Source organism: Manduca sexta, chromosome 21, assembly GCF_014839805.1.
Source record: "Manduca sexta isolate Smith_Timp_Sample1 chromosome 21, JHU_Msex_v1.0, whole genome shotgun sequence".
Classification (NCBI taxonomy): domain Eukaryota; kingdom Metazoa; phylum Arthropoda; class Insecta; order Lepidoptera; family Sphingidae; genus Manduca; species Manduca sexta.
This window is the reverse complement of record NC_051135.1, coordinates 6,557,604-6,618,551: the sequence shown is the minus strand read 5'-3', so window position 1 is coordinate 6,618,551 and position 60,948 is coordinate 6,557,604. Positions and strand designations below refer to the sequence as shown.

The 60,948-nt window shown below is 32.4% G+C and overlaps 7 protein-coding genes across 13 annotated transcripts; 2 read left to right on the top strand and 5 right to left on the bottom strand.

Moving 5' to 3' along the window:
* Positions 1–4,212: 4,212 nt before the first annotated feature.
* On the bottom strand, positions 4,213–12,644 carry LOC115444071 (angiotensin-converting enzyme). 3 transcript variants are annotated; one of them, XM_030169706.2, is made up of 11 exons: positions 12,274–12,644; positions 10,976–11,386; positions 10,689–10,850; positions 10,504–10,609; positions 9,680–10,015; positions 9,020–9,266; positions 8,532–8,665; positions 7,474–7,711; positions 6,507–6,605; positions 5,142–5,264; positions 4,213–4,821 (listed from the first exon to the last, which is right to left on the bottom strand). In XM_030169706.2, the coding sequence occupies exons 1-11, from the start codon at positions 12,283–12,285 to the stop codon at positions 4,446–4,448; spliced, it is 2,244 nt and encodes a 747-aa protein (XP_030025566.2). In that variant the 5' UTR covers positions 12,286–12,644; the 3' UTR covers positions 4,213–4,445. The 3 variants fall into 3 exon arrangements, with proteins under 3 accessions (XP_030025566.2, XP_037296829.1, XP_030025575.2); XM_037440932.1 differs by lacking the exon at positions 12,274–12,644 and adding an exon at positions 12,072–12,216; XM_030169715.2 differs by lacking the exon at positions 12,274–12,644 and adding an exon at positions 11,503–11,750.
* A 53-nt stretch (positions 12,645–12,697) lies between these two features.
* LOC115444101 lies at positions 12,698–46,106 on the bottom strand. Its single transcript, XM_030169785.2, has 12 exons — positions 46,083–46,106; positions 25,799–25,979; positions 25,536–25,594; positions 24,980–25,121; positions 24,511–24,675; positions 23,914–24,054; positions 15,274–15,449; positions 14,880–15,060; positions 14,601–14,659; positions 14,015–14,156; positions 13,549–13,713; positions 12,698–13,094 (listed from the first exon to the last, which is right to left on the bottom strand). Exons 2-12 carry the CDS (start codon positions 25,946–25,948, stop codon positions 12,951–12,953), a joined length of 1,524 nt encoding a protein of 507 aa, XP_030025645.2. The 5' UTR covers positions 25,949–25,979; positions 46,083–46,106; the 3' UTR covers positions 12,698–12,950.
* On the bottom strand, positions 37,647–39,340 carry LOC115444151. 3 transcript variants are annotated; one of them, XM_030169829.2, is made up of 4 exons: positions 39,105–39,340; positions 38,814–38,873; positions 38,439–38,552; positions 37,647–37,937 (listed from the first exon to the last, which is right to left on the bottom strand). In XM_030169829.2, exons 2-4 carry the CDS (start codon positions 38,871–38,873, stop codon positions 37,683–37,685), a joined length of 429 nt encoding a protein of 142 aa, XP_030025689.2. In that variant the 5' UTR covers positions 39,105–39,340; the 3' UTR covers positions 37,647–37,682. The 3 variants fall into 3 exon arrangements, with proteins under 3 accessions (XP_030025689.2, XP_030025682.2, XP_030025697.1); XM_030169822.2 differs by having other exon boundaries at positions 38,430–38,552; positions 39,105–39,322; XM_030169837.2 differs by having other exon boundaries at positions 38,430–38,525; positions 39,105–39,322.
* Positions 39,842–41,501, top strand: LOC115445142. The gene is made up of 3 exons (XM_030171278.2): positions 39,842–40,407; positions 40,755–40,842; positions 41,156–41,501. Exons 1-3 carry the CDS (start codon positions 40,256–40,258, stop codon positions 41,399–41,401), a joined length of 486 nt encoding a protein of 161 aa, XP_030027138.2. The 5' UTR covers positions 39,842–40,255; the 3' UTR covers positions 41,402–41,501.
* Positions 41,539–43,450, bottom strand: LOC115444085. Its single transcript, XM_037440933.1, has 5 exons — positions 43,276–43,450; positions 42,787–43,092; positions 42,575–42,684; positions 42,227–42,311; positions 41,539–41,907 (listed from the first exon to the last, which is right to left on the bottom strand). The coding sequence occupies exons 1-5, from the start codon at positions 43,345–43,347 to the stop codon at positions 41,614–41,616; spliced, it is 867 nt and encodes a 288-aa protein (XP_037296830.1). The 5' UTR covers positions 43,348–43,450; the 3' UTR covers positions 41,539–41,613.
* Positions 46,107–46,838: 732 nt separating the features above from the next.
* LOC115444334 (protein PFF0380w) lies at positions 46,839–53,964 on the top strand. 3 transcript variants are annotated; one of them, XM_037440930.1, is made up of 12 exons: positions 46,839–47,096; positions 47,428–47,769; positions 47,880–48,299; positions 48,385–48,712; positions 48,819–50,684; positions 50,893–50,969; positions 51,127–51,270; positions 51,871–52,012; positions 52,512–52,708; positions 53,023–53,142; positions 53,584–53,745; positions 53,842–53,964. In XM_037440930.1, the coding sequence occupies exons 1-12, from the start codon at positions 47,007–47,009 to the stop codon at positions 53,875–53,877; spliced, it is 3,924 nt and encodes a 1,307-aa protein (XP_037296827.1). In that variant the 5' UTR covers positions 46,839–47,006; the 3' UTR covers positions 53,878–53,964. The 3 variants fall into 3 exon arrangements, with proteins under 3 accessions (XP_037296827.1, XP_037296826.1, XP_037296828.1); XM_037440929.1 differs by having other exon boundaries at positions 53,584–53,934; XM_037440931.1 differs by lacking the exon at positions 46,839–47,096 and having other exon boundaries at positions 47,688–47,769; positions 47,884–48,299; positions 53,584–53,934.
* Positions 53,948–58,334, bottom strand: LOC115445076 (chymotrypsin-1-like). Its single transcript, XM_030171166.2, has 5 exons — positions 58,146–58,334; positions 57,450–57,606; positions 56,428–56,671; positions 55,854–56,000; positions 53,948–54,262 (listed from the first exon to the last, which is right to left on the bottom strand). The coding sequence occupies exons 1-5, from the start codon at positions 58,216–58,218 to the stop codon at positions 54,059–54,061; spliced, it is 825 nt and encodes a 274-aa protein (XP_030027026.2). The 5' UTR covers positions 58,219–58,334; the 3' UTR covers positions 53,948–54,058.
* Positions 58,335–60,948: the final 2,614 nt, after the last annotated feature.

Here is a 60,948-nt window from a genome sequence, read left to right as displayed (position 1 = left end):
AAATCATAGAACCGAGCTATAACAATTTTATCTGGATCATAAATGGGATCTACCAAGATGTTGTACGGTCTCATAGTCAACCAGCATAAAGTGACACGTCTTCTGTTACTTTTCATATAATCAGAGGCTGAAATCTTTTATATCCACCTGGATAGCGACCACCGTACACAAGGTGGTATAAGTCGCTACCTGGCCCACGAAGTGTGTTGCATTCCGGGATCAGCTTGCATATATCCGGTTTTGGGATCGCTGGATGTAGGTTTTTCTGCGAGCGCCGTATTGAGGCTGACAATAATAAAAATTCGGTCTTCTTGTAACGGCCTTTTATTTTAACGTTTGATTGTACAGAGCCGCGCACTCCACTGCGTGTGTTCGATGTGTGTAAGTTCCCTTGTCGTAGACAATACTCCGTTTTAGTTTTTGTCCATAGACATAGCGAGTGGCGTTCGGATACGCCACACGGTTTTAACAGGCCGGTAGGTATAATTGTGTCGACTGTCGAGGAGTAATCATCTCTCGTCAGTCACTGTACATACCATGAGATGCAGTTTTGGTCACTTTGCCGTGCACGTATCAAAAAAAATCACCTTTCTTTTCAAAACTTTGTTATTATTTCTGAAAGTTTCGAAAAGTGTAAACTATTTCTTTAGAAGGATGAGTGGCAACGATGGGCATCGGGTGATCCGTTCACGCGATTTTCAACTTTAAGCTATAAAGAATAACTCCTCGACAGAACAACATTGAGCCGGGCAATTATCTAACAAAAGCAAATGGAGTTAGATAAATTCTGCAAAACTAACGTTCCGGTGACAATAATGTCTGTTTGTTTATTAATTATCATATAAATTTCCCCTTGTGCTTACTGTGATTTTCCTATTACGTTATTTCACATACAGTTGTTGACATAGCCTAAAAAATTAAAGTTTTAAAATTAAAGTTTCAATTCGTTGGGAATTGACTTGGGTTTTTAGGGTTCCGTACTTCAAAAAGGAACGCTTGTAGAATAACTTTATGGCCTGTCTGTCTGTTTGTGAAGACTTTTATTCCCAGTATCGCGTAGATGTATCCAGCTTAAATTTATATCAAACACTCTTCTACAGTCTCTTTCAACAGCCAAAAAAAATGAAATTTTAACTTAACGCCATCAAAAACTATGCTCGTTTATATCGCAAATTGTGACACTTCACAAAGGATCTATAATTCCCGTTGATGAGAGTCATGTAATTTGGCAAGAAGCAATATCTTAAGTACATGTAAGAAATAAATACCGTAAATATGTTCTTAACAAAAAAAGCTAGTTTGTACGGTAACCCTCGGTGCGTGACTCAAACTCGCACTTGTCTGGTATTATTAATCTATATTTAGACCACGGAGAGAACATTACACATAAAATCATGTTTATTTTCATTTCAAAATCGATATTTCTTAATTTAACCGGAGCAATAAGAAAGGACGCACTTTAATTTAACCTCAAGTGACACTTTCGAAATTTGCTCTTGGTTACAAAATATGATTTTATTTTGTTATTTGATAATTCTTGAATACACCAATGCATTTTGCAATTAAGATCATATTATTAATATAATTAATATCATCACTACTCTGTAGGCATATGATGAATAATAGAGATCGCATTTCTCAATTCAGAACTAATACGTTCCCGCGGCTCTAACGAAAAATTCAAAACCTAGAAACGATAATCTCATATTAAGCTATTGCAGGGATTAGTCTACCTGTGTATCAAGTAAATCTATTTAGTTGCTTTTACTTCCAACAAAAAAAACACAAATATTCACAAGCTCACAGTAATATACCGTTAGTACGATAGTACCTAAGATTAGCAAAAAAAACTAAACTGGTTATTGGTTGTAACTTTAATAGACTAGATCAAATTCTTAATCACTGTTCAATCTCCATAAATAATATTATTGATTAAACATCTATCTGATCAGGCAGTCAGTTACAAGATAAGCATATGTTACAAGAATTGAAAGTGCACAGATCGTATTATTATACTAAAGTTGTAATAGGATATGAATTTTGCGACTAGTAGACCGTGACATTAACAGCATGCAGTTACTTGGACTTCGTAATGGTACCAAATAATATGCACAGTTTTTTACAAACTGTAAAAATATACTGACTTACATTCCATAGCCTTGAAAGCATACGACACGGCCCTGGGATATATTTCCGAAATTATTCTTCGACCTAACCATCTCACCATGTCGTCACCATGACCTAATCTGACCTCTCTTACTATTAATTTCGTAACCTTTACGCTTGCTTCATTAAATAGCAGCAATATTTTTTGCTTAATATCTAGGAAGTTATAATCTGCCGATGGATTACACGCATCATTGAGTTTGTTTATAGCTATAATAAGGTTTTATCCATCTATGAAAAAATTAAAATCTACAAATCCTCAATTCCTGAAGATCATATACGTAACAAAAGCATGCCTAGAACGTCAACGTGCTTTCGGCGTAAGTAACAATATTTACAACAATAATAAATCAATTATTGTTGTAGTGCTGGGTTGTTTGGAAGATCTTCGTCTTTCTTAGTCACATCTGATTTCCTTTCTTCCGAGTATTTCTTTCCTGAAATCGAGTTCTATAATACTATGGTATATATGACAGTTAACGCAGATACTATACAACATTCCGTATGAATACAGTCTATATAATATACATCTTATATAACATAAAATAATCCGATGTGCCTGTACACTGAAACAAAAGTAATAAAAAGTAGGGTTTAGATTTAAAGTAAAGTAATTGAACACCAATTTTTAGATTTTTTTTCCGTCTGTTTTGCTGTTTGTTAGCGCACATTTCCTAATTTTTTGAACGGATTTTCATGCTGTTTTCACAGGAGGATAGCGTATAATGAAAATCAGAATACAGGCTTTTCTTCATTACAGTCGGATATAGGAAAAATAGTTATAAACTCGTTTGAAGTCGTGGGTATAGCCAATAATATAATTTTAGCTTAATGTCATCTAACCTTTCTTTACTAAGCTTACCTTAAAATTTCTTAAGATTAACTCATAAGTTAATTAACTAGAATTACTATATTAAGTAACGCTATAAAATGTAAGTAGGTATAATTATATACAACCACGTAAATCTATATTTTGTTAAACTATTATATACGTATATGAACGTATGTATTTATTTCTTATTTTTAACTATCAAGTCAGGCTGCCTTTCAACTCCCGTCACTTCTATCGATTCAAGGCTTAAGTTTTCCACTCTTTTGGAAGATCGTTTTCCCATTTTTCTGTCATCCTCGACTCCTATTACCATAATATTATGTTAACATCAAACAATTTAAGCATAATCCAGTACTTGCAATATTAGAAGGTCTTTTAAGAATGTTGCATAGGAATAGATGATACGGATAAAGCGGTCGCACGATCTTATTGGCTCAAAGATAATAATAAAGGCACAACAAAATATGTTGTAAGACTTACGAAGCTACACTTTGTTTGTTGTTATCTAATTGTATGGAAGAAGCATTAATGCTCACCTGCGAAGTATTACCCAAAAATAAAAATGTAGTAAACCTATAGCAAGAGTTGAGCTACGCTTGTTTTTATTTTATTAACTAAATATATAATTAGAAAAGAAAGTAAACAAAACAATTTAATTAACAAATAATATTCTCATCTTTCTTTGTTCCTAATTCCATTTGTCTTTCCAAATGGAAATTATTTTAAGAATATTTTGTCTAAGATAATACAATATGGTAAAACGTAAATTGAAATTATAATAATTCCACTTATTTCTGTATTGCATTAAAAACTCTTAACTAAAGATTTCGTGATTCAATATAGCAACAACATTCAGCCGCATAAATATAACATTTATCGGAGATGCCTTCTCCTTGAATTCATGACTCTCACTGGCACATAAATAAACGAAGTTGTTTCAATATAAATTAAATAAATTTTAATAGGAGACATAAAAGGATTTCCTACAAACGTGGTGTTATAAATCACAAAAACGCATGGTATGCAGTCAAGTTAAGTCACGCTGAAAAGACGGTTACGTCGACAAATAAAAATAGTAAAGACCATGGAACTAATAAAGTAAGTGAATGGTCAAAGGTCATCAATGATATACCAGAAGGTAAAGGTGGAATGGCATACAGTAGCACTTAAACTAGCAGTGAAAGGATAGTTTACAACCAATAAAACATTATCAATGTAAATTCAGTACATATTTAATTTAAAAATAACAATAACAACAATCACACTCACATTATTAATTTATTAAACCTAACACGTCATCAGTAACTAGTATTTTATCATTATCTTATCTTATACGGTCAATTGGCCCACTTAATCGCATGTCAAGCTTATATTAGTTAATAATTGAATAATTGCTTAAGAAAATAAATATAAGTGTCAATCACAATGTTAGATCTGATTGGCAATATCAAACTTTATCTTCGCTTATACCTTCTACTTCGTTTGTTTTGATTTGAGGCACTTCGTTTGTCACTATATCTAAAGAACCATTCTTAGTCAATCCACAGGCTGAGCATAATTTGGTTCCAAGATCATACTTTTTGGCACAGTATAGTAGTATTATAAGTAAAGTTAATACTACAACAATAGCTCCCACGACTATAGGTGCACTTTTATCCATGTCTTCGTCTTTGGTTACTGCAAGTTTTGCATTTTCGTTTTTAAGGAAATCTGCTAGGGTTGAAAAATATTCTAGAATGCCGTCGGTTGATAGCTCTCTTCCTCCCGTAATAGCTTCCAGAACTGTCCGCCAATCTTCACTAGCGCCTAGTGCCATACCATCGCTGAAAAGTTTAAGATGTTGTGATAGGTTATTGTGTTACGTATTAACTTATTTGGTTTAATAATTTAGTTCACATTTTACTGAAGGGACTAATTATAAATGTAGGATTCGTGAATACTCACAAAACAAATATTTATATTACAAAAACATCAATCTTTCATAAGTTACCCAAATTTAGTCTTATTTTTTTATCATCAAAAATATAATGACACATTCACATAAATAAACATAAACAAAATGTGATTCAAACTTACATGCTCAGACTAATATAATACTTCCTATCTCCTTGACAAGATGGTTTGTGTTCATCTTTAGACTTACCTGAGCAATTTTCCTGCTTCCTTCTGATCATATATGGAGCATTTGTGAAGAGGGCCGGTATGATTAGTCCTCTTGCACAGGGACAACAGTATTTGAAATTCCAAGACGTGAGACACGAGGTACCTAAAAATATATATAGCGATTTAAAGATAAACCTAAGACCTTGAGAAGCATACGAAGGTGAAATATTTTATCCTTGGTTGACATTATTGAGTCATTTTATCTTATTCAGTAACACATTGTATGGAGAATATAGAATAATGTTCCAGAAAATTTTCCAAGTTGAGGTCTTAATTTTAAAGGCAAAGCAGTTTTAAGAGTGTCCAACACACCTTCAGTTCTAACGTCTACTATCCAATTTTTAATTGGTAGGGTATTTTATTTATATGTTTTAGCTTAAACATGTTCCTCACTTAAAATCTAATACAGAAAGCACGAGGAAAATGCGGTTAAAAATAAATATTATATAAGCCTTTGAAAACAGATGGAATTACTAGATGTTAAAAAAACGAATAAAGACACACGAATAATTATTATGAGCGCAAAAGAAAATGATGAAACGATTACCCTCAAACAAGCCCATCTTTGGACATTTCAATATTTAACTATTTTTTTTAACAAATATTATTACTAATTTTACAAATAGCTTCTTTTTCTTATTATTTGCCATTACCTATAGAATAATTGATAAAATCAAACATAGTAAAACGCTCTATTTCGAGCTTTCGTTGAACTTATATATGTTATATTAACCGACTTCAAAAACAGGAGGAGATTGTCAATTCGACGTGATATAAGTATATTTTTTAATGTTCGTTAAATTTAGGCTTGTAACTTAACTTTTTGTTTCTGACGACGTCAGTAATAGTGTTATTGCGTTATTTCCCAGAACTGGCTAAATAGTTGTTCATTCAGATTCAATAATAAAATAAAAGATATAGTTAATAAGAGAACTGCAAGAACCGAGGACTATACTTGACCATAATTTGAGCACTTTTAGATGCGTCCTGTGTCAATCTATACTAATATTATGAAGAAAATATTTGTGAGTTTGTTTGTTTGATTGTTAGTTTGTTGGGGCTAATCTCTGGAACTACTGAACTGATTTTGAAAATTCTTTAACGAATAGGAAGCTGCATTACCCATTAAGCTTTGTATAGGCTATATACCCCGGAAAAATACTTATTTCGGAAAACTTTTCCACGCGGGCGTAGCCACGAGCAAAAGCTAATAATTTTTATATGATTATACATTTTGTAGTTTTTAAAATTATTATTTGATTAAAACAAAGGGAATATACATAGTTTTGTTTTCGCTTATTAGCACGATTTGGTTTTAAAATAATAATACAATGAGTTTACTTACGTGATGTATTGAACATGAGAAACGACATGATATTTGGCTGCGGGATCTAAATCACTTTCATTTCTAGAAACTGGGGGTGAAATTCCGGTCTCCTTTATTCTGAAAAATAGGAAAAATCATACAAATTTTGGCTATCCGTCACCCTATTCATAGCCTAATAACACTTCCTACATAATAAGACGATTAACAGGATTGCCATTTACCAAGTCGAAATCTATCTCATAGTACCCTCGCCGCCATTACAATGTACTAACAGTCGAATACACTTCCTTGCTAATTACATAATCAAACCAATAAAATATAGCTTTGTAATGATTACGATGCAGCTGTCCCCAGTGTTTACTTTCCTCAATGGTATGACGTAATATTAAAATATGTCTTACACAAACTATTTATGTCTTTAGGAATAGTAAATATGTCCCGATAGTTCCTGATGTAGAAAAAGTGAGCTAATATGTCACCAGTGATATTCTAATATCGCACACCGATAGCAATATATTGATCCTATATTAGTGGACTAAATAATTGCAGACTTGTGGAAATGTTTCTAATGTATTTTGTATCTTATTGCATACCAACTTCATGAACTTGATAGAAAACGTAACATAACGTGTAAATTAAATGAGACCCGTTCTGCCAGCCAGCCAGCATTCACTTAGTACCCATCGAACGTCACAATATTTGCTCCTCAAACATAAAAAAAACACTCGTATGTTCACACTATAAGACCATTGTGGTGTGGCGTCATGATAATGGATTTCGTTGTTTCATCCGGCTTAGTTTTGTATTAAGAATTGATCGGCGATTATTTTTATGTGAACTGGCATCAACCCCTTCCATGAGAACCAATCCCGGGCAAGCAGGTTTCTAAAACCCCACAAAACATTTTTATCGATATAGGATTAGAACCAAACATTTTACAATCGAATTTATAAACTAAACTAGATCAACAGACGTAGTTATTAACCTTAAATCCCACCAATGTTCATTCCAATTCTCGATGCTGCTATTCGCGAACACATCCCATCTCCATCTGTCTAGAACATACGCATAGGCCATCAGTGGAAATTTTTCTAACGCCACCCATAATAGATGGTTCATAGTGATTTCGGGCCCGGTCTCCACCTTCACCAGGTTCAAGGTCTTCAAATGCTCCGGCGAGGTCAGTTGGACCGCGACGATGTCGGAGATTGCATCGTGGAACGCTGTTGTATGCAAATACAGGCAATTTTATAACTGACTACAATGTACGTGATGATATTTAATTATTCTTTGGTATCGTCATCATTATCAAGACTGTTAATATAAACAAATAACTAATTCGTGATCGTTTTTGACAGTAAACATATTTTTCAGAATACATTTGCCTCCATCACAATTATTAAATGTACACAAGTAGATATAGAGATCTTTGTTGAAGTTTAATATACTCAGGTAATATTTACCTAATCTTAAATTAAATCTGAATAAACTGTTTAAAGTCAAATTGTAAAATTTGTTTATTATAATCTAGGTAGGTATATAGGGTTTAATTACAATTTAGTGCCTATCATAGACCACACTCAAATAAAATTAAATACTACTAGGTGCGTAGCAACACAGGACTTAACGCAACAAAAAACGACACTAAGGACAAAGTAATTGCAAATTAAATCTTTTATTAATGCAGACAACTTACATCAAAGTACAGTCGACATATTATTATTTAACATTTATAGTAGGTACCTATTTTGAAGTCGTAGCTGGGTTTTTGTTGAGTAGTTGTGCAATTGCTTAAGCGTTTTTGTTAATAATAATCAGTAATAGGTATACAATATGCCTAGAAGAATACTAACGCTATGGCTACAACTGCAGGAAGAATAAAGAGAAGAAGAATGTTAGCAAATCCCTCAGGTTTGGATATTCAGTGTTTACCAAAGAGTATACTCTAAACAGTTTGCTCCTCCATTTCCTGCTTTTATTACCCAGTATAAAGGTTGACTAAACATTTGTATGGTAGGTTGGATTTCTAAAGTAGCTTCGTACCTGGATTAGGTCCATCTCGATACAGCGGTGGTAGTTTTCGGTAGTGTTTGAAATACTGAACATGACCCAATAACCTTGCTGCCCGGGATAGACCAACGACTGCGTCTGTTATAGTTTCGCCACACCATTTGATTCTGGAAAATATTTATTACATATCATCGTTTAGGTACCAGATGCAACCAACAATTTTTATCATGAATGTACAGATTCTTTTGCTACTTAAGATGAATAATTCACAAGTGCCGAATGTAACATCATTGCGAAATTGAAACGATATGGCGATAGCCTCACCCCCTATGACATTATGGGACGGATTATGCACGGCGAAAAGCAGGTGCACAAGTTGCGTCTCTGCCTGCCTCTTCGGGGATGAAAGGCGTGTATATGTGTGTGAATAAAATTTCTTTATATTATTGTTTTTTTTTAAACTGTTTATGTTTACTACAAGACGCTTTCACCAGTTGCTAATAAAATAATGTTGTATTTACTTGTAATGGACTCCGTCACACATATCATGACTGGATGGTAAACAGTTAGCCGTAGTCATAGTTTCCTGTATATCCTGATATGAATCTTTTGCAGACTCAAATCCTAGCGACTGGTGAAATTGATCAACAGCATCGAAAAGATCTTTGGAGCGTAAAGCTTGATCGTTCAGGAGTTTCGGCCTCATGTGGTTAGGATACGCGACCACTTTAGGGTATATCGATTGCCATTCCTGAGCCCATAGGTTACCTGGAATCCGAAAACTATGTTTATATATTTATGCGTTAAAAATTCAAATGTTTATTTAGTAAGTCAGTATAAACAGTTTATTTTTAACCCGTGATACTTTAATTCTTGTATTTTAGTATCCAAAGCATCAGTTAGTTTTCGGTATAACTGTATACGAAATGGTTAAATTCACCATTTTCCACAAAACCTACAGTAGCTTCATCACTATATTGATCCACGAGCAACTTATTTCTTTATAATTTTCACGTTTATTAATATTTTTAATCCATTACCCGTATTAAAAATATGTCTATCCTATTTTTAGGCTGTAAGTAAATACCCCTATAGACACTTAATGGCAAAGTAATATATAGTTTTCGAGGATGTCAGACAAGCACAGGCGCTATTGATTTTATGTTGCTTAGATCACTTACCTAAAATATGTGCAGGAATTAAACCTTCATCAGTCATCAGTTCATTTTTATAATACGACTGCAGTTTACCTCTAACATAATCGTGTAATAAATCATAAAACGGTTTAATTTCTCTCCAAATTCTGTTTACAGTTTCGACAAAATTATCATCTTCAAACGCATATCGCCACATTTCTCCGGCATCCGTAAAATTTTCTGTTTCGGCTACTTTATTCATTCTTGTAACATAATCTTTGAAAATGGGACGTATTTTTCTACCAGTCGTATCTCTGTACACTTTCCAATAATACGCCAATTCTTTGGTATCGTTACTTGTTTTGAATATTGATATGATATCTGAAATATTAATTTTAATATTGGAATCAAATATATTTTACAAGTTGTAGTGAATTTTGTTAAGATCTATAATATATATTTGTTTAATTTATATTTTTTTACACTTGTTAATAATATCGGAAGTATTGTGTTTGTATTAACAATTATTGTACGTAGGTTCTTCACTACAGATCGATCAAAGTTGGGTACACTTTCTGCTTTAAAAATTTCTTGAGATATGGTAATCTCAGAAATTTTCCTTACTATACCTCTGTTACAAGTTTTTATTTTAGTGATAAAAAGAAAATAGCTATTAAATTACAAGGATTGATGTCTATTATGTAAAATAATCCAACATAAAGCTAAAGAGGTTTGAAGTAGTTTTTTAACATGATAGAATATTTTGTATAGTTCTGCTCTTCTTATGACCTTGCTTTATGTGTGCTATAGATCACTTTCTATAAAAGAATTGGTATAAGACGTAAGCAAAAGCTAATTTTGAATAATACCATTCATAGTCCGTACAGAATCTTCACCGCTACATGTAGTCGAATTATATGCGCAAACTGTAACTCGGCTCCAAATCTTTTGCATTGTATCTATTTCTTCTCTTTGCTGAAAATGATGAAATGATTGTAAATTATAAAAGAATAATTTTCCAAGAAATGTTATTCAAGTCGTTATTAAGGCTTACCTTGCTTTGCGGCATTTGGACATTTGTTCCGCGCTCCTTAATAATACGAATCTTTCTTTTAATCTTTGGATCATCCATAAATATGGTACTATTTAAATATTTTTTCTTAAAGAGATTCCAATATTGTTTCTTAATTTCATCTTCCTCCGCGGCAATTCTCACCTGAAAGTTTAATTTACACTGTTTGGTTACCGTTACCTTAAATACAGAAGTGCACTAATTACTTGTTTCAAAATCGAGGTTGCGATCTCGAAATTCATAAATCAACGTAGTGATGTTGATCGTACCATTTTGTTCTTTTTAGCATCGTTGCTAATGTCAGTTACGTATGCCCATAGCGCTTCTTGTGATGTTTTGCACACTTCTAAACTTAACCTGTCCATTTCAGACATAAACGTCTCTAAGGTTGTATTCAATTTATCCAGTTCCTCTAATTGATGTTTGAAATTATTAATCGCATCATTCGTTTTTGTTATAATTGTAGTCGGATCCAATACAGTTCTCATTGCGTCATCTAATAATTTTTTGTCTTTAATATCATCCATATCAGTGTCTATTTCGTGTCCACTTTCATCTGATAGATCTAAAGTTCTATTTCCTCTTGGATTTCTTTCGTCTGCGGACATCTCTGACGTAGGATTGGTTTGGAATTGCACTGCGGTTGTCATTGAGATTATGACTACAATACCTGCTAATTGCTGCAAAACATGAAGATATCTTTACCATAATCTTAATTTAGCTGTTATCACGTTGAATAATTATAAAGGTCTATTTATTATGAGTACGCGTTGATTCCATGTTTAGAAATACTAACAGCCTTTATTATTTAATTAATGTCCTCTGTATCACAATATAAAGGACAATGCGATAGTTTTGTATATGAAACGACTCTTGAGAACAATCTAACAATAGTCCTGACACTACAGTATATGGTTCAATAATGAATACATCCTCTGTCTATTCACCTATCATTGGTTGATGCTATATCATTTATTTTCTTCGTAATGAATATTTCTTTGTGCTTATTTTGCGTTCATAATACATAATAATATGGCTATTCTATGTTTTTAATAAAATTACTGTTAATAAGTTAATCGTATTCTAAGGATTTTAGTATTATTTTATTGACTATGTAATATTAGGAATCAAAATCTCTTAGTATTAATAATTTGGATTCGGTTAAACACGGTCAAATTAAAACGTTTGATAAAGAACATGATAAATTATGAATTAGTATCAATAATAAGTAAACACCTCATACAATTGTAACAGAATATTCTTTTTAAATAAAATAATGTTGCATGACTAATAATTTAATGATGACATGCAATTTGATCTTAAGTTAATTGAGAGGTCATGTTACGAACTACAAAGATACATTACCTGCGTGCAGGAACATTTTCTAACAATAGAAACTAGTTTGATAGACCTGATTGTTATAAAAATACACTTATTATAAAAGCAATAATTATGATGAAAAGTTTACGAAACAAATCTTTAAAACAAAAATTTATACTTTAGTTGATTTGGCTGTAGTCTAATATACAAAAAAAAAAAACAATTTAAAAATAAGAAAAATACCCACAACATAGATCATGATGCAACTCAATTCACAACTGTATCAATAAACACATCAACTGCACTGCATCCAACACATTTTTCAACACTATACTGTGAAATATCAATCGTGTTTCCCGTGGCAAGTGTAAGACGCGACAGGGCGACAACTATTCAGGCCGTTCCATTCTTCGTTCTTTGTTTGTGAATAATGCGATGTTTGATCGTTTTGTGGTGGATTTTTCAAATTGGAACAATCGGTGTGGTGTTTTGTTTTGAAAACGGTCAACGGCGGCGCGCCGAGCGACCCGCCCGCCTCCGTATACTCATTGTTATTGCACATAGAAATGCCCACCTCGTTTCAATAACTCCGAGGTGCGTTCTCGTGCGACCGGACGTGTTGTTAACATCTCTTTATCGTTATCGAATAGTTAATTGAATAATAAAATCGATTCAAATAAAATTAGACTTGTTTCTGCATGAACAACATGCTTATATGTAGTTCGAAACCATAATAGGAATAAAATAACATATTGTATACCTATTTACCGTTGTTCTTGTAACAATAAAATATTATGTGTTATAGATGTAATAAACGGAACATTGCAATAAACCTACAATGATAAAATGAATAATAAACTTGATCTTAAAAATAATCTATTGCAAATATTATATTGGGTATAGGTGCTGAATATAATTTTTGTTTTAATGCTCTCTATTTAAGAAGTCTGCTAGCATTTGAGCCCCGGTCTCATCGATATCCTCCCAGTCGTAAGGTTCCAGAGCCTTCTTTGTTCTCTCGAACCACTTCGTAAGATTTTCGTGTTCACTAAAGTCGAATTTGAAAGCCTGCAAAACAAAATATATAAACATTACCGTCACCGATATAATGGAAATGGGTTGGAGCATGATCCTAAGTTTTAACATGAATGCGGTCAATTATTTTGAGAACTGACTTTCTACTACAATGAAACTACCAACCTCTCGTCATTTTACTAAGCATTTATCGGCCCACGGTACAATAAATCTTGAATCTGGATCAAGGACACCTTTAGGAAGTTGGGGGCCATTGTAGTGATTCATTACTGGGGACTGGGTACATCGTTCGTGTTATATAGTCGGGGCTATATAAAATTCTCGAATGGATAACGCTAAAATATATTCTACACCATATGAATAATTGACTTGAGAACTTAATCAAATAGCAAGGTATTTAATTAGTCCTTACTAGTGCATCAGTTACACCTCTACATAACTCTTCAGGTACAAACTCATGAACACACGTAACAAGAACTTTACTCACATCTAAACTGGTAATGGTGACTATTATAGATATGTCAGCAATAGTCAGATTATCTCCTGCGACGAATGCACTTTTTTCCAGGAAGATGTTAAGCCATCCTAGTGCCTCATTAAGCTTGTCAGCATTTTCTTGGTTGTATTCTTCGCCCCGAAGTAAAATTGGATACTGCAAAAGTCATGCGTATATAAAAACGTATCAATAGAAATAGTTACGAGCCATGAAATACCACAATAGGTGGTAACATCATAGCAAATAATTCTGCCTTCACAGGTGCTAAAGGCAATGAGTAATCAAAACTTGTTTGCTGATTGATGTGCATTTAATGACGTACGCCTAATTAAAACCATAAAACAGATGAAAGGCGAAATCCAGTAACCATATTTTTTAATCCGCCCGACGACTACGTTAACGTTTTTATACATAAACAGGTGAAATGAATCCAAACTATAAAATATGGAATACATACATAAAGATTAGAGTATCTTGAGTACAGTGTGCCGATATCAAAGTTGAGCCATTGGTCAACAATAGCTCGCTGACGTGGATTTTTTGGGTAAAGTGAGTCATCTTTACCGTAAGCGTTGACGAGATAAGCTAAAATTGCGCGGCTGAAACAAAAACTGTGTTCACTCTCTTAATCATCACAGGCGTTACTGATAACATTCCGTTTATTATTTCATGAGAGATGGTAGTTGAACAATGTGACGATAAATGAGTAAGTGAGATGGCATAATATAATAGATTATTTTTAAATAACAAAATAAATTACAAAAAGAAAAAAATATTTAAAAATTATTTCTTTTGTATAGCTCGATCGGATTTTCACATGTACAAACATCATCCAATATCAAAGCCATTGTAAGAATGTTCATAAGAAGTGTTTGCTCATTAGAAACTGTCAGGCGATGCACATCTGTATTTTTTTTTTTACTTTCCTAAAATTACACAACTTATGTAATTAAAACTCTGCTAGTTATTATATATATATATATATATATATATATATATATATATATATATATATATATATATATATATAGGAACTGACTTACCTTTCCCACAGAATAAATCCACTGTCATCCATTGTAGGAATAGTGTGTTGAGGATTCATCTAAAAATAAAAACATTTGTTAAAAAACTACAGACGTTATGGTTCTTTCTAAAATAATGTTTGATGCTAATTAATGTTAATCAGTAAAAGGATGTTCCACGGTTGCTTTTATCCTAATTAATTACTTCTCATCCATTTGAATAATACTTAAACAAATATTTAAATTACTTGGTTATCACTATAATACATCTCACTAGATATATCCTGTCTTGTAACTTACTTTAAGATACTCTGGTGTCTTATGATCGCCATCCATAATGTTGGTAGGGATCAGATCCAATTCTAAATCCAACGCTCTGGCAGCCATCATAACGGCGCGGCATGGTGGTGAAGGTGCTAAATAATAGAATTTGATGGGTTCGCTGGGCATCCTCTTTCTCTTCGATCGCGCTACAGCGGTGCTGTAAAATTGGGTTGCATCACTAATTTATGTTGAACATTATGGCACAAAATAGTTTTGAATATATATATTTTTTGAGAAATAAGGGAAAGGCTCAATATCATCTGATCCTTATGTGTCATATCCCTAGTAGTACAGAATTTTAAAACCCGATAGTTCTTAGTTTTTAGGTCTTTTTAATTAATACAACTGAATGACGATACGAGGAAATTACCCAAACATGAAATACTCTGCCTGTCCACCACATGTTATGCACACACACACAAACTTTACATCTTTATCCCTGAATGGGGGCAGCGGCAACCAGGGTATCCATCTATCGCCTGTATATTCCGTACCATGATGTAATAGGGCAACCATCCATATCAGGTACAAATTCCTAACTCCGGTCTATTACTGAGCAAAAACACTCGATATCACTAACCCGACCCGGGATTCAAACCCGGGACTACAAAAATGTGTTGTACCGCACATGCAATATATTATACCAAGTCTTATAATACCCGAAAATATACTAGGTACTATATCTCAAACTGAAACATAGCTGTCTGTGCTCTGCCACTGCAACCTGACTATATTAATTCTATGACTAGTAGGTATATACTTATATATTGCATTCTAGAGACCTACCAATTATGGTCTCCTAGCTATTTATTTTTATACTTCATTAGACACTCACGCTGCTATTATAATACTCCAAATACCCCTAAAGGATTATTTCAAATAATAACATACGTGCCTGGTTAAACGAATGGAAATTGATTACAACAAATAATTATTAATCAATTTCAATATTAGAGTGTAAAATAACAAAATATTTGCACTGTTTACCGATAACAATCAAGCTACAAAAAAAATAATATTAATACGCATATAGCAGTACAATTTTACCCGTTTTCTATATTTATCTACTTCTTGCAACAAAATCTCGGAGTAGTATGATTAAAAATCACAAGTCCCGAACTAGGAGAAAAATATCAGGTCGCGCAATAGTTCTGGGATATCTACATAAAAGGAATCATCAAATATTTATTAATTAACTCTTAATCATTATAAATTAAATTTTACAAATTAATTGTATTACATCTTCATAAAATTATTTTATTTTATTATAGATCTGGTTTTTGCTGGCGACTCCCACCGCGTAATAAAGTTTTTCAGAGATAAAGTCTCACTTTATATTTTCGCGGCATAAAATTCAGCATAATTTTAAGTTAGACCTCTAACAATATATTGGTGAAAACTCCATTCAATTCCATGCAGTAATTTTCGCGTAATGGGTATACAAATATACAGACTGAAAAAAACCTAAAACCAGTCATTTTGGCTTCTGTTGCTTTAATAAAGACCCTTATATTAGTTTTTCTTCAATATCTATAATGTACACATTGGTCTGTCACAATTTTATTATATTTAAAAAGATACATAAGTTAGTTTGTGAGTAAATATCAAAATAGATTTCATCACACAAAAAATCATGGTGACTTTAACAAGCGATATTAATAAAGTTATCCTGTAATATAACCACACCGGATAAACTGTATACACACACCAGGATCCATATATTGAACTACCACCACCGGCTTTGAAACTTGGACTTACCCAAATTGATTTACCATAAGCATGATGGCAATTAATATTGAAAGGGATTTCATTTTACTTGCCCTCCTAATTATTTTAAACTTATAGATAAATTAGTCTTCAAAAGTAATTTAATTTGCAATATCTAGTTCAACTTTTGCTAAAAGAAAGAAGAGGCTTAGGAAAATTATTACCTTGATAATATTTCGAGATCCTATATTTTTCACGCTAAGCATATTACAAAGAACAATGTATTAAAGGTTTTCTTGTTTCATTTGATTTGTAAGACAAATAATTAAATAAATTATTAATTAAAAAGGGGCCGCTCAATTTCGTGCCAAAACTCACTTCTCTTTTTGTATTTTGGCGGCAATACTTTTGTCCATACATTGACCCAGTTTGAAAAATATACACTTCCACAAAATAAACAAGAAAGTCGAATAATGAAAATAAAATTAATTCAAACCTTTAACCAAATTTCAAAAAAAGAATCTATGTAAATAAGTTTTTCAATTCGAGAAGCGGTGGAATTTATTATTTTGCGTATAATCAACAGAATGACTGTTCGGCAGCCAAAGGTACTACTGATTTAGCAAAGTAAGGGAGCTCTGATTTTAAATAGTCTCTGTTATGACAACGAGCGCTATGGCAACGGGGCGGCACCATTGCCAATATGCGAACTCACTGTGACAATGGACTTGCATGGGTATAATGACAAATGATATAATTTGATGTTATAGTAAGGTCGCGGCTATTGTTTGACTGCTAGAACAATCAGGTTTTAGATAAACTTTTAAGTAGTCATTATGAGACATCGGCAAATCATTAAATTCTTTTGCGTTCCAATAATTTATATGCACTTAATTGATTCGGTGACGTAGACGCTCAGACATTGTCCTTGATAATTTACGTAGTAGATTCACGCATATATACTGTTTATACCGTTGTGAGTTACAACTAGATTAGTTTAGGCGTTAAGATTAGACATAAGGTAATCTATTGAAAAATGTATACCATATAAACACCTATACCGTAGGTTTACAAAGAGAAAAGTTCTGGTGGTTTTTGATATGCGTAAAATTTTTAATATTAGTGTAATTTGTAAGAGTAAATTAAAATCGTTACTGCATGAAGAGAGCACTATACTGCCGTGATGACGATGAAGCTAAAATTTGAATATTGTGGCGCTACTGTGCGTGAATAAACATTGGATCCGTAAACATAATTGTTTTAAAAATATCTAGCTCATTAAATCAGTGAAAAAAAAATAGTGTAAAGTCTTTAATAAAGTCAAAAATAGTGTATAAAGTTGCAGTGAATTCAAATACAGCAAGATACCTACGGAAAACAACCTGTGATTGTTTCCAACGGTCACTAAATTCAAATCTTCCAACTAACATCAAAATAGTGTTTAAAAACTAAAAATTAACCTGCAAAATTCTAATAAAAATGAAGATTAATAAAACAAACAACATCTAAGAAGGTACGAGAGTCAAAATTAAATAATAGTGCATTTTAAATGTCTGGAAGTTAACATTTCAGTTAAAAATATATATACTAACGCCATCTATGTGGTATAGGGGCCAACAGATTTAAACTTCATGCTAAAAAAATATTTATTAACGCCATCTATAGTATACAGAAAACAACGTTACGTATTTCTGAACTAATCAATGAAAAAATCGACAACCCAGCACTAGAGTGCCTGAAACAAAATTCAACAAAAATTCTGTGCGCATGGCATCTTTATGCGCAGTGTGCAAATAAAAACTTTCAATTAAAAAATACTTAAAATGTACTTCATGTAACTGTAGCTACGATTTAGAATGTGCCAATGTATCCAGAAATCATTTTTCTCGCTTCATGACAATAAAAAATAAAAATACATGGCAATGCCAGGAATGCCATTGTAACATTCCCAAAAAGGGAAATATTAATACACCAATACGCCTAAGCGATCGCGAAGTGATGAAACATCAGATCTCGCCAACTGAACAAAACAATATTACATTACGACAACGAACACAGAATTCACAACATTACACAGCATCAACTAAAAATACGAGAATATCCGGAGACACTATCTATAATGAAACCAATAAGGCTCTCGTAGGCCTAACACAGAGCCTAAAACCACCCTGGAAAACTTGAGTGAATTAATTGTTATGCATCTAAAAGAAAACAACATATCAATTATCACAGAAATAAAAAACACAATACAAACAGAGATTAATAGTGCAATTATAAAACTAAGAGAAGAATTTATATCTAAAAACCTCGTACTATCTAAACAAAATGAAAAGACAAAATCGGATATTGAAAAACTAACAAGAGAAATCGAACATCTAAAAACTGAAAAAGAGTAGCTAAATAACGAAATTGATAAGATGAAAAACAAATGTATAAACATACACCACGCTTCTCCAAACAACTCAAAAAAACCGTCTTCTAGGGTGAATATTTGAAAAGGGCATATTACGCGGCTCTAAGTAAATAACTACCTAGACAAATTTTATTTAATGTTTTTTTTTATTTTTCCTAAAGCTTGGTTCGTGGGTTATATGTGCATGTGAAAAACATATCCGTATTGTAATAAATAGAAAAGCTATCCTCAAAAACATGCCTTAAATCTAATTACCATCCGTGTCACAATTTCCAAATTTTAGCAATCCATGTGCGAAAAGTAGTAAAAACTTTTGAAGATCGTATTTTTTAAACTATTCAGATAATAGAATACATACACTACAAGCTACCCAAATTACAAACTATAAAGATCACTTTAATATTATTTTTAACCACTTTGAAATTTGTCCCAACACATTGTTCTACCTACCATTTGTTGAAATAGTCATAGTGTTAAAACTTAAACGGAACGGGTCGGTGCCTGTTTGGTTTATTCTGCGGCTAGAGCTGAGTTTCCTCTCGCGACTCAAGCAGATTACACATCAAGAATTGATTATACGGCAGCTGCAGCTCGTATTTATGGTCGAAAAAAAGCGTTTGTCACAAATTTTTCTCATTTCCGTTTGAGCTTGCTGTGGTAAGTCTGTGTTGCTTATTTACAATTTGGATTAATTATAATTATCGTCATAAAAACTGTCCTGTTTTATGGTTTCTTAAATTATAAAGTAGTATAAAGAATGTTTTATAAAATAAAATGTAGCAAAACTACTTACCGTCGTTATAATTACCGTATTTACCGTTTGAAATTTGGTAAACGGTAATTGGCAATAACAAATTGTAATTAGTATTGCGTAAAGTTGAAGTAAAAAAATGTATTATTATCGTATTTTATACTTTGTTTATATAAACTTAAGACAATAAACGTTATTTGAACCCTAAAAAGTAAATAATAGTATAAAGAGTTATGCAATTAATGGTTTAATAAATTCTTATATTAGGAGAGTTCACTAATAGTTTTTTATTTTATTAGCTTTGAATGAAGAGACGAGCCCTCCATTCGCCTGATGGTAAGCGATACGACAGCCTATAAACAGCAGAAACACCATCCAACACCTTGAATTACAAAGTATAGTTTGGTATTCCACTGCGCTCGCTATCCTGAGACAAGAGATGTTAAGTCTTAGTATGTCCAGCAGTTACACTGGCTACAATGTCTTTCAAACCGAAACACAACAGTGACTACACACTGCTGCTTGGCGGCAGAAATAGACATTGCCGTGGTCCCTAACCAGGCGGACTCTCACATATGAGAGACCTATCACCAGTCAATAGAAGTTTTAGATAAAACGAAGGTAGCTCTCTTGAGTGTTTATTTCTGCTGCCAGGAGACAGTGTGCACGCACTGTTGTGTGTCGGTTCGAAGAAAATTGTAAACAATGTAATTACAGGGCATCTTGAGACTTAACGCCTTATGATTTCTCAGGATGACAACCGCAGTGAAGTACCACACAGTACGTTGTAATTTAAAATTCCAGGTAGACTTGCTACTGTTTATGGGTGATCGTATCGCTTACCATCTCACTGTTTTTGAGTTTAAAGATGCCTGGGAATAAAAAAATCTAATGAAGAAGTATAAGCAAAAGCCTTAAGAATTGTGCTTAGAAGTAGATACACAAAAATTAAAGCTGATCCTATTATTATACGCCCAGGAAAAACAGAAAGAAAAACAACGATAAAAAAAACGAAGAGCACAGAAAAAATATTATCAGCTTAAGAATTAACACCAAGAGCTAGAAGACTGCAAAGAAAGAAATGTTGAAAAGATTTTAGATCTATCGGAATTGTTATATGAAAAATAAAATCAACTAAAAATAATATTTTGAACAAGTCGCATGTAAATGTATTTCTTAATTAAGGTTATGAGATAAACTGATAAATTATAACATAGGAACTTAAAAGATATTTAAACTTGAATTAGAATCAGATTCATAATATTTTTGAACAACAGGACATCCGGGGTCTTCTGTCAGATCGTCTAGCACAAGAGTTTCACTAACCCAACTCATCAATAATAGAGTCTTTATTCATAGTATTAGAAGATTCATTTTTGCTATCACATTGTAATTTTCCGACATACTTAGTATGTCTACAATTCATTTCCAAACACCCGAAGCAACTAGTCCCTCTAAATATAAGGTGGTCCGTCGACATTCGACATATTGTATCATTTTAGCATTATTTCCTTGAAGAATTAAGTCAAGATCAATGTTTAACGCATTTTTATAATGGATTTTCTCATTTCTGTTGGTTTTAAAATACAATATTATTGTAATAATTAAACAAGACTGTTATTTTGTTAGATGTATTTATTTTGCTGATCAAACTTTGTTGATTATTAAGAGCAAAATCGGTTAATCATGTTGCGTTACAATTATTATATATTATAAAGGTGGCAATGAGTAGATATGTTTGTTTTCAATCTTTATATATTAGAGACTTATATATAATTCATAAATATAATATATTATATGATTTTAACGGTATTTATTTATTTACTTATTACCTACCAACCACCTACTATAATTACCATTTTTCAAATACTAATTACCATATGTGTCATTTCTCATTGCCATTCGTGAACATTTTCAAATCCAAATTCCGACCTGAATATCGATTTACAGACTGTGCCTTTGATTTAAATAGTATATAATTACGATAAACTTTACATCGAATCGATAAAGATCGCGATTGGGAGCAATATTTGAATTTATTTTAGGAACACCGAATATGTCTATTTTCAAATATTCACCCTCTAAGGCTTCGCCGATTATTATAAAGAATCGCAAAATGACTTAGATAACAGAGTCATCGACTTATTCCACAACATATTTTACATTGATCTTAACTATTACATAGAGGACATATATAGATTAGGAAAATTTAACAACACAAACAGACCACTTGTCATTGAACTAACAAGCAAGAGAATAACCAAATACATATTAGATAACAAGCAGTATTTTAATGGTACAAAACTTTCAATATCGGAATTCCTTGATGATAATGGAAGAAAAGAAAGAAAACGGAATCATGAAGAAATGCTCAATGCACGCAAAAAAGGTCTCCATGCTATTATAAGAAATAAAAGCTATACATAGAAGGAAAACTAGTAAACTTTCCTATTAATGTTATAATATTACTTACTAATATATTATTATGATGTTTTGTCCATACTTAAAAATTTATAATTCTGGTTATTAACTTCAATATATACTATTATATAAACCTGAAGAGTTTGTTTGTTTGAATGCGCTAAACTTAAGAACTACTTAACCGATTTTGAAAATATATCACTAATAGGAAGCTGCATTACTCTTAAGCGCTAGACGCTACTTTCTATCCCGGGTAAATATAAAGCAAGACTTTTGTCCTTGAAAAACTTTTTCACGCGGGCGGAGTAGCGAGCCAAAACTAGTATATTATAAAATAACAATTTAATTGATATTCTGGACTGTTGTATTTATTCGACAATGTTTTGATATTAAAAAACGCGGTGCGCTGCGCTTCGCGAGATGGGTGTCTTGAAGCTTGATGAGTTCAATTTAACGAATAGGATAAAAAGCTTGTATATAAAACAAAGAATTTGATAATTTCAGCCACATTTGTATTAATTACAGATCATAAAAATTGTCGCTAGTAATGTTTAGCAATTAATGGTTTGACGGCGTTTAGCTACTTTTGTAGTTCAATTATGACAAGTTGTTTTGTATTTAAATTAATCAGTAACATAAGTAAATGATAATGATTAGGAAATATTGGAAACAAATTATGTTCAACGACTTCTGTTGCTGACTGTACCAACTGAGGCTAGTACTACTCCAAGAGAGGTAATTACTTATGCTATGCCTGAAGAACTTAACATGCCAGAAACAACGACACGGCGCAGCACAAGAATAAGGAAAGCTCCGGAGCGTTTGAATTTGTAACAGGGGAGAGTGTTGAGTAAAAGTCCAATTTAATTTAATCTGTTTTATTATATATGTGATTGCCTATGTTCTCTTGTCAATTCATAATTCATTCTCGCAATAAACAAGTTTCGCGGTAAAAGCAATTGCCGGCCTCTATTATTAGTGAATATCCCTAATACACAACAATTTTTATTTTTAGATTAGTAGTTTAAGAAGAAACAAATTAATAATTTCTTTGAATGACACTTTTTATTGAAGGAAAAGTTTTTCCCTCTCTTCTATGTTGCCGCGCCCTGCAGGGTCCACGATTATGTACTTTCCTTAATTTGTAAAACCTTTATTTTAACAATTGTGGAGTGCAATAAATAGAATTGAATTGAATTTTATAAAGTGTCATCTGATTCCTGTTCTGATCATCTTTACTGACTAACTCAAGTATGACGAGGTTTTTCGTTAGTCCCTGTTCGCACAACTATGTCCAAATAAACACACGGGCAACAATGATGTCTTACCTATTCAATATCCTATAATAAACGTTAAGCAAATATTTTAGATTTACGGGAATCAAACGCAGTACCTTAATCCTCAGTGTAGTCCACATTGCGCCATCAGGCATCTTAAATTACCACAATTTGTAGCCATAAGAAGATTCAAATAAAATTAGACTTATTTCTGCATGAACAACGTGCTTATATGTAGTTCGAAACCATAATAGAAATAAAAGTATCATATTGTGTACCTATTTACTGCTGTTCTTGTAACAAAATATTATGTGTTATAGATGTTATAAGTGAAACATTGCAATAAACCTACAAAGATGAAATGAATAAAAACATGATCTTAAAAATAATTTATTGCAAATATTATATCTGTTATAGGTGCTGAATATATTTTTTGTTTTAATGCTCTCTATTCAAGAAGTCTGCTAGCATTTGAGCCCCGGTCTCATCAATATCCTCCCAGTCGTAAGGTTCCAGAGCCTTCTTTGTTCTCTCGAACCACTTCGTAAGATTTTCGTGTTCACTAAAGTCAAATTTGAAAGCCTGCAAAACAAAATATATCGTATAAATATTGCCGTCATTGATATAATAGAAATGAGTTGAAGCATGATCCTAAGTTTTAATTTGAATGCGGTCAATCATTTTGAGAACTGACTTTCTACTACAATGAAATTGGCAACCTCTCGTCATTTTGCTAAGCATTTATCGGCCCACGGTACAATAAATCTTGAATCTGGATCAAGGACACCTTTAGGAAGTTGGGGGCCATTGTAGTGAGTCTTACTGGGGACTGGGTACATCGTTCGTGGTATAGTTATGGATATGTAAAATTCTCAAATGGATAAAACTAAAATGTATTTTACACCATGTGAAAAATTGATTTAAGAATTTAATCAAATAGCAAAATATTTAATTAGTCCTTATTGATGCATCAGTTACACCTCTACCTAACTCTTCCGGAACAAATTCATGAACATTCGTAACAAGAACTTTACTCACGTCCAAATTGGTAATGGTGACTATTATAGATATGTCAGCGATTGTCAAATTATCTCCTGCGACAAATGCACTTTTTTCCAGGAAGATGTTAAGCCATCCTAGTGCCTCATTAAGCTTGTCAGCATTTTCTTGGTTGTATTCGTCGCCCCGGAATAACATTGGATACTGCAAAACTCATACATATATAAAAACTTACCAATGAAAATAGTTACGAGCTATTAAATACCGCAATATAATCATAATTAATAATTGTACCTTCACAAATGCTAAAGGCAATAAGTAAGGAAAACTAGTTTGCTAATCGATGTGCATTTAATAACGTACGTCCATTTAAAAACAACAAAACACAATATGAAAGGGGAAATCCAGTAATCCTAATATTGTTTAAGCCGCCCGACGACTAGGTTAACATTTTTATATCTAACCAGGTAAAATATATTATCAAAACTATAAAATATGGAATACATACGTAAAGATTTAAATATCTTGGGAACAGCGTGCCGATATCAAAGTTGAGCCTTTGGTCAACAATAGCTCGCTGACGTGGATTTTTTGGGTAAAGTGAGTCATCTTTGCCGTAAGCGTTGACGAGATAAGCTAAAATTGCCCGGCTGAAACAAAAACTGTGTTCACTCTCTTAATCATCACAGGCGTTACTGATAACATTCCCTTTATTATTTCATGACAGATGGTAGATGAACAATGTGACGATAAATGAGTAAGTGAGATGGTATTTTATTAGTTTTTGGAACCATAATATAATATATTATTTTTAAATAACAAAATATATTACAAAAAGAAAAAAATATTTAAAAATAATTTCTTTTGTATAACTCGATTGGATTTTCACATGTACAAACATCATCCAATATCAAAGCCATTGTACGAATGTTCATGACAAGTGTTTGCTCATTAGAAACTGTCAGGCGAAGCACATCTGTATTTTTTTTTACTTTGCTAAAATTACACAACTTATCTAATTAAAACTCTGCTAGTCATTTCATATGTATTAGGAACTGACTTACCTTTCCCACAGAATAAATCCACTGTCATCCATTGTAGGAATAGTGTGTTGAGGATTCATCTAAAAATAAAAAGATTTGTTAAAAACTACAGACGTTATGGTTCTTTCTAAAAAAATGTTTAATGCTAATCAACGTTAATCAGTATATGGATATTTCACGGTTCCTTTTATCCTAATTAATTACTTCTCATCCATTTGACCTATAAATAAAAAAATACTTATTTTACTTGATTATGGTGAAACGTGTCCTGTTTTGTAACTTACTTTAAGATACTCTGGTGTCTTATGATCGCCATCCATAATGTTGGTAGGGATCAGATCCAATTCCAAATCCAACGCTCTGGCAGTCATCATAACGGCGCGGCACGGTGGTGAAGGTGCTAAATAATAGAATTTGATGGGTTCGCTGGGCATCCTCTTTTTCTTCGATCGCGCTACAGCGGTGCTGTAAAATTGCGTTGCAGCACAAATTTATGTTAAATAATGTTCAAAATTGTTTTGAATGCATTTTTTTTTGTGAAATATGGGAAATGACTAAAATCATCTGATATAGATTTTTAAAACTTGATGGTTCCTAGTTTTTAAGATACTTTTAATTAATACAACTGAATGACGATACGAATAAATACGATAAATTAAACTATTTTACGGATTTTATCGCGGTTTTAATATTTTACTTTTCTCCCGACGTTTCGAACACTTTACAGCCTTCATGGTCACGGGGGGGACTGAGGTGTTGTTCATCCGCAAGTCAGAGTTACAATATCTACCTACATTTTATAAATATACAACTTTTTAAATTTTTTAGCTGTTGGTGGTCCGATCTACACAGAATGAGCTCACAGTGTCTTGAAGTCTGTTATATATATATAGCTGACGTGAAACACCGACGCTCTACGAAGTCTGCAATCGCTGAACACTCTGAAGAAGGCTCCAACCATAATCTGCGACTAGACAAGCCACAAATCCTTGCCAAAGAATACCGATTCCTGCCTAGGATGATCCGCGAGTCTATGGTTGGAAGCTTGCACAAGCCTGGGATCCAGTTCTACATTTAATTAAATCGGAACCCAAAAGACCGGCTGCCAGACTTCAAGACACTGTGAGCTCATTCCGCGTAGATCGGACCACCAACAGCTAAAAAATTTAAAAAGTTGTATATTTATAAAATGTAGATAGATATTGTAACTCTGACTTTGCGGATGAACAACACCTCAGTCCCCCCTGTGACCATGAAGGCTGCAAAGTCTTCGAAACGTCGGGAGAAAAGCAAAATATTAAAACCGCGATAAAATCCATAAAATAGTTTAATTTAAATGTCTAACATTCGCGTAAACATAAGAAATCATGACGATACGAGATACTCAAACATGAAACACTGTAGTTGTCACCCACATATTATGCACACACACACAAACTTCACGTCTATATCCCTGAATGGGGGTAGCGGCAACCAGGGTATCCATTTATCGCCTGTATATTGCGCACCATGTGGACTTCCATCGATATCAGGCACAAATTACTGAGCAAAAAAACCCAATATCACTTGCCCGACCCGGGATTCAAACCCGGGACTTAAAAAATGTGTTGTACCGCACATGCAAAATATTATAACAAGTCTTGTAATGTCCGGAAATTATATTAAGTACTATATCTCAAACTGAAACATAACTGTGCTATCACTGCTACCTGACTACATTAATTCTATAACTACTACTGGCTATATATCTTGCATTCTCGAGACCTATCAATTATGGTTTCCTAAATATTTATTAAGACTTAAACTTAAGACTTCATTACACGCTCACGCTGTTATAATAATATTCCAAATACCCCTAAAAGATTATTTCAAATAAAAACAAACATGCCTAGTTAACCAAACGAATGGAAATTGATTCCATTTAATAACTGTTAATCTACAAAATTAAACAGTTTTCAATATTAGCTTGTAAAATAAAGCATTTATACTGTTTACCAGTAACAATCGAGTTACGACAAAATTATCTATACGATTATATCAGTACAATTGTTTCCCGTTTTCCCTATTTATTTACTTCTTGCAACAAAATCTTGGAGTAGTTATGATTTAAAGATCTCGAGTCCCGAACTAGGAGAAAAAAAATCAGGTCGCGCAAAACTTTTGGGATATCTATATTTTATAATAGGTCTAGCTTTTGCTGGCGCTTTCCACGCGTGATATTTTTTTCCGAGATAAAGTCTAACTTTATATTTTCGCGGCATAAATTGCAGCTTAATTTTAGGTTAGACCTCTTACAATATATTGGTGAAAACTGCATTCAATTCCATGCAGTAGTTAGTAGTTTTCTCGTACTGGGGTACAAACATACAAACAGAAAAAAGCCTAAAACCAGTTATTTTTGCTTCTGTTGCTCTAATGAAGAACCCCATGTTAGTTTTTCTTCAATATCTATAATTTACACATTGGCCTATCACAATTTTATTATATTTCAAAAGATACATAAGTTAATTCGTGAGTATATATTAAAACAGATTTCATCACACAAAAAAATCATGGTGACTTTAACAAGCGATATTAATAAAGTTATCCTGTAATATAACCACACCGGATAAACTGTATTCACACACCATGATCCATATATTGAACTACCACCACCGGCTTTGAAAGTTGAACTTACCCAAATTGATTTATCATAACCGTGATGGCAATTAATATTACAAAGGATTTCATTTTGTTTTCTCTCCTAATTTATTAAAACTTAAAGATAAATTAGTCTTCAAAAGTAATTTAATTTGCTATACCTAGTTCAACTTTTGCTAAAAGAAACAAGAGGCGTTAGGAAAATGATGTCTTGATAATATTTCAAGATCCTACACTTTTCACTCTAAACATATTACGAAGAACAATGTATTAAAGATTTTCTTATTTTATTTGATTTGTAAGAAAATAATTAAATAAATTAATAATTAAAAAGGGGTTGTTCAATTTCGTGCCAAAACTCACTTCTCTTTTTGTATTTTTGCAGCAATACTTTTGTCCATACATTGACCCAGTTTTAAAAATATACACTTCCACTAAATAAACATGAAAGTTGAATAATGATAATAAAATTAATTCAAACCTTTAACCAAATTTCAAAAAAAGAATCTGAGTAAACAAGTTTTTAAATTCGAGAAGCGGCGGAATTTATTATTCTGCGTATAATCGGCAGAATTACTGTTCGGCAACCAAAGGTACTACTGGTATAGCAAAGTAAGGGAGCTCTGATTTTAAATAGTATCTGTTATGAAAACGAGCGCTATGACAACGGGGCGGCACCATTGGCAATATGCGAACTCACTGTGACACTGGACTTGCATGGGCATAATGACAAATGATATAATTTGATGTTATAGTAAGGTCGCGGATATTGTTTGACTGCTAGAACATTCAGGTTTTATGTAAACTTTTAAGTAATCATTATGATACATAGGCAAATCATTAAATTCTTTTACGTTCTAATAATTTATATGTATTTAATTGATTCGGTGAGATAAATGCTCAGACATTGCTAACACAAATGCTAATACAATTTACGTTCATGGATTCACATATACCGTTTATATCATTGATTTACAACCAGATTAGTTTAGGCGTGAACTCAAGCTTAAGCATCAGGTAATCTATTAAAAAGATTATGATACCTTATAAAGACCTATACTTTTCAAATTGAAAAGTTGTGGTGGTTTTCGAAGTACATATTTTTTTTATATTATTATAGTTTGTAAGAGTAAATTAAAAGCGTTACTGCGTAAAATCAGCACTACTGTCGTGATAATAATAAAGCTGAAATTTTATAAAGTGTCATCTGATGCCTGCTATGATCATCTTTACGACTAACTAACTAAAAAAAAAAAAAAATAGTTTGACGACGTTTTGTGTTAGTCCTTGTTCGCACAACTATGTTCAAGTAAATACACAGGCAACAATGTTTTAGATATTAAATATCCAACAATAAATGTTAAGCAAATATTTTAGAATTACGGGAATCAAACGCAGTACCTTAATCCTCTGTGCAGTCCACATTGCGCCATCAGGCCTCGGTAATTACCACAATCTGTAGCCATAAATTACTTTCGTACATAACTGCGATATAGCATCATTATCTGCAGCTCATTTTAAACAACAATGTGGGTACGTCATCGTGACAAAATTATAGGTCGAGATATTGCCCTCTAGAAGTGGAAATGAGCAGAGCAGGACGTCCTCCAAACAGAAGGATCGACGACCTGGGCAAAACAGCCGATTTGATACGCAAATATGCCAGCATTGTAATAATTACATTTATTTACGAACTCTTTTACAAAATACATGAATAATGAGAAGAGCGAGCGACTTGCCTGATGGTAAAAGTCATGATTACTCACAATCAACGACTATGTTGTGCTCCTCACCCTGAGATATAACTGAATTTGAACCTAAAGTTTCGAAACGTTTATGTTTAGGTTTTGTCACATACTTATCACGTGCAATTTATACTACGCTTGCAAATGAGACAGTATAGTATGTCAACTGCCTGACCTGTATCACGTGTCAGTAACCTTTGTGACTATGGTATCTTCTGTTTATCTTAAAACACTTTCTCAAGTCATCGAAGATTGTCTCCGTGCATGTGTAGCCTTGGAACCTTTGCATATTTTATAGTATCACCCTGAGGTCGATGGAAGAGCTATAATGTTAAGGAAACATGCTAAACCCAAACTACCTACTGGCTCTGATTATGGCTATATTTCGAACTATACCTTAACATTTTCTGAGAAGTAAAAAAATTTAATTTACTTAAGTGTTAATTAGTTGCATTCTTAAATCAAATGATATAATTTTATTTTTATACGTCTGCACTATATTTTATTTTTATGTTTTCACTAAACAGAAATTATCTATTGACATTGAATTGACCACTGTATGAAAACATAAAATAGAAGACAGCAAACAACTGGTTTATTTCTTACCGTTAAAATTTTACAATCACACATGTACAATGGTAACAATAAATTGTAAATGTAGTGAGCTGTGGGTAGTGATTCAATGAGATCCAATATCGAAAAAAATTGTTTTAGAACATTGTTTACATTGCTAAAAAATAGACTCATGTTATTTTCTGTTATGTTCTTAATTTTATTTCATAACATCATTAGATTATTATAATAATCTGTATTATGGTATAAGTTTACTGAACCGACTGTGAGAATGAGACTGCAGGTTCGACCCCGCACCGAGACAAAATATGTCACTATCCACAAAATTTTAAATATTTTTAATTATTTAAATCAAATTATAATCTAACCGGCGAAGAGTGGGTACTCTAGATGCACCTCCGCAGACCTCTTCAGGGATAAAAGCATGCTGTGTGTGTCATTACTTATAGCGTGTATTAAAAAATACATAAAACATAAAAAATAATTTCCTGAACATAAAAGAACTGTAGGTACTATTTAAAGTTGACATTAAAATGATAGATAACACGAGTATGTACATCAGCCATTATCTCTTCAAGCTAATTGTTGTTCACACTTATAATTTCTCGATAGTTAGCACCAGCTATTAAGACGTTAATTGAATCTCGAAACACGCTAAAAGAAATATCAAAGCGTTGACTTGTTATTTGCAAAATTACTATTTATTTTAATGCGAAGTCTGTATTTAGGTCTAATGTGTAATATTAATTAAACATAACAGGCAGTTGTTTTAGCACTATCATTTAAAAGACTGCTATGTATACATCGATGGAGTGTTCCAATGTATTTAATTTAATATTGTTTGAGTGTTTTATACTCGTTGCGATTGCTCATAATGGGCACGTGAACAAAAATATTACCTTTAAATATTTAACATGACATATCACTAACATAAACAACGACTTTGATAATAATGTTAACATTTAAAGCGCAAAGAAATTTTTACATTTAACATTTAGTTCGTGCAAAAAAATATATATTCGAATTCCATTGTATTCGACCACAAATTGTATTAATTATATCTGAGAATTATTAACACCATACTCAATATTTAGTTTAAGATAATTGAAATCACATACTAAGAAGGTAATGTAAAACAATTTTGACACTTACAAAAAACGGTTTATTATTTGTACACAATATTTATCGGTTTACAAAATAGTTAGATCTATGTTCTGAATATAATAAGCACCAACATCAGTTCACTTATCGTCCAACACTTCAACAGTCGACGCACTGCTAGCATTGTCGTGGTCTTTGTCCTTGCTCTCCATGTCACCAACTTCTTCTCCCTTAACTTCCTTAGGGATATTCGCATCAGATATATCAGACTTTAAAGCATTTATCCTTTCATTATTCTTTTCTTCGCCATTCTGTGTCTCACTTTGACTAATTTTAACTTTTTTGCTTTTTATGTTGCCCATTTTGATTCACAAACACTGCATAAGTTACTGTTCTTTAATAAAATATTCGTGGATATGTTTACAATAAAACACACGATAAACTCCGTGATAAGACCACTCCCAAACAAAGTGAAAGCGAAACTGCACTTGGCATTGCGAGCACAAAAGATACTCCTGCAGTCAAAACATATAAATATAGACGCTTATAATTGTAAGATAACGCCAATGACACATCGCACGCATGAATACATTGACCGGATGTCTGGTTGACATCTATATGAACGTGTTAAAAATAGTTTAGCGAGATCCTTTGTTATCACCACCTAACCTTAATTATTTTCTAGTACATTTTGACTAACACAGTTTAAACAATGAACGCAATTATAAATGGTGCTTGTTTTAATACGTCATTGAACGCTCAGTAAAGTGAGTCACGCTTCAATTTATTATTTCATCGCTATTCTTGTACATTACTCGACTCATATGGCTTGTAAAGGAGAATCGCAAAAACAGAACCATGATACATAGCCCATAGGTGCCTATAGTAAGATACGTACTAATGTTAATTTATATACACAATTACAACCTATTTCAAAAGTAAAATTCAAAGCACCAGTATAAATAACACCAAAGGATGAAAACAAAGGAATATAGGTATCATTCTATTTTTGTTCATTTGCATGTTTTTCAGATTGAAATAGTAATTGGCCTTTGTTTTTTTCTTTAAAAGAAGCAAGTCATTGGAGAAAACATCGCCAGATTGAGTGAGATGGCAGGTAATATGAACGCTGGGCAAGTGTCCACATATAGTAAGTAAATATAATACAAATCATACTGAAATCAGGGTGTGGCAATGGTAAGTTGTAGTTGATTTTTATAGATCTTTTGTTCACCACACAGTAAGTTACCACTCTACTACTTATATGTTTGCGCTTCTATACTTATTAAGACATCGTTTTTAGCTAAAACAGGTTTATTTGAATGGCCCGCTGCGCGCGTATACTATTTGCCTCGTTTTCTTATACCTGCAGTGAATGCAATGACTGCCTGTTTGGCGTAGTTGTATAACGGTACGATTGAAGTGCTGTCTTGGGTTCGATCCCCGGGTTGAGCAAAGTGATATTTCTCCTTCTCAATATCAGCTCACAGTATGAAAATTTGTGGCCGATATGGCAATAAGCTCGCCGAGTATTACATCATGAGACGGAATACACACAGCGGATAGTGGTGCCTCATTTGCCCCTCTGTCTATCCCCTCGGGGTAAAAGGTGTGAGTATGGGTGTGAATGTAACAACAATAAAATTACACACTGCTTAAAGCCAATGAATTAGCTGCTAATATAAATTGTGATCCTGAGATTCTAATTGTTCACCATGTCAAGATCAATGCAGAAAAATAGTAACATAAATGCTGAAATAAAAATTTATATATTATATTCTTTTAACGAATCCTCAAATACTCAACCAATACCAAAAGACTGTCATAATCCAATATTTATGAAGAAGATTGTTTCGCCATGAACTTTTATTTTGGAATTCATAAATTGGTATGCATTGACATTCAAGGCAAGGCCGTTTTCGTATTGTGAATTCTTTTCCTCGTCGATGTTTCATGGAAGAGGACGAATAACTCATAATAATAATTGGAATCATCGTTTTGTTATTTACAGGCATATATCCTGTTATTCCTGATATTTTTTAAAAATGTTGTATGTATCAGATAGATTTTGTACCAATTACTATATTATTTTTGTATATAAACTTCTAGTATGATTTTAACCTATACTCGTTTTTAGGAATATAGGTACAACATAAATGACAAACATCAAAAGTTTTATAGTGATTTTGAATTTCATATTTTATACTTTATTGTCAACAGTATTATTTGTTTTATATGTGAGAAAATCATCTGGAAACTGTAGGTATAATAAATGTTGGGCCAAATACGTCTGTATTTTAGCCTGTCTATATACTTATAAACACAAATTAATATGCCAGCTATTTTGGCAAACTATTAAATAACAACAAAACAAAAATATGAATATTCTATAAATTTTAACATTTAAACTAGAAATACATATTACCAAATTATCTAGATAATAATTCTAATCCCTAAGTATAATATACCTAATTTTACATTGCTTCAAGCCTACGGTTATAGTAAAAAATGTTCTTACATTACTATATTTTAATAATATTAATACCACAAAGGTTTTAGATACGTGAGTTTAGAAACTGAATTTACAAGAGATGCATAAAAACGTAAGCATAATATCTTGCTGATTCTAAAGGTTGATTGCATAAGGTTGTTTAAGGTTATTAGATGAATGCGTATCATATTATTATGCATTCTTGCAAAGATTCTTATATTCTATTTATTGCAAGATGCTTGAAAGGATGTTTTGCGTCAACCTACAATTGATGTGAGATACATTGATTCCTTCCTAACCGAATTTCGGCCATAGTGGCTAATCTCAACGGAGATCAACGAAGTACGCTGAAGTTTTTATAGTGCACAAGTGTATGCCCAATAAGACGCACTTTCTGTTTCTTCACTCTCACAATCCGGTGAGACGACAGTCCGATACGACCTGAGAGAGATCAGGTGCAGGACCAACGGCTTTACGTGTTTACGTACGATGTGAGATTTAGGCAAGTGGAAGACTTGTATCTTACTGGATGACGTGGCAATTAGACCATTCGTCTCATGGAAAGCGCAGCATGTAAAAATAAACAGTAGCAGTGCTATTCAGAACATTGAATAACAAAGTACGTACATAGTGGCCTGCGTAATTGTGTAGGGTTCCGGGATCAGCCTATGTTTATACGGTTTGAAATCGGTCAGCATAATTATATCGAGATGCAAAGGATAATCATAGCTCGTCAGTCGACAATCTATCTGAGCCCTTTATTGCTTACCATCAGTTGTAGGGAGACACTTTGGCGAGCCCGTATAAAAAAATTCTCTGCGCTCAATACCTAAGTAACTAGGATAGTCATGTTTCATAATTTCAATCTGTAACACCGGTTTAAAAGGATATCCTCCGAAGAGAAATAAAAGTGCTTCAACACTATTTTTTGGAAGCAGATATTGAGAATAAAGTTATAATTTCTATGATGGATTCTGAAAAGTCTTGTGATTTACAGTCTGGGTTCTTAGACCCACAGAAGATTTCTTTGGCTGTTTATTGTGAACTACTAGTGTTTGTGAACCTGCAAGAAAACTTCATTTTTTCAGACACAGACTTACACACAAGGAGGAGAAGTGCTTACTGCTTGAACATTGCTGTTTGGCACCAAAAATAGAAGCATTAATTTCTTAATATGTACTTCTAGAACGCTGATTGAACATGGAACATTATATTCAACACGCTTATCAAAAATTATAATCTTACAGATTTCATGGAAACTTAACTCTTATCTTAATTATGTTTGACGGCTTAAAACTATATATTCGTGGAATAATTTACGGTGTCCGGCTAGAGAACAGTTTTTAATCTATATTTTTAAAGCTATTTAATATCTATATATTAATACAACTTATAGAAAGTTAAGTATCATCAGTACCAAAAAAATCGAGTAATCATAGCTGGTTAATAGAATGAGGGTCGCATTTTTGGATATATAGAAAATATCCAATGCTATTCACGGAATCACGAGTCTTGTGTCGTTTTCACACAAAATAAACGCATTATAATATAGTTATAATATTCATTTTAATAAATTAGTCTTAATTAGGTAACTCTATTATTTAAAATAAAAGGTGTAACGTCATGTGTATTTCTTCAAGCGATACACAATGAAATTACACTACGTAATGCGCTTGCGGTTCTAGTAATTGTCGCTATGCTCGCGCGTATAACGTGCGTTTGGAGCGCGTATGAAGTGCGTTTATAACGTGTTTGCCTTTGGATAAATCTACACAGCGAAACAATTTCTATACGTTTCTTTTTCTCTTCTGTGCGTATTGTTCGACAGCCGTTATTAGGAATCTCTGTGCAGTCTCCAAACGATCTGGTGTTACATAGCTTTGTATTTGCGTAACAGATGGTACTTCGTACACCATGTTACATTTGTTTGTTAATTTGCAGAGACCAAGAACTGAAGTGGCTCCCAACATTATAACAAAGAAGTTTGACACCACCCATTCTATTATACTTACAGCGCAACTTATCGCTGACTGAAACAGAATAATTATCAACGTGAAACTAAATTATTGATTGCAACTACATTGCAAACCATATATAAGTTAAGTTTTATTAATATTGTCTTCAATATTCTTAATATTTTGAATAACCAAGGAAGAAAAAGAAGAAGATATACATGCATAAATTAATCATATAATTTCACTCACAATTTTGTGTCCGATTATTTTGCTCAGTACGTCGAGAATGAATGATGGGAAATCAGGCTTAACCATAACTTCGTAGTCTGTATATCCCGTCATATCCTAAAAAAGAAACATTTATAATAAAAATTACGTCATATTTTGAACATGAGGGTTGGATCCCGAAGCGGATGGCAAAAAACACGATGACCACTAGTCGCCGAACTTGCTTACATCGCAAGATGAAATAAGAGCAAGCGTCATCGCGACATCGACAATATATCACATCTCAGATAGTTCAGAAAATATATACATATTCAGTAGAAATTGAGAGTATAATTCAATGTATCAACCTTTACACAGGTGCTGGTAAATTATTGAATGGAAATTATATTGTATCAATCGACCAATATATGCCAGAATTGAATGTATATTTAGTTTGCGTAATTTGAAATGACAATTATGTTAAAATAAAATATACTATGTACTTACCGTAGGAGATGAGGTTGCCATTCCTATGATGACGATCAAAATTAATACTTTGTTATACATCTGAAACAATTTCACGATTAGTGTCATTGAAAACTGAATAACAGTTGATTCAATTCTGATATATGTATTTACTTCTGTTTTAAGGTCTGTTTCACAACTTCGGAGTAAATGCTACTCGTCACATAAATGTATAAGCCGACAAAATACAAAAGAAACACTATAATTACGCTCACAAAAAATGCTATTGCAATTAATGTACTATCTACATTAGCTGTTTTATACGATAACTGTCTATTAAATGTACTTGAAACTTGTAAAACAGACCTTAATATTGTAAAGAATTAAGTCATCGTTGTATGTTCAAATATATTAGGGATAAATTTAACTTACTTTGAAGTAAGCTCTTCGTAAATAATGCTTTGCACATCAAAGACGAATGATGGATGATCCTCTTGACATATTCTATTTAAAGATATCTTGCACAATTGTAATAGATTATAATTAATTTAAGGGAATCTAATTATATAAACATTAGTATGTTGCTTTCTAATCATTACGCATTAATAAAAATAAATTAGTCATTACTAATTTCTCCATGTAATGATGTATTGATGTAAGATTTAGAATAACCAAATTATACTGGAATAAATATTTTAATATTATTTCTCTATTTTGATACTAATTGCAATTCTAGACAATGTTTCTTAGTCTATGCTTAATTAATAATAATAGGTACTCCCTACATCGCGTTTTTCGACAGTTTATAATAAGCACGAAACGCATCGCATTTATGAGAAATTGGCATACAGAATACCACGCTAATTTCACGAAGATACCATAACACGGCCTTGTTATGAGTTTAAACTGTCATAAAGAATAACTTAGATATAGTTGTATTTAAGAAAACATTACATGAGTATAAAAATCTTTATTTTCACGCACACAGATTCTACTGATCTTCATTCTCAATTTCTGAATACTTCTTGATGGCATCGTGTACAAAATCTGCTATTTGCATTATCCTGTTTGGTGTTGCCAAGTATTTCAAAGCAACTTCGATTTGGCGGAATGGAGTAACGCTATTTACATATGTACAGGCACTGGTGTAATTGCAGAGAGCTATAGTTATCAACGAAGATACGAAAACCACTATCATATTATTCAAGGTAAAGACTAAGAGGTTTTTTACTAAATTTGAAAGCATCTGCAAAAAAAAATATATAGTTCACAAATTATCTGACATTTCGAACATAACCTAAATTACAGTTATCAGAAAAGAAAGGCACATAATAATTGCAATAAAAATTAAAATATTGTACATCATTTACAAAACATATTTTAATATCTTGAAATCAAGATTAAACAAGATTATGCTGTGAATGGCCCAAAGGATCACATTGTACACAATTGTAAAGTGATAAGGGACCTTTCACAAATGGATAAAATGACGTTCAAAACGATGTGCTGAGATAACAGTAGTGGGGCCTTTTGTAACAAACCATCAGATCATTATTGACTACGGCTTAGTAGGCGGTATGGAACAAAATCCGAATACAACGATACGTAATTTAAATATTATGCTCATGCATGCAGCGATAGAATTTTAAGAGTTATTACCAATACTAAATGATGTGTTTAATAAAATTATTTTACGAAATACTCTCTTATAGAAAAAGAATTAGAAATCCATACTAACTGCAATTACCGTAGTGACAACTTCATTTATTACAGCCACTATGTTAGAAGGTTTTGTTGTAGTTATTGCTGTGTTTGTCTGACTTCCATCACTGTTCTGTAGGACATATGGTTTTAAATTCAACTAAAAAAACAATACATTATCTTATATGTACATCTCAAATATAAATATTGCAAATTATAGATAAACGACAAGAAATCTTGTTCTTTGATAAAAAGTGGGTATGAAAGATTTATCAATAATTGATAATATTAAGTATGTTGTGATTTTATTTATATGCATTTATTATTTTTTATAAATTGTACTTCCAGTTATTATTAGACAAAGAAAAAAGACAATTGCCTAAAAATTAAATTAAAGTAAAGCATTAAATTTTTTACTCACTTGGACGGCATGAGTATTTGCTAAAGTGGCTGCCAATAGAATAGTTATTAATTTCAGCATCTGCGGAGAAAAACTCATCAATATGTATATCTTTGTTAAAACTTTATTGCTCTTTATGAAAAGATATTTATAATTTATTAAATTTACACTTGGACTAAAATTTAATTATTTTAACAAAGAAAATACTAGGTACCAAAAAAGTATAAAAATTAAAACTTTGAAAGTAAATAACAATTTTATTGTTTACGACTTGAACACAAAATTGCTAATTTAAATCAATTTAGATCTTACCTTTGAAGCAACTAATTATAACGTCGATAAAATAATAAAATATAAATATATTTAGAGGCTATCACAAAACCCTGAGATGAATGCTAGAAATAAAATACGAATTTTATCGGTAACATTGAAGTTAAAGTTTAATTGGCTACAAGCCGTTGCGAATGAGATATCGAATTTTCTTTATTTCCCTGCAATTCTATTGGTTCATTACGTCTTTTACAAATATATGCTTTAATTAGACAATCAGAGTGTGACTGTACGTATGTAAAAATACGTATTTGCGTAATCATGTACGAATATAAAAATATAAAACTGTTCAGGTTTGTTTGTTGATAGAATTAATCGCCATTTAAGACTGAGGTAAGTAATTTAGTAGATAATTGAAGATATGGTGAATTTTGGGCAAACACCAAGTCACAAAAGGCACTATTATATTTTTTGACCATATACTTTTAACTGAAAATTAAATAATTCTATTCAGGATCGTAACAACGAAGTACAATCACCTTATTGTATGACTCTTGATCACTGCGACGTGCGATCAATGGAGGTTTTAGCCCTCCATAATTTTATAATTCTTTATAGTAGATATGCACTTCAGTTTTCAAAGTAACAGTAGTTCTCGAAATAATTACTATTGTTTGGTATTATTTACCCAGCTCGAGTCAGCTCTTTAGCCAAAACTGGCTACGTCATTCACAATACAAAGAACGGAAAACAAACGTATATTTTGAATATTGCATCTTTTATCAACGTACCTATTTGTTGTCTATCTTATCAAAGGTCGTCTAATGACACATTGGTGCATTCTGATAGCATCACTATCTTCACTTGTAAATAATAAAACAAAATTTATCGACAATAATATTACGTAATAAATGAATACCTACTACATTATCAAACTAAACACACCATTGAAAGTTTTTCTCTATAATTCCTAATTATCTTTTCGACTAATTGAAAGAAATTTGTAATTAACTAATAAACGCCTAGGCTTATATGAACTGTTTAAAATCAAATCATCATTTATCAAATTCGTCTTTACGATTTAACATCGTACAAAGGTTTCAATCTAAAAAACTGTGGAATCCTACATAAGAAAGTAATCCACATAATAATCAATATCCTTTTTAAATAATTGAAGGCACGCTCTATTGAAGATGGATAGAAATTTAAATTTATGTGTTTTGTCATATGTCGTAATTGCTACATTAATAACAGAATTGTGTGTTGCTACTCCTATAGAACCACATTATGAGATCGACTCTCAAAGTGTTCAACATATTGGAGAAATACCAGCTGCTGCTTACGAGTAAGATGTTTTTTTTTTTACTTTCATACCTATTTTGTGGTAATTTTACATACCAGATACAGTCAGATATTGATAGAAACAATTAAATCTAGAAAGTACAATGGAATGGTATCTATAAAAACAAAAGGTAATTTTATAGCGCTATAAAAAGACAAAGTTATCATTCATATGCTTGTAATTTGTCGCCATTATCTTCATCAAGCATTGATATAGCCGAGCTACTAACTGCCACAAAAATGTATATCATAGAGGTAGACTTCAAGGGGTAAAACGCTTGTCATGTAGTCTAATAGCTCAATTTATTTCCACAATCATGTGCACTTGTGAATGGAAATCTTTTGTTTTAGATACACAATAGTTCCAAGCAGTGAATATACTTTGAAGGAAAACAGCACGTCGGAAATATCACTCGTGGATTGCATTTTAACTCCCTTAGTAAGTTGATTATTTATTTGAATAATATTATTACTAAGCTGTGGCCGCGACTTCGTATGCCTAGATATTTTTTTTGATATCCGATTTAATGAAGTGATAACTATAGTCTACTCCCAATTATGTCCTGTCCACCTGTGAAAACTATATTTTAAAAATATATGATTTGGGTTCTGCTTCTTTTATTTAGTCAACCCTTAATTTTTATATTGCTTTTATTTTATAAACACACCGTGTTTTATTGTTTTATATTATGGCGTGTAGATGGTCATTGTCCGTTAGGTATACCTCGTTTTATATCCAACCTTCTTTGCAGACTTTACTGGCGAATATAGGATTCAATGCTGTGTCAATAGTGAAGTGGATTCTGATCACATTCAGCCCAGTGCTTCTTGGAATGAGTCTTGTTATCCTATTCTGTGCTTTCACTGATTACTGCACGCTCACTTTTGAATACCCATTTTCGAGTGATTTTACGATTAGCCCTTATCTGGACAATGTAGAACAATTTGTTGTTGAGAGTTACAACAAATACCACAATCTACAATATCAGATATTATGACTGCAGTTTTCAAAGGGGCAATTTTCTTGATAGTTATATTATATTTAAAGTTACTTATAGGTGTTACTATTTAAATATTTAGTGAAATAAATTGATTAATTACAAATACCGTTGTTTTTTTTATTAAAACAAAAAGGTCTGGTTAAAATAATATTATAATTTACTATACGATTCAAATAAAAAAATGGAACGCTGATTTTAGTACTCCAAAATCACATTCCATAGAAAGCATTGCGTCGGTTTCTTGCGGGCATCTCAGCCACTTTCTGAATCTTCTGATATTTATTAATAGCTGTCTTCACAAAGTCGGCTGCTGTGCTAAGATTCTCCAATCGTTCTGGGGTTAATAGTGATCGTGCGTCATTGATCGGACCAACGCCGTTGAAGGCAAAAGTACAAAGGTTTGTGTATGTGCACACGCCGATGGTAAGGACTGAACCGAAGAAAATCATGAACATGCTGCCAAATATCCAGGAGATAGTACGACCCACGTAGCTCACGAGCGTCTGGAAGAGTGTTCATTATTTTATTGACATACTCAAAATTAAAATTTTACTTCTTACGAACATGAATGTCAATGGTATCACTGAGGAAGATGCGCGAAACCTGATAAAATGAAAGTGTGTAAGGTGGAAGGAAGATTCTGGCATGAGGCGAAATGCTGCTAGTCCAAAAAAGATGTTCAAAATATAGAAATATTATTGTTAAGACATAATTCATTAAAGCTAAGAAAATTGTTACTGTATAGAGAAATGAAAAGGAAATACCATTGAAAGTCTATTATAATTAATGATTTGGTGATATATGCATAAAAAATAAACATACCCTCGCATCAGGTACTTGGCTCCAAAGCAGACCATAGGCAGAGGTGTCAGGCTCCATCATGTAGTCATTTCTGTACATGTCGTAACTGAAAAATACATCCACACTAAACTAAAGCGTCAACGAGTACAAACATAAAAAATAATAGAATTAATTGTTTACAACAAATATTATGAATCAGTTGTATAGTATTCCTGGCTACTTAATTTAAGAATAATTTTAGATCAAACAAATATTTTTTCAAGGTTGAAAGCAAACTCCATACAGTCCAACAGCCGGCTCAAAAGCTCAAAAAAGTTGTTTATTAAAATCTAAAACAGCATAAAAGTGAAGTGTAAAAAGTTTACTTACTTATTTAGGGTAGGGTAACCCGATTCATAACCGTAGCCTGGGGCATATGGCACATCAGGGTAGGTCACTTCCGATGGTTGGTGGTCATATTCAAAGTTCGTCGGATTGTCCTAGAAAATAAATTGAAGCTTTAGACGTTGCTTAATTCTGTTTGGATGTAGTTGCTACTATTTGGATATCACTACTCTCAGATAAAACAAATTTATACTCACAATCCTGTTAATTTCAGTGGAGCCAGTGGGTTGATCAGCTAACATACGATCATATTTACCCATAGAACCCGAAGGTCTTACTGGTTCAATTCTAGCGCGGCCTTGGTTCTTATGCTCTTCTGGTTTATACACTGGATGTTCTGTGTCCGACTTTGGTTCTTTCTTATACACGGCATGTGTTTCAAGGGATTCCATATTAAGCTCTGGTTTGAATGGTTGTTTTTCAACGAGGCTGTATGAAGGCGGTAGCTCGGCTCCCAATGCGGAGATAGCCAAAGCCAGAAAGACGACGATAATATTCAGCATCTGTTAAATAATAGACAATAATGAACTAAAACTGAAAAACAGTCCTAGAACAACGTAGTGGACTATGGCGTAAACCTTCTCAGTAGTTGAATATATTTGAATTTGAACTATGTACCCAAAGAAATACAGTATATAACACAAGGGTCCACTATATTAAATGAAAAAAAATGTAATTGTACTTACTTTGCTAGCTTCGGTCTTTCCTTGACTGGATGACAGGAGGAACTGATGCCAAAAATTTCGTCCTTGGGACATTTATACTCACCAAACCCAATGAGAAATCTTCGGTTATCTCCAGTGTATTGTTTTGCAATAATGGCAGGAACTTCATAGAAACACGATAAGGATACGTAAAACTTTTGGAATGTTTTAAAACGGAATTGTATCTTAGGTAAAATTGTTTTGGCATTTTTTTATATCTATGTTAAAATGTAAGTAAGCATAAAATGGAAATGACACATTTCCAATTTATTTTAAACATTATCTTCGTTGTTACTCAGTGGTGTAAAAAATATTAGCGATAATCAAATAGAATCCCAAAAAGTAAAGGGCAGGTAATTTTAACATAATAATATGTTTTCTTCTTCGATTTATAATAAATATAGCTACATTATGTTACTACTATTCCATTATCGTGGTTAGGTACTTACATTATCAGGTTAAGGTTAGAATTCTCAATGTGTTTTGTTTTAGAGGTAAAATTAGCTTCCAATCAATAAGCATTAAGCATTCAGTGTCTTAAGGACATGGTATGGGAAATGTAGAACTGTTACACAGTTTATGAATAAACAAGTAAGGCCATTGCAGAAATCAATACTTTCTTTTATTCTTTTTCAAACAGCCTATTCGAGTTAAATATATTTGCACTTGTTTAACATAAAATTGGAGCTTCACATGCAATTGTAATACAATGTCTAAACATAACATTTTTCGTGCAAACATAATCTTTCGTTATTTTATGATTAAAATAATTAATAAGTCTAACATTATGTGTTGACCTGCATATAAGACGCAGTAATATTATATTGTATTATTTGTTAAAGTTATATTGTTAATATACCTATGTATAAATTGTTTTAAAACGGTGCCCATGTTAGGCAATAGTTTTGAATATGTTAATTATCATTTAATTTGAATAATATAAATTTGTTTTTAAACACATACAGTAAATTCCTCATATGAGAGAGTTCCTCTGGTCATAAACAACGCATAACCGCATTGTCAATTTTTGCCGCCAACAGTTTAAATTGCATCGTTGATTGTTGTACTTATTTAAGTTTAGCACACATCGGACCTGTTTAATTACTAAGCATTATAAAATTTATAATCTAATTAAGATAAACTCGCAATGCTTCATAATCTTAAGTTCTAAGTGGCCTAGCTACTATTGATCGGCATTCGTAATAATTATTATAAGACTTGTTCGGCATTTCAGTGGGTTAAAAAAATTATAAAAAGAAATAAAATATAGCAATAAAAATATTATCAATTTGAATAAATTTCAACAAAATCAATTCATGACTATATTATTTATGTAAATAATGTACAGTTATTACACGCTTATTTAACATAAGTGGCTTTAAAATGAAACTTATATACTTAATTTTTACTGAAGGTTAAGGTAGGTAATTGTAGTTCAAATCGACTTATCTATTTGCGGAAGGAAGCTCAAGATAAACATCTCTAATGCCCCTTAAACGTACGAAAAATAGTCATAATACATATCTAAATATAGAGTCTTTGAACACACGATTAGAAAATTAGATAGTTCCAGGTTAGCAAATATTCCATTGCGTAAAATAGATACATAAAAAAGGGCTACAGACACGCATAATAACTTAGGGTATACGTAGACACTAGACAAGTACACACCCATTTGTGAAATATTGTAGCTGGAATCAGGCCCAACCTCAGCAATAATTAGCTCAGTAATTATAGTATGGGTTTATAATTATGCTGAAATCCCTCTGGTCAAATATACTTTTATGGTTTATTAAAAATAATGAACTGTATATTGTACATAACGCTAAAAATGATTAACTATTTTAAATAACTCACATTAAACCATTATAACCCACAAATACTACAAATCGTCCATCAGTATGTTGAAAATGATTTGTCATTCCACAAAATTAGGTCTCCAAGGAAATACATAAAGGAAATCATTACATGTAACCTCATTTTTGTATCATTACCTTAAAATATATAATCATCACATATCATTACTTTAAGTTATATGGTTATATTGTCATGCATAGTACTCTGAAATTTACTACTATCATTTTTGTTCTATAATACAACTAATACAATACTTATTTAATTACGACTTTCCTATAGTATTTCGATAAATGACAAGCGCAGTATCGATGAAGCGCAGTTATTTCAAAGTACAGTTTTGCATTGCCACTATTTATCAGGCGCTAGTCGTAAGTAAGTAGTATTTGTCATGAGAGCAATAGGTACGCTTCGTCATTCAGTTTTATTAAAAAACCGTTTATAAATCTTTTTATTTTATTATTTTTATTTATTTGGGTCTTCACGATATAGAATTGCCTAGTAAGAGAACCATAGCATATAATTCAAATGTAAATTTAGTTTTGTTATTCAAATAAATAAATACTTATACGTTTATTTCCTTATTCTAGTGTGCAAGTCAAGTTAGAGTATTATAATCAAATAATAATTCAAAATACCGTATTGTACTCCTTTGTAACTTCTACATGCCATAAACAATTGTTTCGGCTCAGGTAGAGATAAAAAATTTGCTTTTGTGCGGGAAAAATATTGTACCAGTATAGTAACAGATAATAGACATATCAAGTAGTAATTGTTAGTATCTGCCACATTAAACTTTAATTCTAAATCAGTATGATACTTAGCGATGAAAATTCAGTTCCAGATACCAATCATTTTATAATGTCCTTGGCAAAATCACATCCGCTGTAACTAATAATGTACGGGTAGAAATACCACACTGCTATTGTACTTACCATTTCACGTACTCCCAAAATAATATTATCTCTTGTTGCAGACAATCACTCATGTTTCCCAAAATTCTCACGTCATTAATAAACATACTTATTAAAAAGGAATTCTTAAAACAATTAGCAAGCTTTAATACTTTTCTTAAATATTATGTTTAAATTTCGAACTCATTGTAATCAATATCCAAATTAAAAAATATAATAAGGCTGAATGTAAAAACAGCACACGTGCCAGTAATTGCCTTTGTTTTTTTCTTTATTAACGTGTTAAGGCTGTTTCACACGGCCTGACGTACGGGGTTCATAAGCAAATGCTAACCGGCCACTACTTCCAGTACTATCGTCCATATCAGGCATGAAAGTTCAGGGTTAAATAGAAATCGATTTTCATACCGTTACAATTACAACCTAACAAGCATTCCTATAGTGGACAGTGTCGGAAAGCAGGTACGAGTTAATTAAAGTTATGTCATGTTAAAGTACGTAACGTATAAAGTTTATTTATACGAAGGATATAAACCCTACCTATCTGCTTATTTCTTATGATTGCTAATGCATTTTTATTCAAGCTACCCAATTTTTGGCAATTAAACAAAACAAAAGGCTTTGTACCAGTTGTACGATGATTAAAAATAGTTTTTACAAAGGCGCATTTGCGTATCCACCTCTTTAAATTAAATAGTTATCTATACTTTTTCGAATTTTGAAATAATACATGCTGAAAAATAACGTATAATAAAAAAAAATACATGATAACTGCTTCTTTCAAATTTTATAAACAAATCGTATATTTCATCAAGAAAAATGTTAACGGGTTTTAATGCTAATTATTATAATAATATGACATTGTATTACAAAACAAAAATAACAATAAAAATCTGGAACTAAAATTATACGAATGTAGCTAGTGTGTAAGACTATTAGGAAGCAATGTTTATAAAAAAAATATCATCACATGAGAGGTCACTAATACTCGCTTCCTCTTGTATTCATTCGTACAAGAAAGCTGTCGAGGAATTGGTATGTAATTTTTTGAGTATTCATATTGAGAATTTCCTTCCTACATTATACATATATTATAACAAGTAGTAAACCAAGACGACAATGATAACGACGTAAATCCGATACAAGCGTCGATACAAGATAGGTACTCTCAACACTCAATTAGTGCCAAAGTTAAGATATAACATTACAATATTTCTCAAAAGGAAACTCTATGCAATCGTTAAACTTATTTTGGTACTGCATTATTCGCCATTCACGCGCTCTAATTATAATATACAAGCTAAGTTTAGGTCGTTTAAAGCAGAATTAAGTTTTTCGTTTTAAAAATTTCAATGGTAATAAATAGGTCTACAACGCATTGGATGCGGAAGCAACGTCAATCGCCATTAGGATTAATATTGAACAAAATTCGATACAAGTTATTGATAATGGGTGTGGTATTACCAAGAAAGATTTAGTTTTAACTGGTCAAAGACACATGACTAGCAAATGCCAAGATAAATCAAATTTAAAATCGAATAAATATGGCTATCGAGGAGAATCCTTGGCTAATATTGTGAAAGTTTCTAAAACTGTAAAGATAACATCAAGATGTGAAAGTTCAGTTGAATCTTGGGAAAAATATTTTAATAATGGTAGAAAAGAAAACATAATCGAAGTCGTCAAAAGGCCATCTAAAGGCACAACTGTAAGTATGTTTGTAACAATGTTGATTGCATCTCCTAAAATTATTATTATTCCGCTGACCCATCTATAAGTAGATAAATAATGAAAAATAATAGCATCTAATTATTGCAGGTAGAAATAAAAGGATTTCTCTACAATCTCACAATTCAAACAAAATCTATAAATCCACTAAATGAATTGCAAGAAATAAAAATGTTTTTCGAACGTATTTCTTTAGTACATAATAATATATCTCTAAGCTTGAGAGATGATTGTAAGAATGAAATTATTTTCCAATTACATAAAAAAAGAGATATTTACCAGACATTTTCATGTCTTTATGGTATAAATAGATCAGAAATACGAGAATTAAAAGTAGAAAAGAAACAGTATGTAGCTACAGCTTTCATTGCCAAAGAAGTTGGAGATAATAACAACCACTGGATATTCTTAAATAGAATTTTTGTAAACAACTTCAGTAAACTACACAAGATCGTGAATGATAATCTACAAAAATGTATCAAAAATGAATATTTTATAAAAAAATCAAAGGTAAATCAACAGTATTCTGCCACTACTGAGCCTGGTAAATTATTTAATATTTGAAATCTCGCTAATCATAATATATTTTTCACAGATTAAATATGACAACGAAGATATGTATTTGATGAAGAATAAATTGCCATTTTATTTTTTATTCATTCAGTGCCCCGTTACAGATTACGATGTTATTTCTAATCGTATAGAATTTAATAACTGGGATGAAATAACTAAGCTGTTAGAAAAACTTGTAAAATTTTATTTTAATGATTTAAATTTAAAAACAGTCACTAACGAGACGAGTAGGGTAGAAAATAATAGTATAAACGAAAATACGAGAGAACAAGTAAAGAAAATTATGTGTAAAATTTTAGCCTCTAATCCAAAGGTATTAGGAGTTTCGCAAATGCAAAATGGAATTAAAGGTAAAATATTGCTAAATATTATTATTTTTTAAGTATACCTATAAATTGAGATTGTATATACTTATTAAATATTTATAAAGATTATTACTGTACTAAAATATTTCAGGAAAAATAACCAAAAGGAAACGTAATCAGAAACGTAAAACTCAAATTATATCTCATGGTAAATTGACCAGTAAAGATAATAAACAATTAAATTCTAGAAGCAACACTCACATTGACCGTTCTAAAGAAAGTAACTTGAACTCTAACTCATTACGCAAATATAACAAACGAAAACTAAATGAAAAATTGTGTAAAGAAAATATAAAAAAGAAGTTTGCCAACACCAGCCAACGCAAAAGAAAATTCAAAGAGACGCCTAAATCCAAGAACTCCTATTTAAAAGAAGATATACGCAATCTTTCCAAAAAGAAGTCACCAGGATATTTGAAAAACAAATCAAGTGACAACACTGAATTCATGAATGATTCACTTATTAGAAAATTTATAAACCCAACAGATAGTATGACGAAAAGGTGTGATATATTGGAGAGAAAAGCACAAGAAGTCATAAATCACTGGAACACTGGAAGATTCGCAACACATGTGGACAAAAGTATTCAATATAGTTGTATAGAAGAGCAATATAAAGGCTATTTAAACCTTAATGATGGAATATATTTACATAGACATAAAAAGACAAATTTTGAGATGGAAAAAAAAGATGTCAAATCTTCTTATGATCTGCTTAAGACTATTTTGAATACTCAGGTTAATAATAACGTAGACGATACAAACCTTCAATCTGCAGTTGCATTTGAAAAGAATTTTACAGACTATCATGAAGCTTACTACAGTACGATTAAGGAAATAAATTCGGGGCAAATCATGTCCAAATTAACATATGAGAGCCATAACTATGAAATGGTGAGACCTAAAAATCTAAAATTAAAGCAACCAATGAATACAAATATTGTGCCCGAGAAATGTAAAGATACTTTTGTATTCCCAGATTATACACGTACCCCTAAAATATACCAAAAATACCATACTTATAAAAGAAATTTAAAAGAATGGAGTCACAAAGTTTTTAAAAATACCAATATCTTTCCCCAAAAAAGTCCCGTTGTTAATGGTCCTACGCAAAATATTGAAGAATTTTCACAAATGTTTGATGTTCCCAAAAGTATTGTTAGTGATAATAATAGTGACAATATTGAGGAAATTAACTCATTTTTTTCAAAATTTACTGTTAGCAATTGTGATCAAAATAATTTGTCACTTTTCATTCAAAATGTTTGTCACGATAAGGAGTTCGTTCTGGATAAAACCTATAATATTCCAAATAATCAAACGTTAATTAATGAGCATAGAGTGTTTCTCCAAAACAGCTTACAGGTTTATACCAGTTCCCATCAAAATTTGGATCTAAGTTTTTTAAACGTAGAAAAAAGTAACTGTGTATTATCTACGGAAACTAATCGTGCAAGTTGTAGTAGAGAAGAAGGTATAAAAATTGATTTTATACCTGAATCAAAAAATTCGAGTAAATCAAAATCAAATGTCTCTTATGAACCTATAGATGTTTGTGAAGCTGTATATTTGAACGACGATTTATTTGAAAAAGAATTCGAAATCAGTTTTAGTAACATTCATCAAAATAAAGCTTCAAACATTGACACTAGTCTTAATAGCATATTGTGCGACGTTGATGATGATAATGCAAATAATAATAAACAAAATAGAAATGAAATGAACTCATCACACCATTTCAATAAAATAAAAACTATAACAAGTACTAAAGGATCTAATATTGAGCCGAACAATAAGGCAACGTCAAATCCAGTAGCTGATAAACAACAAGCGATTGATCTTGTGAAAGATAATCTTAATATCGATCAATTAAACGATATTCATCATAATGATAAATGTTTGAAAATTAATCTAAATTCTTTTGACTTGAAAAATAGGATGAATTTCGTTCCTAAAGGTATTTCTACAATTTGTTTTCTACGTAACCCATACTTGATATGAAAATAGTATATAAAATTATTGTTATGGGCATTTTCCGATTTTGTCGAGTATAAATAAAAAAATAGGACCTACGTTAGAAGGTTGGATTTTTAAAATAAAGTTAATTTTAATTATTTATGTTCATATTATAACAACTCATGTTCGTAATGTTTGTAAATTTACAGGAATGTCGCCTATTTTTAAAAATTGCATTACGAAGCATATTTCTGATTTCGATCATAACATAGATTATTTTCAAGACGTGAGTATTTAATGCTACCTACCAAATTATTTATACTAGGTATTTTTTTTTACATTTTAATAAGTAATCGACATAATATAAACTTACTGATAAATATGATTTTGTAACGAAACAAATTTGTTCTATCATCAGAAATACACTAATATCGTTATTTTAGAGCCTTTACTATAATTTTGCAAATGAAGTACAAATACAAACTGAAATATACAATGAAGATGTTCAAAATCAAAATAAATGTAAAAGTAAAACAGACGACGATATTGCATTAAAGTTTGATGGACAATCCTTAAAACATGCTGAAGTAAGTATAAGAATGGCAAATTTTATTATTATTCATAATGACAGTGTTATGGTTTTGCTGGTGGTAGGATATATTTTATCCGTATATCGGCCACCGTATACAAGGTAAAACCAGCCATAATGGCCCTCGTAAGTGTGTCGCGTTTCAGGATTAGCCTGTGTATACCCGGTTCAAACAAGCCGGTATAATTGTGTCGACTGTCGAGGGTTAAACATCTCTCATCAGTCGACTTTCTATTGGAGCCCACTCCACTAAGGTAAACCCACTCCCATAAGGTAGCGGGGCCACTTTACCGTGCACGAATAAAAAAAAACTCTCGGAATCCTATATTTCATCGATTCTCTTTTAATAGAGTATAATTAAAAGATCACTGATAGGTTAATTATTTTTTTATCTCTACCCGATGATTATCTTAGTATCAATGTAAAAATATAATATTGATTAGATTCTCGATGATTCCCTATCTGCACTCAGTAAGAACAGCCTAACCTCTAATAAGGAATTCAGGATAATTTAATATTTGAGACGTACTTAGTGCATATAATATTATGTTCCATAATTAATCTCATAGTTGCTACTAATATCAGTATAACTTTCTAGATTCTGAATCAAGTTGATTATAAATTTATAGCAGCTATTATAAAAGCGAAAAGTGTAAGCAATGAAGAATCAACACATTTCTTGGCATTTTTTGATCAACACGCAGTTCATGAGAGAATTCGTCTTGAAAGTAACATGTCCGGTATGAATATAGATACATTTTTGATGAGTTATATAGATACCTTGAAATCTTACTCTGGGTATATGAGAATTGTTTTTGTAATATTATGACGTATTGTGATATAGAAATATGTATCTCTACTGGAAATTGCATTTGAATGGAAACCGGTAAAAACAACAAGTACACAGACTTATAAAAATTGCAATCAAATCCCATCAATCATGATTCATGAACCTTTCCCCAATCCGCTAGTATTTAAAAGAGTTTTTTCTTGTATTGACGATAAACTTTATAGGTCGTAAGAGAGCAGTAGTGGTCTAATTTCCAGGGTTTTGGGAGCCAGAAATCTTACTTCTTATCATTATTATACCGCCAGTAAATTAACGACGCAATGTATTTACGTTAGTTTTCTGTAAAATCCTGGTGTCGTTCCTAAGAAAGCAGTCAATTTATATTTAAGGGGCAGCAGTATTAAACAGCATACAGATAGTATATTAATTTATTTAGGATTATTCAACAGAGTATCTTGTCGACGGCCAATGGAAAAGCGTTTCTGTAGACGGCATAACGATAGCACTGTCGAAGGACGAAATGATTTATTTACACAATTACAAAGACAAATTTGGACAGTTAGGTCTAAAGTGGACAACGCCTTACAGCAATGAAATAATAATTAACTCTATCCCAAAAGCTATAATTGGAAAGAATCCTAGACAGGTAATTTTTAGAACTAGCTGCTATATTTATTAATAACTAGCTATTATTGGTCCTTTAAAAGTTTTCACCTGGAATAAAAATGCCATTACGCATCTTTATAGGGTAAAAGCAGTCTTTAGATTAAACAATGGTTTCGTCTATTTGTATGACAATTTCGCCCAATACCAACCCGATAAGTTTAAAACATCAAACGCCTTTACACTTATCATATTAGTAGAAAGCTACAATAATAAAATTATAAATTTAACTAGATAAGTATAACATTAGAAATCTACTATTATGCCTAAGGTTTTTATAATATTTATTTGTTATAGGTAGATAAAATAATGATAGCCGTGAAAAATTTAATCAGGGAACAAATAAGTAACATCAAATCTCAGAATGGTTGCATTTCTACGTATCCAAAGTCTATTATGGATTTAGTATTCAGCGAGGTAAGAATGGACATACTTTAAACACAAAACTTTTGTTAATATAATAGGTGTTGCTTGTTGCTATAAATAAATAAATAATATCAGCCCTGTATTATATACTGTCCCACTGTTGGGCACGGGCGTCCTCTACTACTGAGAGGGATTAGGCCTTAGTCCACCATGTTGGCCCAGTGCGGATTGGTAGACTTCACACACCGTCGAAAATTCCTATAGAGAATTTCTCAGGTATGCAGGTTTCCTCACGATGTTTTCCTTCACCGTTAAAGCAAGCGATAATTCACAAAGAATACACACATAAATTTTTAGAAAAGTCAGAGGTGTGTGCCCTTGGGATTTGAACCTGCGGACATTCGTCTCGGCAGTCCGTTCCACAACCAACTCAGCCATCGCCGCTTTTTAACTTGCTTTGCTTGATGCTGTTATTTAATTCACCTTGTTTAGGCATGCAGATACGCTATAATGTTTGGGGATAAATTGACGAAAGAGTACAGCGGAGAATTACTTCAAGATTTATCAAAATGTAAGAATCCTTTTCAATGTGCTCACGGCCGGCCTGTAATGGCAGTTCTTACGGATATCATGTACAATAAACAAGAATACAAGGTATTAATATTTACAACTAAACGAATTATACTAAATTATCTGGTGGTGTATGTATAAAGACATAAATTTGGCTAAAAGCAAATTTTCGTGTTGCAGGTGAATTTATCGAAACTGAAACATTTCAAACAATAGGAAACAATTAGTTTTTAAGTATTAATTTCATTTTGTAATTGTTAGATTAAAAATAATAAGCTTTTTGGAATATGTGAGTAACTATTTATTGATACCCTGAAGTAAAAATATTACAGGTTATTTAATATAGATACTCAATGGAACTAACAAATGAATAACACTAACCATCGTAACTAAGAGATCATTTAACATGTTTCATTGTCTTAACCACTTCCTTATAATTTGATTTTAGTCCACAGTAATGAGCTCTAATTAATTTCTTTATCCAACCAATGAAAGGTTTTATCCTTGTATGAACGTCGGGGAATCCACGGGCACACGGAATGCCCCATGATACTACTCCAACCAGCTTATCGTCTTTCGTCACGGGACTCCCAGAATCACCCTGGAAAAGTTGATATTCAATAGAAATTAGTACATCTTCAGATGGTTCTTATTGCAGATCTCGGGTCGTAGCCAAAATGCTACTTCTTCTACAATTTTCATTAGGTTGTTTGTGTGTGTGTTTGTTTAGCAATCTTTGGTTGTTATACCTAGTCTTGCCATAAATATTGTAATAAAGAAAAAAGAAAATTGTTAACTGCAAATAACATTTATTACTTTTACAGTGTGTCAGTTTAATACATAAATATAAAACAATTAAAAATATAAAAAGCTTATTCGAAGTGGTCTCCATTGGCTGCAATACAGTCCTTTAAACGATGAGGCCAGTTATCAATAGAAGCACGCACTCTTTCCATGGGAAAATTCTTCACTGCCAATCGTATAGATTGTTTTAGGGACTCCAAATTATCATGGCGTTTAGAGCAAGCTGTACTCTCTAAAACTGACCACAAATCATAATCCAGCGGATTAAGATCGGGACTAGACGACGGCCAGTCTTCAGCTCTGATGAAGTCCGAAACGTTCGATTCCAACCAAGACTGCGTGGACCGAGCTTTATGACCCGGCGCCGAGTCTTGCTGGAAGGACCATACTTGGTTATTGAACATGGTGATGTTAAGGGGCTTAACTACCTTCTCAAGAATGGTATCTTGATACACTTGTGCCGATGTTTTGATACCTTTTTCACAAAAATATGGCTCAGTCACTCCTTCATAGCTAACACCCCACCAAACCATCACTGAAGTCGGATAATGTCCACGTTGCACTCTGTCGACTAATTGGGAAGCTTCCTTAGAGCTTTGAGCATAAATACGGTCATTTTGTTTGTTAAAATGTTGCTCAATTGTAAAAATTTTCTCATCCGTAAACAAAATTTTTCTGTGACCTCCCTTTGCGTACCGCTTCAGTAGTTGTTTCGATTTTACCACCCTATTCTTCTTTAAATTATCAGTTAAGAAATGGCCAGTGCGTCTCTTATAGGCTGCAAGTCCTAAGTCATCTTTTAAAATACGCGACATGGTTCTAGGTGCTATCTTCATTTCCCGAGATAAAATCTTTTGCTTTCGGACAGGATTTCTTCGAATTCTTTCCCTTACTGCTTTGACCACCTTTTTCGTACGAACACTACGTGGACGGCCAGATCTTTTTCTGTCACAAACAGAGGAGGTCTCATTGTACCTATTAATAGCCCGGTACACAAACATTTTACTAATACCAAGTGTATGGAGAGTTTTAAAAATTGCATTTGGCTCCATACCTACTTTGTGTAATGCTATCACAGCGATTCGGTTCTCTTTATCACCCCACACCATTTTAATATCGCAAAATATTTTACAATGTATTGGCGCCAAAATGAGAAAACACAATGAACAATCGTATAAAAATGACAGATTCGAAATTCAAATGTAATATTTTTTTATAATTAAGTGTAACAGTATTTATGGCCAGACTAAGTATAGGTGTGTGATTTCTCTATTATTTCTTACTTCGATATGTGCCCTTTAGAATTATTCTTGTTTAATTTTCTTTGCCTTATTATTTATTATTGCATTATATGAATACATGCTTAAAATACACATATTAATACTTACATGGCATGTTCCTTCCCCAATTTTAGTAAATGTACAAAACATATTACTCGTTACTTCTCTAGAGTATCGCATTGCATAAACACAAGTGGCTTGACTGAAAACGGTTACATTTAATGCTCGCAGTTGAGGACTTGAATCCCCTTTTGGCTGAAAATTTAAAATGCCTAATTACATAACCTATCCCGTATTGTCACCAATAACTTACAGTTTTGTTTGAGACTTTAATAAGTTTGTGAACATTATTTATATAGTACAAACTTTAGGTTTTTTCTCTTTAGTTTAGTGTTGCTCAATTAAAACTATTACCTACTTAGTTTAAAATTATTTATTGGTAGGAATAAGAATTAGTAAAACGGAGAGGATAAAATGAGCCTCTGGAATTATCACTAGCTCTAAGTAACAAAAAAGTTTCCTATTAATAATCAGGCTTTCAATGATACATTGCATTGATAAAAAGCACATATTGCATGCATATAATATACGCATTGGCACCAGCGCCAGCCTATTCATGCTCCAGTGAAAACGGAGAGTAGTTCTTACTTCAAATAATGTTTAATATTATAGAAAAACTTACCTCCAATGCCCCAAATCCGGTTATGGTAACAGGATCACCTTCAACCAATTCATATTCATGCATTTTGATCCCTGCAGCATAGCAACAATCAAATGTGCCTTTTATAGTCACGACTGCAATATCATTACTGCGGGTACTTCTGTTGTAGTTGTCATTAATGTGTATTGCCGATACATTGTATCGCTTTCCTCCTCGATCTAAGCGAGTGGTCCCTATAAATACTTTAATGTATTGGGGATTCGCTCTGAAAATCACATCAAACGTAATTAATGTAAGTATGAAATGAAACTACGAAATTGTTTTATTAATAATTTTATTTAGGATAGACCTGTGAGTGCAATTTATACGTCGGTGTAACATCATCACGTATACAACAGGTGCACATTCAAATCTAAAGACTGCGATGGTGGCTTGAAAGAGCCGTACCTAGTGTATGGAATTTAGAAAAAAAGATCTGAATTAGTAGCTTTATATTTCTAACTGTTTCAATTTGAGATTTTTTTCCTCCCCTTCTCTCTTCAATTTCCTCACATGTCCCCATTCTTATCAATATTATTTACCTACTAAATTCATCTTTCGACAGCTACAATATACCACTTGACACAATTCTCGGTTCTTGACAAATGCGCGTATTACGAGTGGTCCGCTGATTGAAGTCGCAAATAGGGCTACCGATAGGCTATCCTAGATAAACGTTTTTAGAAAATTCTTAAGATTGTTATTCTATTGACTACGTATTATATTAGGAGCTTTATATTAATACCTCCCGTATTCTTTCAACTTCTAAGCTCTTAACCTACTCTCACCTTGATTCGGTACAACACGGTATCTCAAGCGTTATGTATTATTATGATTCTCAAGAAATAGTGTTTATTTGTATTTCGGTTAAAACAAAGCTTAATCACCTATGTCTGTTACTGAACGTGGTCAAATTTCGTTCTATCGTATGGTATATAAATCGTACTTATACCCAGACGGCTCAGTGGTACTATAAAGTTGCGCCAAAATTTAAAAGTACTTACCCAAAAACACAGTGCGCAGCGGTAACAACGTGCCATTTGGATACAACAGCACCTCCACAAACATGATGCCCCGTCAAGTTACGTAAAGAAGCGTGGAAGCGCCCGAATCGTGCTGGCGCATCGTGTCCCCCCACGATTCGCGACACATTCCCTAAAACTAGAAAAAGAATGATCAACCTCCTTTAAAATAAACTTAAGCATGAACACGGGCTAAGCATCATTGTGTCAGCCGAAGGTGTCAAAACTGTTCCAGTTTTAAGGGCATTGTATATTGCATTGTAGCTAGTGTAATGATAGACCAATATAGAACTTTAACGCGGCGCAGTGCAATACCATACTTTCCTTCGTATGTAATTCAACGTTTGGGGTTCTACTGTTTATGCAAAACCTAGTCGCTTGCCATTAGGCGGGTGGCATGGTTGTTTCGATATTCATTCACATAAAAAAAAAAATTTTTGATAATATATTTTATATCCGCCCGGATAGAGACCACTGTACTCACGGTGTTAAAACCCACCATAATAACCCACGTAAGAGTGTCGCGTTCCGGGATCAACCTGTGTATATTGGCTTCCAACAGGTCGGCATAATTGTGTCGACTGCCGAGGGGTAATCGTCTCTCGTCAGTCGACATTCTATTGGACTCCACTCCACTTACCATCAGTCGTGCTCGTATAAAAAAAAGTATATACTTACCAATATGACTTTGCTCTACATATAAAATGAAATATGCAATAGCAAATAACACGCGATGTAAGAACTTATCCATGCCAGTACTTTCCAAACAATGTCACTACATATTAACCAAATAATATAATTTATGACGATTTGTATTGTATCTAGGAAATCAATGAACTGTTTCACACTAATGAAGTGTGTATTGGCAATCAATTTGATTCAATCGCAGTATTTATCTTTAGACCTGTCGTTTTACAATCAGATATAATAGCCGCTATCAAAACAATACGTTTTATATATTGGATAATACCTACATTAAGCTGCAAGAGTGCAGAATTCACCAATAGCGTGAATGACAAATAGAAGGAAATTTTGAAATGATCTTTATCTTATATATTACCGTGGAAGTTAATCATAAATACTGTGAAAAAGATATTACGCTACACAAATCAGTCATAGCTCGTAGAATGAATGACCACCTGGAAGAGAACATTTTAACATCACGCACACAAGTGTACTATTCTCTGAATTTGGGTAAGGGTCTACTATGACTGAGCACTTGCTTTCTCTACTTGAGTCCACTAAGTATTATAACTTGAGAGTTTACTAGAAAGTGTTACGAATACTAAAAGTTCACAGATCAAATAGATGAAGGCGCAAGTATAATAATGCACACACTCACGCGTTTTATCATGAAGGGATAGCCGGAGGCACAACTAGTGCATAAATTTTTCCCCGTTAGTATTTTGGTCTCGAGATGTAACCAGGGGCAAGCCTATCGCCATATCGGGCAGAAATTTTTGGACACTGGGCTGATATTGATTTAAAAAATAAAGTATCGATTTGCCTGGGATTCGAATCCACAGCGTAAGTCGTACCGCGCGCTTTACAATGCAATGAAGGCAGTCCATACTCCATAACATTTTCGTCCCATGATAACAATAATAGTTACAAGTGTGGAAATACAAGCTTATTATCCAATTTAAATAAAGTAATGTAATTTTTCTAGATAGATCAAGTATAGATTGAACAACCCGTTCTAATTGATGATCTGAAATTGAACCAAAAATCTTATAAGGTCAGTCGGGGGAAGTGCGCCATAAAATTTTCATAGCTGGATTCAATGCAAAATAATTTCTTTTTGTGCTGACTTAAGATTGTAATTTTATTAATTTAAGAATATTTGGTATTTTGTGATAACAACCTATAGCCATTCAAGAAAATCGGGCCATAAATTAATAATATTTTGCTCAAAGTAAAAAAAAATGGCAGTAGGCGTACTTGCCTCCGGAAATGGGGTAAGTGCGCCTGTGTAAAAAAAAACGTCAATATGAAACATTATAAAGAAAACATTCATTTTAGTCCGTAGAGAAATAAGTTTTACTAGCATTGCTCTTGGATAATTTTTAATCACTCAATATTATAACAAACTATGGCTGTCAAATCAAATTCGGGGTAAGTGCGCCATATATATGTAAATCAGGGCTTCAAAACATTTTAGATTTTTTTTTGCTATATAAGATTTTTGCTATATTAGAGTTTTGTGTGCGGATATGTTGGAATAAAAAAATGGTAGCCCTAATATAAAATCCATTTTATTTCTAAAAACTAAAAAAAACTTACAAAAATGTAGGAATTAACAGTTTTGAATGCGTTATAACTCAATTACTTAGAATTTGGCCTTATAACATTTGATATGTTTTAGCTGCATTATATCCAGATAACGTGCCTGATCGAACAGTTGCAACCTATTCACGTAAAGTTGCTCTAGACCAAGGTATTTCAGTTTTTCTTTTGTAAAAACGAATTAACTAATACGCCCTTTTATTTAAGTCGGTTCAAAACAAAATACCTTGAGTACAAAAAATTCTGCTGTTAAGTATAACATTTTAATAATAATAATTCATATTAGTAAAACTTATTGTCAAAAAAGGTTGGTTATATATGGATCAGGGGCAAGTGCGCCATACGACTATTAACTGTGGCGCACTTGCCCTACTCTACAATTTTTTGGTACATTTTTTCGCATTGCTAAAAAATCCTTTATTTTAGTATATATAAATAAAATTCAGGCAGGAAGTTAAAATAAAAGGTTTAAACTATGTATTCACCTTACTGGTTTACAGAAATATGTTAAATATCTTGAAATATTTGATATTATCTTTCACGGGGTCATCTCTGTTTACAGGTCTAAATGACACTTGAAATAAAATGGCGAATAAATCGCATTAAAATGAACATAGCCATTTATGTTTTTATGTTAGTAGCATAGATATAAGATTGCGGTAATTGTATAACATCAATAGTTTTCGATTTTTTTAGGGTAGGTGCACTTACCCCGTCGGCGCACTTGCCTCGCCTGACCTTAGTTCAGGATTTTTTTAATCCAATTGTAAATCTGCATTAACTTTTGTATTTCATTAAAAATAATATGTATTTCGAATATATATTTTTTTTCGAACACTGCAAATTGTGCGTTTCACTTAACCATGCAATGGCTGTATATATTATAATTCTTTGGTTATCCTTAGAAAAATTGCCCATCCATTGTTTTTGACAATCGATAGTCATAGTTGCCAAATGAATAGTTTTTCCTCAAATTTAGAGTATTTTATCGCCATCGGGCACTCTTGTGGGTAAGAAATTGGCCCATATAGAGTGGAAAAACACTGTATATTACTAGTGTTAAGTATTTTTTAGATGGTAAATCGGAGACATTTTTGTTCGTGCACCCATACTATATTGGATCCGATGTTTTTTTTTCGAAAATGCCATACTTTGGTGGTATTACACAATAGTCATCTGGCACTACTGTTGGCAG

What these genes read in the sequence shown, in the direction of transcription:
- LOC115445076 (XM_030171166.2), bottom strand. Translation starts at nt 58,218, where the DNA reads ATGGATAAGTTCTTACATCGCGTGTTATTTGCTATTGCATATTTCATT. An exon ending in GCTGCGCACTGTGTTTTTGG is followed by an intron (nt 56,672 to 57,449) that starts GTAAGTACTTTT and finishes TGTGATTTTCAG; the next exon opens with AGCGAATCCCCAATACATTA. An exon ending in TTGGGGAAGGAACATGCCAT is followed by an intron (nt 54,263 to 55,853) that starts GTAAGTATTAAT and finishes CAACTTTTCCAG; the next exon opens with GGTGATTCTGGGAGTCCCGT.
- LOC115445142 (XM_030171278.2), top strand. Translation starts at nt 40,256, where the DNA reads ATGGATAGAAATTTAAATTTATGTGTTTTGTCATATGTCGTAATTGCT. An exon ending in ATACCAGCTGCTGCTTACGA is followed by an intron (nt 40,408 to 40,754) that starts GTAAGATGTTTT and finishes CTTTTGTTTTAG; the next exon opens with ATACACAATAGTTCCAAGCA. An exon ending in ATTGCATTTTAACTCCCTTA is followed by an intron (nt 40,843 to 41,155) that starts GTAAGTTGATTA and finishes CCTTCTTTGCAG; the next exon opens with ACTTTACTGGCGAATATAGG.
- LOC115444085 (XM_037440933.1), bottom strand. Translation starts at nt 43,347, where the DNA reads ATGTCCCAAGGACGAAATTTTTGGCATCAGTTCCTCCTGTCATCCAGT. An exon ending in GAAAGACCGAAGCTAGCAAA is followed by an intron (nt 43,093 to 43,275) that starts GTAAGTACAATT and finishes ATTATTTAACAG; the next exon opens with ATGCTGAATATTATCGTCGT. An exon ending in CCACTGAAATTAACAGGATT is followed by an intron (nt 42,685 to 42,786) that starts GTGAGTATAAAT and finishes TTTATTTTCTAG; the next exon opens with GACAATCCGACGAACTTTGA.
- LOC115444334 (XM_037440929.1), top strand. Translation starts at nt 47,007, where the DNA reads ATGTTTATAAAAAAAATATCATCACATGAGAGGTCACTAATACTCGCT. An exon ending in GATGAATTTCGTTCCTAAAG is followed by an intron (nt 50,685 to 50,892) that starts GTATTTCTACAA and finishes GTAAATTTACAG; the next exon opens with GAATGTCGCCTATTTTTAAA. An exon ending in AATCCTTAAAACATGCTGAA is followed by an intron (nt 51,271 to 51,870) that starts GTAAGTATAAGA and finishes ATAACTTTCTAG; the next exon opens with ATTCTGAATCAAGTTGATTA.
- LOC115444071 (XM_030169706.2), bottom strand. An exon ending in AATTCCTGCACATATTTTAG is followed by an intron (nt 9,267 to 9,679) that starts GTAAGTGATCTA and finishes TTCGGATTCCAG; the next exon opens with GTAACCTATGGGCTCAGGAA. An exon ending in TCTCATGTTCAATACATCAC is followed by an intron (nt 5,265 to 6,506) that starts GTAAGTAAACTC and finishes ATATATTTTTAG; the next exon opens with GTACCTCGTGTCTCACGTCT.
- LOC115444151 (XM_030169822.2), bottom strand. Translation starts at nt 38,873, where the DNA reads ATGCTGAAATTAATAACTATTCTATTGGCAGCCACTTTAGCAAATACT. An exon ending in CAAATACTCATGCCGTCCAA is followed by an intron (nt 38,553 to 38,813) that starts GTGAGTAAAAAA and finishes TTGTTTTTTTAG; the next exon opens with TTGAATTTAAAACCATATGT. An exon ending in TTGTCACTACGGTAATTGCA is followed by an intron (nt 37,938 to 38,429) that starts GTTAGTATGGAT and finishes TTTTTTTTGCAG; the next exon opens with ATGCTTTCAAATTTAGTAAA.
- LOC115444101 (XM_030169785.2), bottom strand. Translation starts at nt 25,948, where the DNA reads ATGCCCAGCGAACCCATCAAATTCTATTATTTAGCACCTTCACCACCG. An exon ending in TCACCATTACCAATTTGGAC is followed by an intron (nt 24,055 to 24,510) that starts GTGAGTAAAGTT and finishes TTTGTTTTGCAG; the next exon opens with GCTTTCAAATTTGACTTTAG. An exon ending in GCAGAGTATTTCATGTTTGG is followed by an intron (nt 15,061 to 15,273) that starts GTAATTTCCTCG and finishes CCAATTTTACAG; the next exon opens with CACCGCTGTAGCGCGATCGA.